This window comes from Arctopsyche grandis, chromosome 3, assembly GCF_051622035.1.
Source record: "Arctopsyche grandis isolate Sample6627 chromosome 3, ASM5162203v2, whole genome shotgun sequence".
In the NCBI taxonomy this organism is placed as follows: Eukaryota; Metazoa; Arthropoda; class Insecta; order Trichoptera; family Hydropsychidae; genus Arctopsyche; species Arctopsyche grandis.
In genome coordinates this window covers 27,335,021-27,387,348 of record NC_135357.1, presented here as the reverse complement: position 1 = coordinate 27,387,348, position 52,328 = coordinate 27,335,021, and the positions used below count along the sequence as shown (strand labels likewise).

Sequence of the window (52,328 nt, the reverse complement as noted above, 5' to 3'; positions counted from 1 at the left end):
GTCGCGTATTTTATCTTTCATTTGTAGTACTTTTCAGCTTTCAAATCTCTCTAAGTAGTCGTCCAGTTCAAATCAAAAGTCAAAAGTACGTATTTTCACTTGGGATTTTTTCCCACTGTTAATACTATTTTATATTGAGTATTTTCTATTGAAACATGTTTATTGGGATAGTGTTCTAGCCATACTACTTTTTTTTCGTTTAAAAGGGTTGATGGAAGTGTGCTGAATTTTAAATCGGTAAAATTTCGAGCTAAAAGCTCGTAGAAAAAAAAAAATTTAGATATAAATAAATTTAGATAACAAAAAAGTTCCTTTTGTTTCATTTTTGAGAAAAACTTTAAAAAATTAATATACATACATATATACAATATGCGAAATATATCACAAAACATTAAATTATTAAATTGAAAATATTAAAAAATACTGGTGGGCTGTAATACGTTTATTCTGCTTTTCCGATATTCTGGAAATATCGAATTAAAAGAAGTGTTAACAATTTGTGAATTAAATCAAAAAAAATTAATGATTTTGGAACTGAAAATTGGACTTTCACTAATTTTAAATATGTATAACGGCTTATTTTTGTATGATGTTCAAATGATACCATATATATATATTGCAATTTTTTTTCTTTAAAAGCAATATTTAAAACAATATGGATATATATGTATAGAAACTGCCCATTTTTCCCAACAAATTTACGATTTAATATCTAAAATAGCAAATCAATTGTTTTAAAATACCGGTATGGTTTGAATATTTCAACTAGTATACCGGCAATGCACCCTCCACCTATCGCAATGTTTGTCTACTTTAAATATATTTTAAGATAAGAAGTCGGATTCAAGGTTTATGTGGGGGTTCTTTTAAAACATGTTGAAGATTCCACGAAAATAATGTTTTTGCTTTAGAATCGACTTGAACTATGCACTCGTTATCAGTTTAACATTTGATGTCTAGGCAGTGGCGTAGCTTCCATTGCGCATAGTGATGCAAAGCATCACGGTCTATGCTCAACAAGGCCCAAATTTTTAAACACTCATATGAAAAAAATATTATTATCAATCTAACTATGTATATCGAATATTGAAACAGATCAGAACAGAAAATTACTTAATACTTTCTCACGTATTCCAATAAAAGCCAAGTATGTATGGCTCATATTTGATGCTATATATGTATGTATATATATATATAAGCTAAGCTGCATATGACACATTTAGTTATACGGTCAATTACAAATGAGGCGTGTAGCCGCTCGAGTACGAACATATTGTTACGTACGCTGCGGATTAAGCGAATAGAATCCCAGAGACTATGTGACCGTTCAAGGGTTATCTGTTAACGGATTAACTAAGTGCTTGCACTTAGGACCAACGGATATCTGTTAACGGATTAACTAAGTGCTTGCACTTATTTCCAGGATTATATCTGGACTCTAAGTGCATTTAGGCTAAACAATGACCGTTATTAGTCCTTTCTCAGAATCGGTACGGGGAGACCTAATGTCGTGGGAATACATATCCGAATACGTGACTATACAATAGGTTAACAGATTAGACGTCCTGAGAGATCTACCCTTTGTAAGGCGGTACGTAGGCGATATCAGGTCATTCTGGACTGAGCACTGCCAGTGTGTGTATCTCCTTAATCATCAATAAATGCTGTGAAACGACTGTCGGCCTTTTACTTGGATCCTCCACCCACCCCTACGTAACAATATCTACGAAACGAGATCTTACTTTAGATGAAACCACTTTGGTGTTAAATCGTATATATGAAAGTTAGTAAATTACGAAATTCATACGAAGAAATAAAATTAGAAGCGAAAAAAATGGCCAGGAACGTCAAACGTCAAAATATCATTAAACGTCATTCTAATGAGTTAGCATCCGATTACAGATTCAACAGTGAACAACTATTCAGAGTAAATGTATTTTATAATATTATTGACAAGGTAACCGTTCAACTTAAAAGTCGCTTTCAAGGAATGCAGTTAGTGAAAAACTATTTAAGTTTTCTTGAACCTCGCAATATTATGAATTCATCAGAAGAAAATATTTTAGGAAATTGTTTAAAATTAAGGAAAAAATATCCAGAAGTTTTCTCAGATCAATTTGATGACCAGTTCAGTCACGTAATTTTATTATTGAAAAACGATTTCACTGAAAACACGACCATAAATCATTTTTTACAAAAAAATGCGGCAAAATTAGAAGTTAAAAATTTAATTAGTTAATATGAAAGCAAGAATGAAAACAAATAAAAATTGGTGAGCTTTTTACAAAATTTTTTTCTATTATATGAATATTTATTATGTAAAATATGTACATGAACTTATTTCATTTCGTATTTAAAAATAAATTTCAATTTTACGTATTTTTTGCATCAGGGCCCAAAATTTCTAGGTACGCCACTGCGTCTAGGATTCATTATTTAACAACTCGAGTACGTCTGTACATATTTAAGTCAACAACACCAATACATAATATACCTATATATAGGTACAATCTACAATAGTGAAGATCAGTAGTGCAGAGAATGGAGTGTCAGAAGACGTTGTTACTCCTTTGGAGTATTTTTTTAATTTCAACTGTAGTCGGTGTGGATGTTAAACAAGTTCGGGCAATTGTATGGATACCGTTATTTTTTTTTATTATTTGTTGAATAAAGCTTAAATGATATTTTATAAAAGACATATCGAATTGAAGAAGTCTTAACAATTTGTGAGTAAAGTCAAACCGAAACAGTGATTTCGGAACTGAAAATTGGACTTCCACTAATTTTAAATATAACGGCTCATTTTTGTGTGATGTTCAAATGATACCATATACATATTGCAATTTTTTTTCTTTAATAGAAATATTTAAAACAATATGGATATATAGAAACTACCATGGAGGCTGAATGTTTAGTCGACGATACGGTGTTGGAGAACGCATTGAGAGAATTTCAATCGTATGTCAATTTGAATATAACAGGTAATATATGTACTGGCTAAACTTGCATCGCATATTTGCCATTTTGAAACAAAATTATGATATTGCATTTTTGAAGGAAAATTGGACGCTGAAACTATTTCAAAGATGGACAAATATCGCTGTGGAAATAAAGAGAAAAATTTTAATAGAAGTATTCAACATTTAGATAATGGTTCAGGTATGTACTACACATAATCGATATTATTTGTTATCTACTAAATACCGCGAGTTGTTACCTCACCTGAGGCACGTACCAATTTAGTGCTTTCGTCCCCAGTCGCCAGGGGCATCAAGTTCCTCAACCGGATGTCTATTCGATTGGATTTGTTTAATCTAAAATATACTGATCTGGTTGAGGTATTGTTTAATTTGAGATCGTAGCACCTTATAACTAGAGGTAGGACCGGAAGCGCGCCATATATTGTTCCATTATTGTAAATGCTTTGTAAAAAAGGTTCGGCAAACCTTTAACAATGCATTTACGACATGTGAACAATGAACAGCGCGCTCTGGGTCCGCTCTTTACTTATAACATATTATATTTTTATATTTCATATTTTATGTTTTTATATTTTTATATTTTCATATTTTCATATTTTTATATTTGTTTTTAATTAGTATATTCGCATTTTCTTTTTATGTAGCCATAGTGAAGACTTGGAGCCAATCTGTAAAGTCACTATGGCAAGTTTGTAAATAAATAAATAAATAATAACGAATATTATAGGTATAATATTTTAAAACATGAACGGATTTGAATGAATTTATATCAGAGGGTTAATTGGGTTGATTTATTAAAAAAGACATTAATTTGTCCGAAATAATAACCTTCGAGTAAAAAACCAAATTAAAAATGAAAATCAAAGTCGACAATGAAAAAAATTAAAGTAACATTAGAACGAAGGCAAACAAACAATAGTAAAAGTCAATACGTTTTATTTAATTTTCTATTCTTCTTATTGGGTCATAGTGAATTTACAGATAAACCCAATTTGTCACCGTATAATATTATTTTTGCCCAAATCGCATTTTTCTGACCAACACCCGATTTTCTAGTTGTATAAAATAGGAGTTCTTACAATCTTAAAATTGTTATACCTAAAGCTAAAATTTAGTATTATTATTATTTAATTTGTAGTAAAATGGAAGAGCAAGAGTATAACATACATAGTAAAGGATTCCTTTTATCTGAAAAAAAAAATTATCGACGATGAGGTGTTGAAGGCTTTCAATTTTTGGGGGCAGCATATGAATATAATTTTCTCCGCAGTACAACATGGAGCGGATATTGAAATCAGGTTGAAATATAGTAATAATAATACAAGTAATTGTTTTAAAGATTTATAAAAATAACTTATTTTATTGCAGATTTGTCAAAACGCATCCCAGTTTCGGTGCACTTAGCAACCGTGTATTCGGTACTACCAGTTATCCGGTGAGTTAGGTGATATAGCAGTATTATCACAAGTTAATTGATTTTTTATACGATGTATTTACTCTTAGGGTATTTTGGGTAAAATTTATGTGAAGGATGACTGGAAGACCCTTGAAAATCTGTATCATGTTTTAGTTCATCAAATAGGACATGTTCTGGGGTTAGAACATGAGAATTCATCTTCAATCATGTTTCCAATACATAATTCGGAACAGTCGAACATTATCAAAGCAGATGATTCGGCTCTGGAAACGATTAAGGTAAAGTGATATTTTTTGGATTTTAGATTTATCAAAAATAAATTTAATATATCGTTTTTCAGAATATGTACGAAGAACAATCTTCAAATCTAAATTCATTATGTTACGTGGATTCAATTGATGCAATATTTACGACGGCGGACAAAGCTCATACATATGTCTTTAAAGGTGGTTATTTGGTTTTTAAATAAATAAAATATTGTATTGATAGTATTTTAATACAATATTTAAAATATCAGACAAACATTATTGGAAGATATCAGACGGAAAATTGGTTCCTGAACATCCCAAGCTAATATCAAATAGATGGCCACTGGTCGATGGCCCAATTACTGCTATTTACCAAGATGAAAATGGATTTACATTCATTTTTAAAGACGACATATTTTGGAAATATATAGGAGATTTATTGATCGATGGATACCCAAAAATGATAAAAGATGGTTAGCAATAAATTATTTATTTGCGATGTATCAAAACCATACATTAAATCTATTGAGTCTATATATTTTTTAGTATTTATGCTTTTTAATAGATTTTATTGCAGATATTAATGTTGTTTATTCTAACTTACAGTTTTCCCGGAGAGTGCTTCACATATCAAAGCTTTCTTTAAAATTAATAATAACATTTACATTTTTAAAAATGATTATTTATATGTTTATAAAAAGAATTTAAATTCCTTAAATATGAAGGATTATGAATTATTATCACGAATTGAAAGAAAACGAACACAAGAATTACCAAATCAAAGGTACCAGTATGGCTATAACGAGAATAGTGGAAGGCCTTTGACGAATTATTACAAATTTCCTGAATTTGATACAATCTCCTACAAAAATGGAGAGAGCGAGTTGGCGTTTATCAGTGGAATAAAATATGAAAAATTAAATGTTACTCTTCTGGTCAGTAACACATGTAATTTTACATATATACCTACATGTACATATGTACATATATACATATATGCGTTCACAAAGATATACTTATACATGTATATACATATACATATACATATGTATATATGTATATATATATATACGTATATAAAAAAAAAAAAATATATATATATATATATATATATATATATATATATATATATATATATATATATATATAAATATATATATATATATATATATATATATATATATATATATATATATATATATATATATATATATATATATATATGTATATATATAAATATATATTTTTTTTACTTAAATATACACAAATAAAGTGGATTTTATTTTTTAGAGAGAATTTACCACGGATAAAATTACTTCATCGACTACAATTGCGAAAATGTTTGGTTGCGATGATTTTGTGCTATCCAAAAGTACTGTACAATTGGATCCGCAAAGTCAAGAGATGGAAGCAGACGCAACAACAGAGTTTGTAAGTGACTATTAAGATGAAGACCGCTTTTAAAGTTATATAAATCATAAAAAAACTGAATTTAAATTCGAAAAAAAACGAGGAATTTCTTATATTTTTTTTATAAATAAGCCAAAAATATTCTGGAGATATTAGAAAGATCATAAAAAACACTGTATCGCAGATGTAAAAAAAAAATCATCAAACATCCTTGTACATGTTTTGTCCATATGTACCTGTAGAATTTGGTTTTCAAACGTAGAAGAGTGTATGTATGTATAAATAATCAAGTTGGTATGTATGGGTCAAATGACATGCTGTTCATTTCAACGCATCAAATAAAGTAGGTATGTAAAATTAAATATAATTCAAAGCACTTAGGGTGTCTTATTACTACCCGTACCTCGTGTCCTTTTACAATTTAATCCTACATATGTACAGACTAGGGATCCCAAATATTCGTCGACTTCAACTATTCGATATTCGAATAGTTGAAATAATTACACATGTATGTGCTAACTTATTAATTACATTATATTTATATATGTAATATATTAAAATTAATAAAATATAATTTTAAGAAAATTAAAAAAAACATAAAACTAAAATACACACACATAAAATATGTATAAATTCAGAAAATTATAATTTGGAAAAATCTTAATTTGATTTCAGAAAAGGATATTTTAGAAATAATATAGTATGATATTAAATGTCGCAATATAGCTTTTTTGTGAAATCCTTTAAAAAAATAAGTTTTTTGCAAAATATATACACGAATAATATTCGAATAGTTGATGAAATATTCGAATAACAAATGCCTGAAAAATCATACGAATAATTCTAATACTCGAATATTTGAATATTTGATTGGGATCTATACGTACATATGTGCATTTGAGATGTTATTTATTTTAACGCATTTTCTATTTAATATATTTTATGTACATATGTATACAATATTAGATCATTTTTGTCAATTTTATTTTCTATTCGTCCCGAAACTCGTGATTGTGGCACAGATAACCTAAGTACATATTTAGTTACTTCAAACATGATAAACTTTAAGTGAAATTAAAATTGTAGACAAAACATGAAAAGATGCAGATAATACGAAAAAAATTGCAATAAAATTGCCAGTTGCAGCAACCAAACAAATCAATAAATATATTTCCAGCCGTTCCAATGATTTCGGCGCCCTTGCACAACACAAACTAAGTCTAAGCTTTTAAATGAAACCTTTAATAAATGTATTGTATTTTTCGTCGTAAGAAAGTTTTGCTTCAGAGTGATATTATCGCACGAAGGTGACTCATTTACTGATGACTTTATCTATGTATTTGAGGATAAGTATAAAAACCAAAATTGGACAATAACACGCACATACACATTTACACATACCGGCTATGAGAACATTTTCGATACAAGTTTGAGCGCTAATGTAGGGAAACTCACACAAGACAAAATTAATATTTCCGGCTTTCGGATTTTGTTCAAAATTTTTTTATTACTTAATTTTACCATCAATATTATAAACATAAAATATCAAGAAGATAGAGATAATTTAAAAACTTAAATACAATCATGAAATATTATTTAAAAAAAAAAAGAACACACACTTTTTCTAATACAATCATTGATCGATTCTGTTCAAATCAGTCAAAATTTCGACTTTAAATTTTTACAATATAGCAAACTTCACCTGTTACTACGTAAACACACACATATATAGATAAGGTAAAGAAAAAAATTGCATAAATTTTGCAGAGCAGAACTGTATCCAATTAATTTAGATTGTGTGACGTCACATCGATTCACCAACGCCTCTCCATTCAACGTTAATGCAAACTGAAGGGTTGAACTTGCCAAATTTGCGATTGCTAGGTTTGCATTTATAAAATGTATGTATAATATATGTATATAGACACTTTCCAGACGAATCTATTCATTGATTTTACGAGAGACGACGGCTGAATAAATTTTCATCCTCTTAATTTACGTCCTCTTCTGAGGATAGGGGTTGTAAGAAACACTACCTTGTTATAATAATTCGAATGTACTATAAAATATCGATATATGGGTATATTTTATGCCTGATATAGAACAGAGCATTGATCTTAACGTCTCGACACTTTGCCTACATACCTTGCTTACTCCAAGCTCGACTGCTAATGTGCAGTATTGTTAATTTTTAGGTGAAAAATAGTGTGGTAAAAAAAGAGTCGATGAGGGTAGCAAAAAATGTATTCATGGAATTGAACAATTTGTCATCAAATACTACAACAATAGTAGCCCCTGAGTGAAAATCGGAAGTGGTGGTTGGGCCTTTTTAAATGGAACGAATTTGTGATTTAATATCTAAATAGCAAATCAATTGTTTTAAAATACCGATTATAGATTTGAATCTTTCAACTAGTGTTCACCCAGCTAAGTGGATAGGTTTTAATTAAGTTTAAACAGCTGATTGAAATCAACAGTCCAGGATAGTGAGAAAGGTAGGCTGGCTCTGAGGAGCACTGGTGTAGTGAACTCCCACTTAAAATTAAAAAAATATATACCAATTTTAACAAAGTTGTACATATTTGTGGTACAAATGAGAAGATTTGGAATATCGCTCCTTTGAGCTTATTCTGAGAGCGTTGAAAGTGAGTGAAATAGATCCTCGACACGTGAAAGGAATGATTTTAATACTACAAAAAAGATGTATGGAGTGTCACTACCAAGTGACGAGTGTGATTGATCATCGCCAATGGTCCGATAGCTTCATATATTTATCCCGTTTGAAATGAATGAATTTTTTTCTAGATAAACGGGTTTGTAATTCCTTAGTTAAGGAGACAACAGAGGGTAATTTATCGCCGGTAATCCATCACCCAGCAGATTGCTCGATTGCTGGGCAGCAAGTCTGCTGGACGATGAAATGCCATAGATATTTAATTAATACCCTAACTAGGGGTATCAAATCCGTGTATTCGAATTTTTTTTCGACTTACATACAGAAAATTGACAACAGAGATGTACTAGGTTAGGATTCTGTTAAAATTTAATAATATTGTTGCGTAGGGGTGGGATCAGGATCGAAATGAAAGGTCAAAGTCGCTTCGCAGCATTCTTTCAATGATTCAGGAAGTCCACACGTAACGACCGCTCTCTTCAGAATAATTTATCTAACGTGTGTACCTCCTTATAGAGAACTAGTTGCCCAGCATAGCATCCCCGATCCGTTGGCATATTGTCTTGGCACGTAAGTCTGCCCGCACTCGCTCCGTTCTATGAGAACCCCAGCGTGTCCTTCGTTCGAGTCCCGTTAGTCTAATCCGGGGTGTCTATTGTCACGAATGCACTTAGACAGTGGATACTCTCTCCGATGCTCCCACGTTACAATACTTAAAAATTTCATCTAAATATTTGAAAGCTTTACGAACTGATCAAAAACTTTCAGTCGCTTAATACTGTTGCGTAGGGGTGGGTGGAGGATCCAAGTAAAAGGCCAACAGTCGTTTCACAGCATTTATTGATGATTAAGGAGATACACGCAGTGTCACTGCTAAGTCCAGAATGACATGATATCGCCTACGTACCGCCTTATAAGGGGTAGATCTCTCAGGACGTCTAATCTGTTTACCTGTTGTATAGTCACGTATTCGGATATGTATTTCCAAGACATTGGGTCTTCCCGTAACGATTCTGAGAAATAACTAATAACGGTCATTGTTTAGCCTAAATGCACTTAGAGTCCAGATATAATCTTTGGAAGTAAGTGCATGCATTTAGTTAACCGATAACAGATATCCGTTGGTCTAAGTACAATTCGCTCAATCCACGGCGTACGTAACAATACTTTTTTATATTTTCATTTTTGAAGGATTGTAAATAGGTTTTTGAGCTATTTTTCCTATTATGCTGTAGATTAACATTAGAATAATATAATACTATGATTACTAACCAAATTAAATCAAATTGTAAAATAGAAAATGATCAGTAGATCAATAGCTATTAAAATAGATATAAGATGTATTGTGAACATAATTTCGTAATAATAAAAAGCATTTAAAAACCAAAAAAAAAAATCAAATATGTTCATTTTTATTTTGTTTAATTTTACATGAATAAATACCAGGAAGGCTTGACAGAAAGACCCGAACTCGCCTTCCTAGACAATTAATTGCAGTGCAGTAATAAACATTGCAACATTTTATTACATAAATCACTGTATTTCCAGGAGCTGAAGAACACGAAATTAACAATTAATTATTTGTTTAATCCATTGTGACATTTATGTATTTTAGATTTGTACATAATTTTTACATTTTGTTTAGATTTGTGACAGCAGGTAGGATGATTTTTTTGCTCATTTTGATTTGGATTCACAAAACCCCCAAATCTAACCAGCAGTTTGACGAGTCGAACCATCGATCGCAGTGGTGCTAAATATATACGCTACCATTAAGCCAAACTGCTGGCTAAATGCTGACTTGTAATAAAATAAGCCAGCAGCGTGGCTCGGTCGTTAAGCTTCTGCTTAACACTGAGAGGCGCCAAGTTCAATCCCTTGAGCTGACCTCGATTGAAAAGAATTTTTCTGAGTATATCTGTAATGCTGCTGGTCAGACCAGGATTTGTGACTCCTGGTTGATCGTTTCCTATCAGAGTTTGCCAATTTTCTCTGATTTCATTGTTGAAACGATTCCCGATTAAAAATTCGCTAAAAATCCTTCCTACCCACTATGTCACCACTATTTGAGTATGATTAATGTAAATATTACAATAAAAATGTATGTACAATTCATAGATGTCTCGTTAATTGTCGAGTTTAAGTCAGTGTCTCGTAATTTAGCGACTTATATAATAAAAAATGCTGTATTGCTTGTAATTTGGCCAGGAAGGCGCATTGGGGTTTACCTGTAATGCCTTCCTGATATGAAATAAAAATAAAAAATAAAAATAAATAAAAATAAATAAAAATAAATAAAAATAAAAATAAAATTGCTTAAAAATAAAAATAAAAAGCTGCACTGTAATTGTAATTTGTAATTGGCCAGGAAGGCGCATTGGGGTTTACCTGTAAGGCCTTCCTGGTATACATATATGTAAAAAAAAATATATGTAGACGTGTAAAGCGAAGAAACATTACAAACACGATGATTACAAAATTGGATTCGACAAAAGAATCTTTGATTCTCAGAAACAGAAGGTCGGTAAATGGCTCGTAGAATTCTCTGCTATGATAGTTACCATATAGCATGTAATTTTCCGAGCGATCTATTGCTCGATAAATTGCCACATTTGAGGTCTCTTTAATTGCTCTCCAGGCACTACTGACGATGAGGCATTTCGAAGAATTGCTTTTGGACTTTAGGAACTTATCAAGCCTCAAAGCCGAGCAACACTGGACCTTATTGGTCGATTCGCGGTGACGTCACAGTTGAATCGATAGTGTGTGGCGCACACAGGTGCAGTGGCGCGCAACCGCAGGCGCGCGAGCCGTCGCCCCTCTAACCAGCCGGCTTTAGTAAACACGTCGCCGACTGGTAAACAAGTCAAAGACTCGGGCCGGCCGATAATGTGTTAACGCATCGATGCTTTGGTGACAGTCGAGCGCCAGTCGACAAGCGCGTCTCCAAACAATAAAGGTAAAAATGTCAAAGATTTTCCGTTTTAACACATTTTCTGACGTACGAATCTGACATATGCTATGCACCAGACATTCGCAATTGAATTGTTGCAAACCGTATTTATTTTGTGAAAAATCGTTGCATTGCAAACGAAACGCTGTCAGCTGTTCGTGACTTTTCATTTAAAATTGTATGTAAAAGAAAAATTCACACACACATGTATATTTATAAATTTTATTTATTGAATAACAGCTTAAATTAGTATAAAATAGTGAACGCAAATTTCTTCTCAACATTATATACATAAGAAAAAATATTTTGAATTTTAGTGAACGATTAAACGAATTCATTTGGTTTTTTTTTTAATATTGGACGAAATTTCATTTCAAACTGCATTCATATGTTTTTATATTTTCATATCAAACTACATTCATATGTTTTTATATTTTCATATCAAACTACATTCATATGTTTTTGTTTTTGCATTTAAATTAACATTGCATTGATTCAAAATAAAATAGCATTTAATATAATATAATACATAATAGACAAGCACACATTTATATCAAGAATATGGCTTCGATATATAATTAATTCTCGGATAAAATTAGGTCAAATTAAGCGTACGGATATAACGAAATGTATACCCATACATATATTATATTATAAAAGTGGTTTTACCCGGCTTCGCTCGGTATTTGTAAGCATGGCTTAAATTGATTTGAATATTCATTTGTTTTTATATTAAAATTTAACGTCACGGATTCTTCGAACCAACGATAGTTACATACAAAGTCTCTTTCGAAATTATATATTAGATTACACGTAATAAGTGTTGATTTAAATTTTATTCAATATCACATACATACATATATAGGCTACGAAGCAAATTACTTCCGGCACGAATTTCACATATGCGATAGCGTAAATATTTTATCACCGGTTGTTAAACGACTGTGTGAGTGATTTTTAAACGTGAAACAAATAAATAAAAATATGTAAAAACGTAAAAATAAACACACACACCCCCTTCGTTTCGTCACGCGGCATTTAAATTAGTTTAATTTTAAAACATCGATTTTGTATGTGACGTTTATTTTCAAAAATGGTAAAATATTGACAATGTTGTACTAATTAATTATTTAGGTACCTACGTGATATTTTTCACTTTGAAAATTTCATATTAATTACATATATCGTAATATAATAATAAGCACACAAGACGGGGGTTCCATATGTAAATATTTGTTAGTACACTTTGATAGTTTATATTGGGTATATGTAGGCTCTGTAAAATCATGATTTAAATTGAGTGGCGCGAAATAGACTGGATGCTGCACCATCTAGCGACAGCTTTGATACAGCGCCTAAAAATTTCGGCTTTTCCTGTAAGATGTCTCCAGTTTAAAATTTACATTTCAATCTTTCAGAGATTTTATTTTCATTTTTGACTATGTATTGTATGTATGTATGCCGTTATATATTAAATTGACCACTTTTTGTATTATATAATATTACAATATTGAAAAATTTCTATTGAAAAACAGCAATTTATTTCGAAAATGTTCTTTTGTGAAAAATCTCGTTGGAAAAAATTACTGAAAATTGTTTCGTTTTTTCACGCGTCCTTTACAAATGGAAGAAAATAAAAAAAAAAACTTTGAAAGGATTCAGTTTTTAGAAACGAGCGGCGACTTTCAATGATCTCGAATAAAGTAATTTCGAACTTTCGTTCGAAGGTGTCGAGTTTTCCGAAAAGCTGCCGTAACTTTGACACAAATTTATACGATTTATGGCGAAATGCTAAAGCAATAATGTATTCCACATAATAATATCCAATATAAAAAAGTAGACTTAGAATCAACAGTTACCATTTAGTAAATACATTTTCGACTCATCTGATCAAAGCCTCGAGGATAATTAATTAATTAAATGAACACAGTATTGTATCTATTATGTATTCTATGTATACACATGTGCATATATGTATATATGTACATATGTATAAAAATCAAAACACTTTTGAAGATTAGAATCTTTACCAGCTTCTGCGTAAATTAATCAATAAAGAAACTAAACGAAATTAATCAAAATAAATAAAAAAATACAGTAAAATCACTTATCATTTTCCATGTTGGATTTGATTTTCATTACGACAAAATCACACACATTTCAATCGGGAAATTGCATTTTTATGCGTGCTTTCATGCACGTATTCCGGGGGATATGAAAAGCGAATCGATTGAATTTTCATCAAATCATTTACGATAAATTTAGCATAATTGTTTACTTCATTTATTCTTCACATATGTACATACACATCTCATTCACACATACATACATACATACATATGCATGTCATAATTCTGACGCCACAAGTACTATTGTGTGCAATCGTTTGAATACATAACATGTTTTTCCACGTCTTTATTTGACGTTCATTCCATTCAAGATGACTGATGATAGCATGAGCGATGATGTCTTCGAGGATGAGGTGAAACCAGCCCCAACTCCATCCCCTTCGAATACAGGATACCGGGACTATGAACCTCCCCCGGATTTGCTGAATCATTATTCCGCCAAGAAAGTCGAAGAAGACCTCCCTATTCACAAGGTAACCATTAATACAAATTTATATTTAATGTTGACGTATTTGCAATTTTAATATCTTAATATATCCATTCAATGCTATAAATATAAAGCTTATTGATTTTACGAACCTTAAGGTGCAGACACAGAGAGGTGTCTGCTGTGTCTGTTTTTGCACATGTAAAAAAACGCTGGCACGCCTGCTCTATGCTATGGCACCCAAGCCAAAAAATCACCCCCAAGAGTGTTTTTGGTGATATATGTTATCTTTGACATATGTAAGTTTGACAGTGTTCGATAACGGTGAAAATAATAGCATAGTACGAATCAATAATGACCTGAAAAAACGCCCTTTCTCACTATAAGATCGAATGCGATTGTAAGATCACACGCGACATGTTAGTACTATTTTTGTTTTCTGAAAATATTCACCAAGCGAAAACATAGTGGCGTGGGCGGTCTTACGTTCTCCCAGATGTTCGTTTTATACGTTTTATTCGTTTTATTCCTTTTGATGCGTAGTTTAAAACGGTGACCGGAAAAATGCACTCGAGATACATAGTTGCACTCTCGAGACATCCAAACTTTCAAAGATGCTCAAGGAATACTAACACAATAGAATTTCACAAAAAAGCGTAAAGGGGTATTTGTATGTTATCCGAGGGTGATAAGCTTTTTTTGTGAAATTCTATTATGTAGGTTCTTTTTGAGCGCCTTTGAAAACTAGGACTTCTCGAAACTGCGCCACTATTCTGTGCAATTTAGTGCATTTTTCCGGGAACCGTTTTAAACAACATTGCATCAAAATGTCTTTTTGTGAATTTTTTACAGACAATATTGCTGGGAGATAGCGGCGTCGGAAAAACATCACTGTTGGTCCAATTCGAAACGGGAAAATTCCAATCTGGTAACTTTTCAGCCACAGTCGGCATAGGTTTTACTGTGAGTGTACTTTGTATTTATTTTGCATTCGATATACGCTTATTGCATGTCGCACGTCACACTTTTTCAATACGATTTATGCACGCATGCTTCCGAATTGATATTAGATACAATCTTATCGAAGCACATACCATTCCGCTAATATTATTAATTATAAAGATAGATAACGAAAGTTTTTCCATGCCGAAATCACAAAGATAATAGAGTGAACGCAACAATCTATCGTCTGTATGCTAATTCGTTGAACTGATAGCTTAGCGGAGAATTGTCTCTGAAGTGGATAGGGACTATCAAGGCTCAAATGGTATTATTTAACTTTTGGAGCTTTTGACAGTTTCGATGACGTCGCTTTTCACCCCGATATCTACGAAAAGGTTAATTTGCCGATATTTGAATATTAGGTAAATATACACAATATAGTCTACGGAGAAGGTCGTCCTTATCGATTTTTTTTGCGAATATCTGGTATCAATCAAACGTTAACGTTTCTTTTATGCAAATTTGATAGAAACCAGCAGCGAGTGAAGCAATAAAAATGAACGAAATATATCAAATTGTGTTCGATTGAATTTTTATTATAATATATATTTTATAGGTACATATATATATATATATATATATATATATATATATATATATATATATATATATATATATATATATATATATATATATACCAGAAAAGTCTAACAGGTAAGCTCCAATGCAATTTCTTGGCCAATTACAAACATTAATAAACAATTATGATTATACAGTATCATAGAGACGTCCAGGGGCGGCTCGTTTTTAAGAGCAATCAGTAAAAAACGGTAAAATATAGAGTGAAAAAAGAAAAAGTAATAGGCGTTTAAACAATTAAAATCTGACAGCGAGATGGCAGGGCGAAAAGTAATGAAACTACCGATGTGAATGATGAATGTGACAGATAAACGTCACCGTGTAATACGATGCAGTATTTTCAAACGTGTCTAATACGATATTTTTTCACCATCGTAAGGGCGGATGATACCTTTACTTATATTGATGACCAAAATGAGCAATATGGCAAAGTATGAAAACGATCGGATAAGAGGCAAAATTTTTCGTTATTAGTAATCGTATTGTAAGTAAAAAGAGGTATGTAAAAAAAGTATTTATTCCGCTCACCATGCAGAGAGTAGAGCCGGTTTGTTATTAAGTTCAGGGCAATCGTTTATCTGCCGTGGTCCCGTGGTCGTCAGCTACGGATTGCATGGTACTCTGGCACTTGCGAGTGGTACTGTGTGTAGAGTGTAGACAATCAGTCGTAAGGGAGGTTTCAGACTAGCATTTTTTTCTGCGCGTATACGGTCGTTTCGGCATACGCGCTTACACGCGTGCTACTTTTCGCGCTTCAAAAAACCGGACGCGCGTACACGGGCTTATTCCGGCGTTTTCGCTCGAACCGGTAGTGGTGATTTAGTATCAACATAGATAATACGAGATTATAAGCGCGTCTACGCTCGTACGAGTTGCGCGTATGGAAAACGACGCGCCTATACGCGCCTACATGCACTTCAAAAAACGAGATTATACGCGCGTATAAAACGATAGTCTGAAACCGCCCTAAAGGTATATTTGGGGTAGAAAACGCCAGCCCCGGTTGTCGATATTTTCTATATGATGTGAAAAATACAAAACATCGTCAATGTCTTTTGGCATTATATTTACCAAGGTATATCTTTATATAGGTACTAGTTAGGGTTTCTGATTTCCCGGACTTTTTCAATTCCCAGGATACGGGAAGGAGCCCGGTATCTTTCCCGGGATTCCCGGGATCCCAGGACTCATGTAAAATTTTTAATATATTAAAATCAATGTTTATATTTAATTGTTTAATATGAAAAAAAATGGTAAAAACTACCTACCTACCTACATACATATAAACAATATAAAACAACGATAAAAAAATTAATTAATTAATTAAATAAATTTTCAATAGATGGCGGCATATTATTTCAGGCTGTTATCCTAGAGGAAAAATTTGCATTGAACAGTATATATAGAACTTTTTTTCTTTTGTTATTATTCGTACACATGTACATACATATGTCGAATTGAAACGACTATTATAATACGGCGAGCGTTATCTCAGACACACAGACGGAATAGCGAAATTATATACATATATAAGGTATATAATTCTTTCATTTTTATCATTAAATATTTTTTATTAATTACATTTTTCGTTTTTTAGAACACATAATGAACGAAGTTGATAATTTATAAAAATAGGCATTTTTCTTGCATAATATTTTACTAAAAAATATATTAAGTTTGATTTTTGGAAAAAATATATGTAGAAAGGGGGTGGATTTAGCTTCTTCTTGCCCCACATTAAAGTCACGAGCCGATCTAGGTGACATCCATGAACAAATTCGATAGTACTAATATTTCGATAAATAAATACATTTTACATAGTACGTGGCATATTTATAATATCCGCAAATTCAAGATGCTATAAACTTGGATTTGCAAGAGACAGGACAGGTTTTTTCCAATTCGGTGTAACCGTTTCAACAACGTCGGTTTAATTAGCAAACTCTGGTAGGAAACGATCGACTTAGAGTCACATATATCCAAGGTCTGGCCAGCAACACCGGGTCAGGGAATGAACGCATGAACACCCAGTTGAATGCATTACACGCTATGTTATATATTACATTTTTAGGAATTAAGTGTAGTTCAGTTGATAAGTTGTAGTGAAGAATTTGACGGCGACACTTGCAATGTTTCAGTTAAAATTAAAATCGTTTGTGGATTGAGAAAAATACGCCATTCCTCGAAAATTATGAAACTCATATTATGTGTAATGAAAATACAGAAGAAAATCACAAAACAACACGAAGATATCATATTTTTTTCAATATTATGCGCCGTAGTAAGAAATTTGCGTTTCGTATTTCAATACATTTACATTTTTATCGACTTTTTAAAATTAAAAATAAACGATACTTGGAAAAATGTCCAATAGAACGTCGCCACATATCATATTTGATGATTTGAATTCGTTTTCTTTTTGGATGTTGGTAATTTTCCGCATTACGGAGTAAACTAGCAGTGCGCACCGGAGTTAAGAGTGCAAACATTTTCACGCGTGATAAATCAAAATAAGATGAATTATGTATTGAAATTATTCAAAAGGATATTAGAGTGTATACATCGCTTTCGTTATATTCATTTCATTCTTGAAAATAAGGTCCCCAGCGGAAAATGGTGATGCAAAAGTTTGCAACCTGTTGCTTTAGGCCCGATGCCAGATTTTTTATCCAATGTATGGTATAGTAATTAGAAATGAAATACAATTTACAAGTAAGTCAAGTATTAGTGCTCGGTATATACAATTGAATTTATTAACATATTTGATCAATGTATGTATTTATATAGAAATGAAAATCATATATACCAGAAAAGTCTAACAGTTTAACTCAATGCGCTTTCCCGACCAATTACAAACATCGATAAACAATTATATTTATACATTTGAGACATCTCTGACAAATTCATTGAGACATGTCTGGACAAATTCGATAATACATACTAATATTTTAATAAATTTATACATTTCACAGAATGGGCAGTATGTTTATATCATAATCAACAAACTTGTTATATGTAAACTGGAATTTGCGAGAGACAGAATAGGTTGCCAATTTTGGTGGAACAGTTTCAGCAATGAAATAAGATAAATTGGAAAATTCCTACATACATATGAGCGGTTATATTTGAAAGCGAAATAAGTCAACTTTTCTTCATTTCGAGAAATTTCTCGCAAAACATCAAATATAATGTTTTGCATTTAACAATATTTTAAAATACTGGTGGCCTGAAATACGTATATTCTGCTTTTCTGAGATTCTGGGCATATTGAATTAAAAGTAGTGATAACAATTTGCGAATAAGTTAAACTGAAATAGTGTTTTTAGAACTGAAAATTGGACTTTCAAATATCTTCTTCTTCTTTTTATTCATCTCCTCGTAGGAGGTTGGATATCATGATATACATTTATCTTCTCTCTATCCATGGTTGCCCTGAAAAGTGTTGTGGAGTCATATTGGTACCATCTACGGAGATTGCCCATCCATGAGATGCGTCTTCTACCAACGCTTCTTTTCCCTTGTACTTTCCCCTGCAATATGAGCTGTATGGTTTCATATTTCGGATTTCTTATCACATGACCCAGGTATTCGAGTTTTCTGCGCTTCACGACGCTTAATAACTCTCGTTTTCTTTTCATTCGTTTCAACACTTCTTCATTTCGGACTCTGTCCACCCAGGGGATCCTTTTCAGGGGATCCTTTCAAATATAGCGGCTCATATATCTAATGTCTAGCCAACAGCACCGGGCCAGGGAATGAACTCATGACTCTTCAGTTGAAAGCATTTGTTGCTGGCTATGGATTGGATTTGTAAATTGAACATTATAATTTGAGCTGTTGATTACAGTGTTTGATTTTTTTTTCGGGATGAAGTCTTTCAGTCGTTTAATTTATATCAAAGCATACATTTCAATGGAAAAAACATCACGAGAAAATATTTTTAATAATTTTAAGTAATATTAAAAATATATAATAACGAAGTTTTAAGGAAAATTCTAGGTACCAAGCAATAATTTGGAGAGGATATTGAAATCCATTTCATTTATTTGCTCCAATTTTCAGTTCGAGACAAAGATTAATTAAATGATTCTTATAATGAAAATGTAGGAGGATGAAAGGATGGTTGAACGCTCTTTGTTTGTTTGTTTTTTTTTTTAATTGGGTTTTCCTTTGATATACCTTTTAATACGTACGAAGGATAAAAATATTACGAAATATTAAAATTACAATAATCGGCTTACTGACGGTAGCTTGTTAGATACAGAAGGAGGGCATGCGATTTGAGAAGATATTACAAAATAAAAGAAATTAAATATTAAAATATTTAATTAATTTCATGCTTCGGCTCAAATTTGCGCCGTTTGCCAAAATATTTTTTTTATCCACGATATACATACATACATACATACATAATAATTTTCTTACGAGATAAAAAAGTTAACTGAAATAATGATTTGATAATATTTTATGATGACCTATGTATATTTAAATTATTTAATTAGTATATATTAACATATGTATATATAATATCACTATTCTGTGTGTCTGTCTGCGGTAACGCTCGCTGTACTATAATAGTTGTTTCAATTCGACATACATATGTACGTCACAGCTAAAACGATGCCAACAAAACGTACGAATATAATAACAAAAGAAAAAAACTTCTATATATACTGTTAGCTACCAATGTTTCCACTAGACAAATATATGAAAATTAGATTGAAAATTAATTAATTAATTTATTTTTCTATTGGTGTTTTATATTGTTTATATGTAGGTAGTTAGGTAGTTTTTATTTTATTTTATGTACATATGTATACGAAGGCCGGGAAGGCTTGACAAGAAGACCCCAATGTGCCTTCCTGGACAATTAATTAAAAACAATGCAGCATTTTATTATTACATTAATGACTGTATTTCCAGGAGCTAAAGAACACAACATAATAATTAATTAATTCATTAATTACAGAATTAATCCATTGAGACATCTATGGATTTTTAGATTCATACATAATTTTTACAAATTGTAAATATAATACAATAAATACAGAAGATTTATGACAACCGAAAAGATGATTTTTTGCCAATTTTGAGGAACCGTTTCAACAATGATCAGATAAAATTGGCAAAATCTAACCAGCAGTATAGTGGATCGAACCCACTGATCACTCGGTGCTAAACATACCCGCTACCATTACCATATTAAACAATTAAATATATTTAAAAGGTATTTGAAAAAAATATATTTAAAAGGTACGGATCGAACACAGGACTGACACCTTTATTTTAATTTTGTATTTATGTATAAATTAATATGCCAACTCCCATGGGTTGATATTTCATCGAGTACAACACTGGTAACAATATAACGTTGCTTGAATAATGAAAAATTTAGTAAAAAGCTTTTAAAAAGCATCCATATACACGCCAATAGTTTTCTTTGTATCAAATAATGTAGTTTTATTTGAGGCATAATACCAATAATATTATCCGTGTGAACGAAATTCGACATATTGACCTCTACATTTAAAATAGAAAGGTAGATAGTGATAGAGACGGGATTTTAAGCATGGATTGATTCGAGCGGGAGCGTCCCACAGTTTGAGGGGAGCTTTCGAATGCTGGGATTAGGGCTCCGGGACGCCAGTCTTGATTCATTCGCCGTGGCGTCGGGACGCCCGGGAAAATACCCGGGAAACGCGGAAGTTTCGCATTCAGCGCGCGAAATTCGAATTGAGATAAAAAAAATATATGAGAGTTATCTTAAAATAATCGGTCAAATCATCTTGTATGAGAGATTTACATAGATTCCAAATTTAAAGTGAGTGGCCCCGCATGATTCATAAATAAATATCTAATTAAGAATAAATGATATTATTTGATATTCAAATATAATATTATATACATACGTATTTATTATGTGAACATACATATGTACATACATACATACATACATATATGTTTGCATAGAATCCTGTTTTCATTTTAAATTCGATTAATTTTGTCAATCACTGACGTCATGCATCGCCGTATTCAAATATGTTGTGGATGATATTGACTTTCATGGAATATTATCAAAATAGCGATCCGTGAATAGTTAAGATTATCATGTGAAATATGCACAAAATTTGAAGTGCATTCAAAGTCGACGTCCATTAAGATTTTAAGCAAATTTATTATATTATTTAAATTATATTATTTATAACATAATTTCATTAGCATATGGTTGGTAGGTATGTTGAAAGGGTATGATTGCAATTGGATGTATTTACAATATTATTAGAAATGGCGTAGACTTCTTTTTTATTGTTCCATTGAGTATCGCTTGCGATTATGAATCTTAACTTTTATTGGTCGAAAAGCTTTGTTTTGAACCTCGAACTTAGGTTTTCAATAATTTGGTGAGAACATCTAATCAATAAGAATCGCGTAATTTTTCTAGTTTTCTTGTAACAGCCGTGAAATTATATATGTATGTATGTACATATACTTGGTGGTTAAAACATTTATTGGATTTGTTGTAATAAATAAGTCAAAATGAGTTTAAAATTTAAATAAGGTTTTTAAAAATTATCATTATTTTTTAAAGACGTTAGTTTCAAACTAAAAGTAGGAAAAAATGGGTGAACTAAATAAAAAAAAAATGTAATATCAAAATTATTGACGATATAAATTTTGCTATTGTATTTATGTACATACATATGTACACAGTATACGTTGTACTAGAATAAATATTCATACATAATATTTCTTGTACCTAAGTACAAACCAATTTAAATTTTCACAGACATAAAAGGTTGCATTAAATATATAATGTTCCATTATTGTTATCGTTAAGTGTTGAAAGTTAAAACTGCGGTCAGATTACAGCTTATCTACATATGTTTGTATATACATATATACATACATATATAGGTGACCATGTCAATATTCTTTTTTATGTATGCATACATACATATGTACAATAAAACCAAAATTAACAAAGTTTTATGAAATGAAAGTAGAAAGTCTTACAATTTCAATGTTGCAATAATTTATTTAGATAAAGTTTGATTAACATGTGTATGTATATTGTTCATATGTACATACAAGGCCGGCTCAAAGGTGCAGTAGAGAAAGCACGTGCCTAGGGGCGCCATAGCTAAGGGGCACCTAGCCCCGAAAGTGTATTGTAAAATTGAAAAAAAAAAAAGAAAGTTTGGCTTTCTTTGGACTTATAAAGCATTTGATATTCAACATAAGTTTTCTACCTGAAGTAACAATTCTGGCTAAAATATCATAACTAACGCAGGAAGTCGACTGCCAAATATCAACGACGCATGAATAAAATTTGTCAAAAATAAATCATTGGAACTTCACGGTTATTTGTAATTGCATTTTAATAAAATACTGCTGAAACATGGCATTAAACGAACTATGTATATATGTACATATACATATATCTGGGATAGATTTACTTCACGTAATTAAATATCTTAACGAATTACGTATATTCGAATCAGGGCCAGAAATGGAAAATTTCACGAATGGGAGCACTTGATAATTTTCAAAACATGCTTTTGATTATTTTATTATATAATACATTATACATACATATATGTACATACATACATATCAGAGCCGGGACTATAATAAGTATTTCTCAAGCAAAAATGAAATATTATACAAATAATACTTAAGGGATGGCTTAATCTTTATGTAATTAGGGGATATTAGATGACCTGTACTTTAAAATCATGAAGAATATGGGCTCAATGGGCCACTGTTCGAAGAAGAGTATCTTCAAAAGTCATACAGTTTTTCATCGAAGCATTTTACTCGTAGTCAACAATTGTGATTCAATATTGCAATATTGACATTATATTTTAGGGTAGGGGTGGGGGGCTGAAAACCAATCTACCCAGCAGCGTCATATATGTACCTTCGGGTCGGGCCTGCACACATACATATGTACATACATATGTATGTGTCATCATGTAAAATTAACCGGTTCCAACATGTCGGATGATCTCAAAAAGGACGCCCAAGTCAAGATTAAACCTAATTAGTCTACTTCGGAGCGAAGTCTTTATTTTAAGGGATTGTGACACTTTCCCAAAAATGAAAAAAAAGAGGTAGAAACCCCTCCTCCCCATTTTGCTTTGCGCCTACTTATCATTTATTCTCAGTGGATAAAAGGGGTAGGTGGGTTGGCAGGACGTTCAGTGGTGACGGGATAAAATTTTTCACCCAATTAGCTCTGGTGTATTAGGCCTTGTGAAAAAAACCCTTTGTGTTCACCGTTTGCAGGATTATCTTCAAAATGGACAGAGTTTCATACATTATTTGTCTAGTAGGTACATAAAAAATCATATGTAAAATTCAAATATTTTTTTATGCCAGCATATGTATTTATGTACACGTATAAAAATTTAAAAAAAGTACTTAATTCTACGAATTCACTTTGAATGCTATTTTTTTTTTAAATAAATATAATGTATATATATATATGTATATTTGTATCGGTCTCCGTGACGAGCCAGAATGTTAAATTACAGAAAGCGCAAATATCGGAAGGCAAAGATCGAAAATCGAAAGATCTTAAGTCGAAAGATAAAAAAAGGGTGCATTGTAAACGGTACATACTCACTTAATTTGCGCGAGCAGGATACAACAGGAACAAGAGGAACAGGCTTTTTTTTTTTTTTTTAATATGCTTTCAATAATTTAAAACCACCAAATGTCGTTTCAAAATTCAAATCAATTGAAATTCTAGCTTAGACTGCCGTAAAGAATACAAAATTTCACCTGTTGATTTACACAGAGAATTTCCGCCTTATTTTATGCACCGATATTTTTTCCAAAAAAATTACATAATAGATAGGATATTAAGTATGACCAAGCTATGCATATCTTTTGAGAAAAAATTTTGAAACTGAAGTTTGAGCATCTTAAAAAGTTAGGTGACAAAATTTCTTTACATGTAGTATGTACTATAGTTCGTATACGTTTTTATCAACTTTTTCTTGTATACGGGAAATGTGAAAAGTTGGTCATGTAAGTACTTCTGGCCTTTGTGGAAAACTTTGTTGTCTGCTTGCTGAACAAATGGATTTCAAAAGTCGTCTTCAGTTATTAATTCATGCAATGCTAATGAAACCATGATTTACTCGCAAAAATCTACGTGCTTTTTTAACAGCTTTTAAGCTTAATTAATTAACCAGATCGAACTTCGGAGCCAGCGAAGCTCTCAAGGGGTTAAATCGCGGACGTTCGAAAGTTCGGCTATCCATTTAGAAATGAATTAAATCGAAATAATGTAATGTTTCAATTATAAAAAGGGTCGGGAGGAGTTACATAAAAGCATAATATGTAGGAATTACTAATGTAGCATTTGTAAATCATGCCTTTAAGACTTGATATAATAAATTCAAGTTTGGCGGGTTAAGCTCATAAAATGAAATCTTAATTATAATTATTTTTCAAGGAAATATTCATATATATTATATGAGTTGTTTATTTAATTGTATTTTTATTTTTTATTTTATACGGCATCGATGATACACAAACGATTTTTGATCTAACGAGTGTTTATAAAAATTGCGTTTTCCGGGAAATCACTAAATGAATATTGGAAGAGGAAGTGCTCTTTAAATAAGAGCGAGGAGAGCAAAGAAAAAGAATTTTCCATCAAAACGGAGAGATGAAAAATGAAGTAACGTTTTCCCGCAGTACGTTTCATAAAGAAATATTTCTATGCGCCGAGTTTCCGGGAACTAAATGACATTATTATTATTTTCCATTATTGAATTCAGAAACTTGGTGAATTATTTAACAGATAGTTGCGATACAATCAATGATTTAATAAATTGAGGAATTCATTTGTATGCTTTCGTCTTTGAAAAAGCATCAAATTTCACGATTACAAATTTCAGATGTACATTATTTCTCCGAATTAATTTCACCGCCTCGACTAATTGTTTTTAAGATGAAAGTTTTTCGCTGAAAATGTTTTATAATTGAGCTAAATCGCGGCTCAGGTTTGCGTGTGTTTCTCGTTTATAAATACATCTAATTAAAACGAATCTCGGGGAAATTTAGCTTAATTAAAAACAAGACGCCATCTCAACTGCTTCAGCTTACGACAATAAGATATACCTTTGACTCTTCAACATAACAGAAATAGGTTGCTGTAATTTTTATTTCGACAAAAAGCCTTAAAAACCTTCGTATTATATAGTGTTCTCGATTCTAGAACTAAATTATCATTATATTCAGGTGAAAAAGTAAAACCGAAGGCCAATAAAAGAGAAAATGCATAACGAAATGTTAACCACCATCCTTCTCAGTAGCTTACTTTTTAAAGATGATGTAAAAAGTATGAATATAATTTATGAAATAAGAATTTTCAGTAAAAGAGAGTGAGGGAGGATTCAAATGAAATTAATTTGAAACGATGTTTTTATCGTTTCCACGCTAGCAAGTAAAAACATGTGAAATTTATTCTTTGATCAATTATGTATAAAAATATATTCCTATTCCTAATATATCTACATATACATATAATTTTTTAAATGAATTCAATGAATCTCACAAATATTTTATGAATATTATAAATTTAAATGATGTTTTGTCACTTTATTTTTGAGTTTGGTTCTGTTTATTCATTTAAAATACCCGATTCAATGGTACAACGACGAGCCTAAGGGATTTATTTTATCAAGAGTAAAACAATAATAGAGCCAGAAATATATTAAACACAATATAAAATACACGAATACTTAGGGAAAATATGAATCTATACCTAAAAAGAGTTACACTAATCCATTTATTTTGAGGCAATAAACTAAATTATTGTTAAAGATACTTAAAAAAGAAATATTTAATCGTTAACTACAGCGTTAAAAAAACAGTTTTTATTCTGTTATATTTAAAAAAATAATTTTCTACATTTTCCGTTTTTACAATTTGAAATTTTGCAGTTTAAAAATATGTCATAGATGAATATATTCATTTATATCAACAGGGTTTTCATTTTTTTTTTATATTTACCACGATCCATAACAGGCCCAAGGTGAAACACATGGCCAAATTTGTACATTCAGATGTATTATAGAGGTGACAAAGAGAAGGTAGGTGGCCAATTTGTTGAGGAACCGTCTTAACAATAAAATTAAATAAATTGACAGATTCTAATAGAAAACGATCGACCTGGAGTCACACATATCCAAGTTCTGGGCAGCAACACTGATGGGCCAGGACTGAAACCGTGATCCCTTAGTAAAATTAATTGTTCCAAGGCGACACCTGTGGTCAACTTTGTACTACAGTTCGGTGACTATTTCTCACATGGCGATCTCACACACGTCACTAATATCTCGATCACGGAATATATGCACTCGAAAATACCACCCACCGAGAGGCACCCACTCGAATTATCACACTAACGAGAATTCGAGTGCCAGATATTCCGTATTCCCGATTTTCGTGGCAAGGATTGTCTTGTGCGAGATCGCCATATGCGAAATAGTCAAATTTATAATAATGGTGACAACATGAGGGTAGGTGGCCAATTTGATGAGGAGAAGTTTCAGAAATGAAATCAGATAAATTGGCAAAAAACGATCAACTTGGAGTCACATGTATGCAAGGCCTGGCAAGCAACACTGGGCCAGGGCTCGAAACCCTAACCATCAGTTGTCAGCATTATACATTAACCAATGAGCTAATGCTGATTTTGATATCACATGATGATTATTAACTGTTTTTTAAACCTGCATTAAATCACAATCCATTCTTCACGTCACCAATATAGCAGTGAAATTAATAAGGCATCCTTACAAGACATCATTGAACCCACTCTAACTAGTATTATTTTTAATTTAGTATAACTATGAATCACATATATTTTTGTTCCGTCCAAAATTCGTTATCGATTGACTGTTTAGTGGATAAATTTAATAGTATAAAGCCCTCTTGTGATGTTGTATATTTAGAAAATAAAAATCAGACAATGATAATATTAGACAGGGGCGACAGATAAGGTGTCTATATATGTAAATAAGCTTCGGGTTCAGTTTAAAAAGGGCGCTTGAAGGTGAAACTGGGTAAGGAGACGGTTGCCATGGCAGTGTAAATTACTCACTGCTCACTGGGTAGATCATCCGATGTTGAGGGCCAGATCGAGGGTTCGTATCCAAGGGTCTTTATTTGCGTGCCGGTGCGTCACTCCTTGGCGACCCGCCATAATATTTGATTTGCCATCGAAATCAGTTATGTATGTATATCACCAAAGTAACACAATATCTCGACGATGGCATAGATATACAAATATACTCAATCATCATTGAATATCGAATTTCTCCGATGGAATCTTCGGTTTGATCAAATACCAACGCGAAACTTGCAAATCCCGCACGGCTAATAATAATCGCAATACGATGCTTTGGGAGCAAAATTCAATTACGTATAATATTTTTTATTAAAATATCATGTTATACATATTAATTTATGGATCGGTTGAAAACTTAACTTTAGCGGCAAAACTGAATCGAACTTTTCGGGTGGAATAATATAGAATGCATAATTCATAAGGTTGCTATGGGATGTAAAAGAATTTTTTTACATGAATGTTCATTAATTCTATTTTTAAAGAGAAGGTACATATGTTACGAATTTTTTATATCGCATTATTTATTTCATATATACGTACATACATATGTATGTACAATGTCGGTCTCCGTGACGAGACAGAATGTTAATATGCACCATTTTTTTTTGATCTTTCGACTTAAGATCTTTCGATTTTCGATCTTTGCCTTCCGATATTTGTGTTTTCTGTAATTTAAAATTCTGTCTCGTCACGTAGAACCGTACAATGTATATTTGTATAGTGGAGTGGATCTCAATTTATAAGTTACAGAATATATGTATGTACATATATTTTAATATTTGGCAATATCTTTAAGTAAAGTATGGAAAGAGATACATATTTACATTTCAATGTTGGAGGTAACTTTTCGATTATCCTCTGAATAAAAAAGATCGCAAAAGCAATTACTGACCGTATGTGATCAACGAATTTAAATTTTTCCATTGAAAATAATGTGAAATCAACTTTTAAGATGTTTGAAAGCGATGAGAAATGTATCTTAAGAGAACTTTTCATAGAGTTTTTATACTTGTGTACATTTCAAAAGATTCATTTCCAATAGAGAGAAATTAGATACAATTCAATTGTTTCTTTTTCATATGAAAATTTTTTAATTTTTTCCAAACAAAAGATGCTATTTTTGTGGTACCAAAAATAAACTGTTGTTTCAATTTAAATCATCAAAATTTAAAAGAGATAGTTATTTATCACATCATTCAAGCAGCATCCCACTTTTGCGGGTTTCTAATTATTAATTAAATGTACATATATTTTGGTTTATAAGTATACATATGTACGTCAGATTCATGTTAATTGAATTGATGCGCATATTCGTACATATACTTAGAAGGTAAATAAAATCATTTTTAACCTTGTTAGTCATCTACGAAGCCTATACCAATATACTTACGTATATAAGAATGGAGAAAAGAGGGGTATTTCTAGCCTAGTGCACAAGGGGTGGCGAAACGCCTACCCTCGTGGCAACAGGTGACTCCTGAAGCTTCCAATTCCAATATTCATACTCACACTCAATCTTCATCGTTACATTTTTGACTTCAATAAGTTTTCAATTGATATTTAGATATTTTCGCGAGTATTAAAGACGGCATTTCAAATGATTACGGGCTTACGGATATAATCCCGTAAGTAAAAGCTTTTAAGAAATTAAAATATTTTTTTCAAGTTGAAATGTGTATTCGTATTACTTATGTAATATTTATATTACATAAGTATTATTACATACACACACACGTATCTCATTTTGAACCCTAGATATTATCTTGTATCAAATTGGTGATTCTAGGAAGGTTTAAAATTTACCACCATATGTACACACACAACACACATATAATTTGTGTATATATACATATTAAGGCTTCCATCCCGGTGCCCGGGATCCCGGTCTTTTCTGGTACCGTGAATCCCAGTGCTGAAACTAGTCTGTATACCGGGAATCGGTGCTGGCAGAAATTTCTTTAAAAATATTATTTTTACAAAAATAATATGGAAAAAACATAAAACAAAATTATATAATGAACAATGGAGGGATGAGAAATGACAGTCATAGTCCATTTGTTTCATTCATTTCCAAGTTGAGTGGAAATGGTACCTCCCCTTATAGGTGTCCTCTTATTTTAAGTTTTTGAATTAAATTATCTGCCAAACCGCTAATCAAATCGGACTGAATTTTTTTTACTTGTAATAGAAATTATTAGTATTATACCCCAATATTTTTTCCTAAATCGAAAGTAGTACTTTTACTCTAGAGATTCAAGGTTTTTTATATTTTTCTCAGAAATCAAAAGTAGAACTTTTGTCTTGTGTAAGTTTTCCTACATTTGTGTTCAATTTGTATCGAAAATGCTCATAGCCGGGATGTGTTAACGTGTATGTACATATATATGTACATACATATGTTTGATTATCGAATTTTGTTTTTTATCCTTCTTATATTCCTCAAATACATAGATAAAGTCGTGGGTTGGTCACATCCGAATTTTTTTAATAAAGTCAATGTATGTATGAAATTCCAATTTTTATTTTAGGTGGATTGTTTCGATGAATAATTACTAGATGGTACAATCTATCACGACGGAATCAAAGTGATGTTTTTTTTAATTTATTTATTGTATTTTATTTAATCTTTGAAATCTATGGATTCGAACCGAAAATTTAAAAAATGTAGCCAAACTCTCAAAATAAGAACGCCAATATGGGAGTATTTTTTGCGTGAAACATAGGGAGAGTTTGCAAAATGTAATTGAACGTTTTTGAAATATGAAAACATGAAATTTAACTTTTTTCTTCATGTTTTTGAAATTGAACTTTTGAACTTCTTATACATTATCCGATCCCGGTGCTAGCACCGGGATCCCGGGATCGGAAATTCCCAGCACCGCAATCCCGGTGCTGAAGTAACCTTCCGGGATTGGAAGCACTAATGCATATAGTACTTGGGCGATGCTTTAATAAAATATAAAAACATTTACGTTGATTAATTCATTATTGTATTATTATTTTAATTTCAAAGAAATAATCAATTCAAAAGGCGTACGTCAATAATTTTATTAATTCGTATGAAATTATAATGTCATGAAAATATTTGATTTTCTTTTTACATACATATATAAAGCTATTATTATTATTATTATATATTTTGTTTTTCTTTTATTTTAATTAATTCGATGTTATTCCTTATTTGAAACATTCCGTGAGTATGTGAAATTATTTTTCCTTCTTGGAACGTGAACGGGTGATTTTAATTTTCAATTTAATTAACCACTGCAAATCGGAAGGAAAACCGGATATGGGCGAGGACACACGTAAACAACGCGATTCGTTCACATATCGATTGAAAACATCAAAGGTAATTTATTTGGAACGAGGCAGCACAAAAGCTCGCACCCGTTGCGAAAGCTACGCCCTACATTCGCAAATAAAGCTCGCTTTGATGTCGACAGAGCTACATACTTTGTCCCCTTTCGCGAAAATATCATCGGAAAACGTCACTTTTCCGCGACGTCAATAAATTAGTTCAAGGAAACGGACGTGCTTGATCGATACTGCCGGCGAGCGTTCCTGGAAAAGGATGCATCTCGATGAGTGCATGCACAAACCGCCGACTCTCAAACTGTGAAGTCCTCTTGAAGTACCGTGGAGACTCGATTTGATGATAGAGAATTGTAGGGGATTGTGGTTTTGCGTTCCGGATGCGTTGAAAGTACACATACATACATATGCACTCTCAACCCAAGTTTCGAAAACCACAATCAAACGTGGTGTAGTGCAATTTCAATTGATGCACGAACTAGCAGCACACAAACAGGTGAAGGCAACAAAACATCAATCTGTATATGTTCGAATACAAGTTATGTACGAATACGTGTGCCATTAATGGTTACCCTACGGCGATACATATGGAATTTATAATAATAGCTGAACCTGGCATGCGTTGCAATGCCACCCATTCCTGTTTTCCTGTTCCCGTTTTCCCTTCCACTGTTAATACTATTTTATACCGAGTATTATCTATTGAAATGTGTTTATTGGGATAGTGCTTTGGCCACACTATTTTTTATTTTCGTTTAAAATGGTTAATTGGAAGTGCGCTGAGTTTTAAATCGATAAAATTGCGAGCTAAAATCTCGTATTAGTATTTACTCATATTTACACGAATCTGAATTGAATTAATATAGATAATATATATTAAATTTATTTTTATATGAGAATTAAATAAAATTCCACTTAGAAAAATCATATTTTGACTATTCTTGTGGATTAATAACTAAAATTCTATTGATAAGTGGAATTTTATTTAATTATCATATAAAAACAATTTAATATATATTATCTCTATTAATTCAATTCAGATTCGTGTAAATACGAGTAAATACTAATACGAGATTTTAGCTCGCAATTTTACCGATTTAAAATTCAGCACACTTCTAATTAACGCTTTTAAACGAAAATAAAAAAGTGTAGCCAAAACACTATCCCAATAAACATTTTTTTAATAGAAAATACTCAATATAAAATAGTGTTAACAGTGGAAAAAATCCCAAATGAAAATACGTACTTTTGATTTTTGATTTGAACTGGACTACTTAGAGAAATTTGAAAGCTGAAAAGTAATAAAAATGAAAGATAAAATACCCGACTATAAATTCCAATATTCATTTTGAAAAGGAAATTGACAGATTTTGAGACATAGACCGAACAACACATATGTATGTATATCTCCGAATCTCGAGCCAATCAACATTTTTTATTACCAAATTCGTGCTCACTGGGCATAGATCTATAAGAAAAGTCATATCTCGTCTCTGAACCAAAAAAAAATCGTCATTTGTCGAACAGTGTTATTAATTGCATTGTTTAGTCGTTGTTGCAAAATCCAATTTCGTAAAAATGCGATTGGCATTATTATTCGATCAGATTGGAGAATTGTCGGAGATCAAGTGAATTTAATGTACATATGTTTTATATAATATTATATTTATGAACCTATATATTGTTAGTTTGGCAAACGTGAACGCAAATTCAAAGGCTTTTGTGGTCGCGATGCAATTTCGCGAACCTGTCATTGCCAAATTTAAACCCTCGCCGCTTTCAAAGAGCTTAGGGCGCTTCATAATTAGCATTCGTTTTTAATTAAAAAAATACACGTAGGGGACTTCACAGTGGATCTCTTTGTTCAATTTTAAAATAAAATAATTGTTGTAAGAGTAATAAATGTTATACTTGCAACATTTATGTGTTAAATATATACATTGTATATGTAAAAATTAAAATATAATATATAAGAATAATTACAATTTCGCACATTTGTGAAATTGTAGTTAATTAACAAATATTCATTTGTATATGCTACAGTGATTTCATACTAGCAGTAAAAGTGTACTTTCACTGGGGTTTAAGAGTTAAAATTATATTCCGAATACTTGAAATTTACTTCTGATACTTGATGTGTCTTGTTCTTCTATTTCCAACATTTTTTTTTGATAACTTCTTCAGTGTATATGTAAATTTTTAATTACATGATTTCAAGTATACTTCTACCAGTGAAATTATAATTTCACTGATTAATACGGATTCAATGTAACGTATGTAGATGTATGTAGATGAAGATAGATATATTATAAGAAATCGTTTTTTGCCGAAATTACTTTGCCGGCATATACATATGTACATATATTATATTATACATACATGTAGGATCTTGTTGTCAGGAAACATAAAAGAAAAGTACAGTAAATGAAACTCGTTAAGCAGCTTGAATAACTCTTTACTCGGTGGAGCGCTGCAACGTTCTAAGCTTTTGTTAAGCGTCACATGACAAGACGACAACTCAACCATTCTTCAACTCATGCATGCCAACCTTATCAGTCATACATGCATTATTCTAGGCTATAAAAATGCAGTTAAAAAATGAAAATTTCCTCGTCAAAAAGTGTCGTAATTCACATCAAAGCTTCAAATACAAAAATTCAATTAGGTACGCTAGCATCTGTAAAATTTCATATTTTCTTAATTTCCGAGGGTCGTAATCTCAATCTTCACAAGAAATTCTTTTCGAAACGGCCTTCCCTAATATTCTTTATAAAGTATGACTCACCTCGGTCGCCGACTGGAGGTTAGAATAGGACATCGTGAGCGTCTAATTTTCCTCTCATATGGATGGGAATTAGGGGTTGTTCGTTCGATAATATCCGGTCAGGGGGATTAATCCTCCACAATTCACCTCCCACCCTTCCCATCCGATACTGGTCACAGCCTCATATAATATGCACATTTCCCCAACTACACCCTATAAGCGAACTGTTAATTATCTCTGACGTAAATTGACGCTCGACCAAAATATATTGGATTTCGACAACACACCACCAGTTATTAAAATGTACATGTACATTCCTATTAGTGATAAATGAGTGAACAGTGAATTAATAATTATAATTTAGTATATATGTATGTATATACATACATATGTATGTATATAGTAATTTTAATATTGATCTAATTTTGACATTTTGACGCTTATTTTGCAATTCGCCAGATTTTTAATATCTGGTAAAATCAAAATATTTTACATTTTTGATTAAAAGTAAGCATTTCCTTGCCACGAATTGCTTTGCCACGGTGTTAAAAACTACTAATAGTAACGAATTGAATGAAATGACGGTGTGGTTTAATGTACGACTGTTTAATATGACAGCCGGGAAGGAAGTAAAGTGGTAGCCACCAACATGGTAGAATCAATCTGTATTTACAGGGTGGCGACCATAAACTCGACCATGTCGTAGAGCCTCTCAAACTTATAAAAAATATCTGATAAAATAATTTACCTAATTTATATATCTATATCTTAATTTGTAGCGCTATATATTATATGTAATTTAATATGTACAAGATTTTGCTCCATATTAAAATATTTTTATATAATTTCATTTAAACTTTGATTAATTGCTTATCAAAATAATTATGCTAATGTTGCTTATGAAAACAATTATGATAATGTATAATAATAATTCTAATTAATAAAATAATGTACGGTATATTTTGAATATTGAATTATTCAAACATATTTTAGTTTTTAATTTAAACATATTAATAATTTATTAGGGAATATTTTTTTTCTCAACATATTTTCATATCCTTCAAGGATTTTTTTTACCATGCTATTTATTTTGTATAAAATGGCTATTATATGTGAACTTTATACCTGTTTCTGAAGAGTAGAATTTTTGACGTAACAAAAGTCATATGAAAATCGAAACTTTATGAAGATACAAGCTTCAAATATTAAAAAAAAAACATTCCAAGTACTGATTGCATTGGCAAAACACATTGTGAGAGATCGTGTTCAGCTACGATGAACGATATTAATTAAAATTTCAATTAAACATTGAATAGAGAGAAGAAAAATGGAAGGGTCGAACTTGATCCCGGTCGAGCACCAGTGAATTCGGATTGTGAGTGTTTTTTCCCCAGTTTATTATTAGTCAACGTCAGCGCTTCTCAAAGTATGTGGGAAAGCAGTGATGTATCAGCTGTGACGGTGGGCAGTCAGGGCCGGAGGGTCGTCGTTAACCGAGTCCGGCCAATGTGGGCCAATCAGGGGGAGGGAACTCCACCCCCAAGGCCTCCCAAGACACCTTCCTTCGAGGATCCTCCCTTGCGACCTCAAGTGGAACCATACGATATCTTTTGCAAGGTGAGTGAAGCGTTTTGCATATATTCAAACTCAGATTTGTGTTACAGTCGAAGTGTATTTTCAGTTGTAATATATTCCAACTGGCTTTTTAGGTCATTAATATTTGAATACATTAAGTAAATTATAGCTCTACAAGTGCAAATACACTTTCAACAATGTGCATCAGTTGTAATATAAAAGTTGGGTTTTGACAATTTTGATGTTTTTACGAATGCAATAATGCGTTAAGAGGGCTGGACATCAGCGCCTTGTCCATACAAACGTATTACACTTCTCCCTTCCTCAATTATGGCACAAGACAAATTATTTTTTTTAATATGCTATGGATATCCACTATTGTCATGCATCTGTGCTTTTATTTTTTTGATTAGTTATTTTTTATAGGAGCTAGGAGCCGCCAAACATCTATAAAATCGCCTCTTTTTTACACCCACGAAAAGAGTCCAGCGTGCTTATTTAACGGTCGATTTAAAAAAAAAATACACGCACAGTTGCATAGAAAATATCTTTCTCATACTGATGATGATTTTTTTTTTAAATTGGACCAGTTTCAGAGGAGAAAATTAGAGAATACGAAACCCCGATTTTGTCGATTTAAAATACGTATTATCTGGTCGAAGCGCAACTGTCGCATTCACTCAATATATATATATTGATATATATTGTCGTATTCACTCAATATATACATTCGCTCAATATATATATCGAAGGAAGGAACGGCAACAAAATTAAGGTTTCGGGTGTACAGCCCTCTTAATATTTGCTAGGTATTACGAATAATGGTAATGAGTATTGTATTACGATAGCTCTGAAAATGTGTTCAAAACAAAAAAAATGTGACTTTCCAACCTAATTACTAGTTGAGTGACGTTTTCACGAAAACCTAATGCCTACACCTAACCAGGTACCAACTGAAAGTTGAACTGTATTTTCAGTTGTTATATATTTCGAACGGTTGGAATGTAATTCGCAATATGCATCAACTTACGTGGGTTAGACGGAATATATTCCAACTAGTCAAGATATATTACAACTGAAAATACGCTTCAACTATAACGGCAGTTGGTACCAGGTTAGATGGAATATATTTCGACTAGTCAAAATATATTACAACTGAAAGATACACCATAACCTAACCTAACCTAATCTTTACACCTTACCAGGTACCAACTGAAAGTTGAACTGTATTTTCAGTTGTAATATATTTTGACCGGTTGGAATGTAATTCGCCATATGAATCAACTTACGTGGGTTACACGGAATATATTGCAACTAGTCAAGATATATCACAACTGAAAATACGCTTCAACTATAACGGCAGTTGGTACCAGGTTAGATGGAATATATTTCGACTAGTCAAAATATATTACAACTGAAAGATACACCATAACCTAACCTAACCTAACCTAACCTAATCTTTACACCTTACCAGGTACCAACTGAAAGTTGAACTGTATTTTCAGTTGTAATATATTTTGACCGGTTGGAATGTAATTCGCCATATGAATCAACTTACGTGGGTTAGACGGAATATATTCCAACTGAAAGATACACCATAAACCATATATGAACATGTTACATAACTTAGAATATATTTATGGGTATATGATATAGAACAATTATAATATTATAACTATAATTATGGTCTGACTCTCAATTCCAATTCATATTAAAAGTCTTTATTTAAAAAAATTGAAACATTATACGTATACTACAGATAAATTATTTACAACAAAATGTGAAATTTTGATCTTTCTGCAAGAAACGTTTCCTTTTGAGTAATCAATTTTCATGCTCCTTAATTTATTTTGCATAATGAGCCACTTTCTGTACTTGCCTAGTTACGGCTCTGACTTTTATTAGATTAGCTTTTTTGCTGGCAGACTTTGTAGTCAGGATTTCGGGTTGTTTGTGTTCGTCTTTTTGAGTGACTACGTTGACTGATTTTAGCTAATCTGTAGAATAAATTAATATATTAAAATAAATAAGTATTTCTTTTAATTTTTAAATAAAAAAAATGAAATAAATGATTTTATACAAAATCAAAAGAAGCATTATTAAATTATTTTAAACATTATCTGAAGAAGAAACGTACTGCAAAATATAAATATCATTATCATTTACAGCCATTCACCATTGACTACTAGATGAAGGTCTCTTCAACATGCTTCCATTAGTCTATGTTTTGCGCAACTCTCATCCATCTCACCTCACACATTTTTCTAATTCATCTACCCATCTCCGCTACGGCCTTCCTTTCTCCATTTTACATTCTCCTGGGTACCATTCCCGTACTTTCTTTGTCCACCTTTCGTACATTCTTCTAGCTATGTGACTCGCCCATTGCCATTTCAATCTCTTCACTCTCTCCACTGTGTCAACTACCCTTGTCATACTTTTCACCCACGTATTGCCTCGTTATGCCGAGTATACAGCGATACTTACTTCTTTGAGTGGTTTGGACTTTGTAACATTTTAATGTTCAATCCCAAAGTTTTACATAAACACGTCATCACATTTTTGTATCAAAATACATTGATAGAACCTCATTTTTCTTCAGGCAAGGTGGCATTTTCCATTTAAAAACGGCCTTCATTCGCCCAAATCCTATTTTTATACGTCTCTTCATTCTCCAAAATATACTTAATATGTAGCTGTTTTAATGTCTGATTTGTTTCATGCCTTAAGTTTTTCGATAAATAATAAATCCAGAGTACAAATGATAAAAATTAGATTTATGTGAGGTTACACACGGTCAATGTGAAAATTCAGGATTGATTCGTGACAATTTGCAGGGAAAATTGAGTGAAGACTTAATGCAAGGGGCACCGGTGGGTGGTGGGAAGTAGCGGTGCGGGACGAGCGCTAAATAGAGTGCGCAATCTTGTATTGAATTTATTACAACGAGTGCAAAGGATATGGAGCTAGTACATGTTTTCGTAACTTTTTTTTTACTTTCGTAATGACTTAAATATTATTGTTATTTAACATATTTGTATACCAAGAAGACAATAAAAAATTTATTACGTATTTTTTACAGAGCACCTACATAGAAAAGCCTAGTAAAAATAAATTATAATTCAATTATCAAAATTTCGTTAAAAATATATACTACATATACATAGGTATATATAAAATTGAATGTTTGTTTGTCTGTGTGTCTGTCTTGTATTGGCTCCTAAACCACTTAACCGATTATGATGGAACTTTCAAGATTTGTATGCATGTTCGGGAAGCTTACTGTGAAATAAAAAGGGAAACACCCTCTTAATAATTATATTCGTAATTGAGATTTTACCGACGCGAAAGTTTGAAGCGCCATTGTGTAGTCAAGGAAATGTGTTCGTTAGTAACCACGCTACCAGTTGGTTTATGACGACACGGCTTTGAATATACGTTATTTGAGCTCCAACTATCACTTGAAACGGAAACGGGAACGGGAACGGGAATTGCATGCCTTATTTTGGCATTGCAACGCATGCCGGGTTCAGCTAGTAAATAATAGAAAACACCAATAGAAAAATTAATTAATAAATTAAATTAACTTTCAATAGATGGCGCTAAATGCTTAGAGACTTTCCTAGAGGAAACATTGGTGGCAAACATTATATATAGAAGTTTTTTCTTTTGTTATTATATTCATACATTTATTAGGCAGTGTTTTAGCTGTGACGTATGTATGTACATATGTATGTCGAATCGGACAGACAGACACACAGAATAGTGATATTATATATATATGATATAACTTTATTTTAATTCCTTTCCGAAGCCACCCGATGAAATCAACGCGCACATTACTAGTATTTACATATTTACATATTAGGTGAATTTGTGTGTTGAAATTGTGCGAGTTGACTCGTGTGATTTGTATTTTGTTTAAATGGGGGGGGGGGGAGGAGGGCTGGAGTCGTTTACTGAAAAGCTTCCGGTGCTAGCAAATATTGACATACCTACATAATTTAATTCTGTTAAATTTGTGTTAATGCAATGGAGATGGAGAGACACTGGGCGGTGACGTAGACATCATATTAACGGTTTACGGCAGGGACCCTTTTCCGGTTAAAATGTTTTAATTTGGCGAATGCGAAAGGATTGCTTGCTCTTTCTGGGCCGGTTTTGGTTCACCGGATTAATTTTAGCGAAATCGAAACCCTTTGAACCTTACAAAAATACAATCTAATAATAATAATGTAGATTTCTAACAATATTTATATACGAGCGGGAGAATTGCAATCCTACAATTTGGATGGACTGAAAGAATATTGTAAATCCCATCAATTTTGCTGTTGGTTAATTGAATGATACTTTGACAGCAAAACGCCTATAAAAGCAATTCCTTTGTAGATTTAGGAGTACATATGTAGTTCGGGTCGTAAATATTAATAAAACGTGAATCCATTGTCCAATTTCCATAATATTGAAGGGCAAGCCTAGGGCTATTTTTTTAACATATATTAACACTTGCCGCACTGTGATGGATAGCGAGTGACTAGGACTTATATTTTGTATTATCTTCTTCTTCTTAAGAGGGCTGGACACCAGCGCCTTGTCCATACAAACGTATTACACTTCTCCCTTCCTCAATTATGGCACTAGAGAAATAATTTTTTAATATGCTATGGATATCCACCATTGGGATGCATCTATCGTTTTATTTTTTTGATTAGTTATTTTTATAGGAGCTAGGAGCCGCCAAACATCTATAAAATCGCCTCTTTTTTACACCCATGAAAAGAGTCCAGCGTGCTTATTTAACGCGCGCATAGTTGCACAGAAAATATCTTTCTCATACCGATGATGATTTTTTTTTGAAATTGGTCCAGTTTTGGAGGAGAAAATAGGAGAATGCGAAACCTCGATTTTGTCGATTTAAAATACGTATTATCTGGTCGAAGCGAAACTGTTGCATTCACTCAATATATACATATATATTGATATATATTGTCGCATTCACTCAATATATACATTCATTCACTATACATATCGAAGAAAGGAACGGCAACAAAATTAAGGTTTCGGGTATACAGCCCTCTTAATGCCCTGTCCGCATCCGGACGTTGGCGACCACCTCGTCGATTATTTGAAGATATCCGCATCGGTCTTCAGCGGCTCGGAACACCTCTTCGGCGCTCATATCGGTCCACATGCGCATGTTTCGAAGCCAAGACAACTTTTTCCTGCCAATCTATTCCTTCCTTTCTATTTTCCCCATGGTTATCAAACGTGGAAATTCGTATTTTGGACCCCATATCATGTGTTCGGGGTACTCCATCTTTCTCCGCTTGATGACATGAACAAGTTCCCTGCCCCTCCCCATCATGCCGAGGACAGCTTCATTTGATAATTTTTTTGGTTCACGGGATCTTCAGCAAACGCCTGTAAACCCACATCTCAAAATCTTCGATTCGGATGATCATCCTGGTCTTCAGAGTCCACGTCTCACATCCATGTAGTAATACTGTCCAGACGTAGCTCTTCGCGAATCTCAACCACGTACGAGGATTAAGATGCTTGTTTGTAAGCGGCGCCTTCATTTTGATAAGTGTTGTTCTAGCCATCTCGATGCGGATTCTTAGATCTTCGTCTGGGTCCATCTTTTCATTCAGCCAGGTACCCAGTATTTGTATTTTAATCTTTTTACTATTTCTAAAGAGTAAAAAGATTCAAATACCTGGGTACCTCTTTATACTCGAACTTTACATAATACCTCAACATAAATATACTGAACGCAGGGTCTTCATATTTTATTTATTCGTCGTCAAAACCTCTATGATTCAAATTATGTCATTACGAAATAAAAACATTCATCAATAAAAACAGAAAAAAATATTTTCCCGGGAAGCCCCTTGTACATGTGCCTCATATGTATACATGTGTGCTTTGGAATGACGATTCTGCTTCGGTCGTTATTTTTTCATTTCTTGCACTTATTTTATATTATTCGACGTTTAATACACGATAAAATGATCTTTATAGTTAATTACAATAATTAATGTCGCAAATGTTGTTATTTTAACTTAAAACACACATTTTTAACTAGACGCTTAGCACAGTGGCTAACGGATGTTTTAAGAAGAGTAAGACAAGTGTTAATTGATTGAGAAAATTGGATTGATTATAGGCTATTTTGAAATATTATGTATGTACTTTTTATAAGTGAATGATTAATCTTGCTAATGAATTGGAATAGAAAGTGGAGTCCAATATATTATATGTACATATGTACATACTTATAGGCAAACATGTATGTACATTTGTAGTCAGAACTCGTTTAACCTACAAGAATAAATAGAAAAACGGATGCCGACGTTTGTCGAGATGAATTGAAATGTCAGAAATCTTAGAAATTTTCTCGTTGGTATAATGAAGGCTGACTGACAATTAGAAAAAAAAAGTATTTTTTTATTTTGTCTATAAAAATACACGCCGATGACACTTGTAAGTGTTCATATACATATATAATAAAAGGCCATGAATTCAAAATTAGAATGCTACGACATATAAACCAGAAATATTTAAGATTTCCATGGGGTGTATTTCGTTAGCGAGCATTCATTGTAATGTATGTGTGGATGGTATGTAATGTTTGTACATATATTGAGCCCCAGATACATTTTAATTAGTTTTATTTATATTTATTGTCCATTTTGAATATACAGGTGATGCTTCTGGGAGATTCAGGAGTGGGCAAGACGTGTCTCCTGGTCCGCTTCAGAGACGGAACTTTCCTCGGGGGAAACTACATCTCGACAGTCGGAATCGATTTCCGGGTTAGGATAAACCTACAAAAAAACTTCCCCTTCTTCGTATAAAATATCATGTATTTATTTCAAGGGGTCGGAACACAATATAGATTTCGTTATTTGATCGTTGCCTCCCTGATGAACTAATCTGAATTATTCATGTATAATATTATACACATGTATGTATTTGTGTAATTTGTGTAATGAAAATTTTCCATTTATCTGTTGAATTTAACAGTGCGACGTAGAATTAATTAATCAAATTTCCGATAAAATAAATTTCGGGCTAATTTGGCTTCAGTTCAACGTCTATTTCATGCTATTGTGGTTTGTTATCGTTCATTATAGAAATGTGTACTACTTTATTCGAATATTTTTCAAATTAAAATATGAACAAACTAATTAATATTTAAAAAAAAATATAAATAGAATCGGAAATTTATTTATTGAATATGGTTTTCGATGGTGGAATACACGCTGGAAATTAATTAGTTCTAATCAGTAATCTTTGCTATGTATGTATGTATATTTAAAATGTTAAAATTAAAAAAAGATAAAATTTAAAATTCATTATTGCGAAAAAAAGTATAAGAATTTTGAAAGAATTTCGTCGAAGAATACAAAGAATTTTTTTTGCATTAATGGCAATTTCTATCGCGCGAAATTTGTTCAAATTATTCGAAAATTTACATTCCATTTCATAAAGATGTTTATTTACGGAAAATTTCGAAGTGAATTCTCAAAAAAATAATTAAAATACATATAATAGAATAAAATTCTTCTCTAATTTTAATTTTAATTTTAGAAGATAAGGTAAAAACTTTGATGTTGTATTCAAGCGAAATTAAATTTTGTTATTTTCATTTCTTTGCATGGATTTTTTTCTTTTCACAAGAGGAGAAAAAGTTTCGCTTCATTGATCAAACAATATCGATTTTCCTTTCATTAGAAAGTTTCATACGATTTCGACACGTGTAAAAAATAATGAGATATTTTTCTCTTTTGTACTATATGTATATTTATGCACCAAAAGACTTTTAAAATATTTACGTTATAGCATGATTTTACGCACTTTTAATGCACGTACTTTTGCATATGTATTATACATATATATATAACTATATTATAGAAGACGGTAAGTGAAGCATTCGCTAAAAAGACAATATTTTCTATTATACACATATACAAAAAATAAATATAATCAAAATATTATTTTTCAGAATAAAGTTGTAGCAGTCGATGGCTCCAAGGTTAAATTGCAAATATGGGACACGGCAGGGCAAGAGAGATTTCGAAGTGTAACACATGCATACTACAGAGATGCACACGGTATGTCCAATTTGATTAATAACTCTTATAAACTTTTGATTAGTTTTCATAAACATATGTACGCATACATTCAAATAATACAGATGTATGTATGCAATAGTGGCGTTATTCCATTTGAAGAACAACTCCAAAGTAACTTGAAACATGTGCAAATGAACATTATGTACGTTCCAACATTAAAGTGCAACTTTAAACTCGATTATAACGATAGCGACACAGGGGAAATAGAATTCAAATTACAATTGTCTTTCTGAATGTGACAGCCAAATTAATGAAATGTACTTTGGTAGAATACAACTATTTAATTACTTGAAGTGGCAATCAATGATTTCCGATGTTTTCTGAGAGGGAATTTAGTTCGAATATCATTCCAACAATTAAGTCTAACTAAGTCTCTGGCAGGGGAAAGATGTTTTAAATTCAGTATCGTTTCAATTCAACTTGCAGATGTAAAAACGTCGAAAATGTTGAGATAAATCTAGATTTCAATCGAAATTTGTTTGCGCTTAGCTTCAAATAATGCTATGGCGCAAGATGAATTATTTGAGAAAACTCAAACTCTTTTAGAATATGAATGAGCATTTGAAAAAATATTTTTGGCTTTAACTTAAAATCTAGTATTCAATGCGAGTGTTGGAATCAATAGTCAGATGTTTTTTATATTGATTGTCATTCATAATTGCTTTAAAATACTAATTATTAATCATTTGGCGAATTTTAAAAGCCAAAAATATATTTTTTTTCGTGCCATTGTGCGTTTATTAGGTCTGCTTTTTTATTTCACTACGTTTATAAGGATTGATTTATATCTCGATGATTTATATCTATTTTTGGCTTTAACTTAAAATCTAGTGTTCAATACGAGTGTTGGAATCAATAGTCAGATGTTTTTTCTATTGATTTTCATTTTTTATTGCTTTAAAATACTAATTATTAATTATTTAGCGAATTTTAAAAGCCAAATATATATTTTTTCCGTGCCATTGTGCGTTCATTAGGTCTGCTTTTTTATTTCACTACGTTTATAAGGATTGATTTATATCTCGATGATTTATATATATTTTTGGTTTTAACTTAAAATCTAGTATTCAATGCGAGTGTTGGAATCAATAGTCAGATGTTTTTTCTATTGATTGTCATTCATAATTGCTTTAAAATACTAATTATTAATCATTTGGCGAATTTTAAAAGCCAAAAATATATTTTTTTTCGTGCCATTGTGCGTTTATTAGGTCTGCTTTTTTATTTCACTACGTTTATAAGGATTGATTTATATCTCGATGATTTATATCTATTTTTGGCTTTAACTTAAAATCTAGTGTTCAATACGAGTGTTGGAATCAATAGTCAGATGTTTTTTCTATTGATTGTCATTTTTTATTGCTTTAAAATACTAATTATTAATTATTTAGCGAATTTTAAAAGCCAAATATATATTTTTTCCGTGCCATTGTGCGTTCATTAGGTCTGCTTTTTTATTTCACTACGTTTATAAGGATTGATTTATATATCAATGATTTATATATATATTTGGCTTTAACTTAAAATCTAGTGTTCAATGCTGGTGTTGGAATCAATAGTCAGATGTTTTTTCTATTGATTGTCATTTTTTATTGCTTTAAAATACTAATTATTAATTATTTAGCGAATTTTAAAAGCCAAATATATATTTTTTTCCGTACCATTGTGCGTTTATTAGGTCTGCTTTTTATTTCACTACGTTTATAAGGATTGATTTCTATCTCAATTTTTTTTTTATCCAAACGTACTGATTTAAACGGTAAATGATTTTATCAATACAATAATTTACAATTAGTTGTTCGGGTAGTTTACAGTCAGTCCACATTATTGCGGAAAATTTCTTTGTATTGAGTTCTATAAATGTTTGTAATAAACGAAACTATTGTTAATTCCAATGACTTTCACCAAAATAATGACTAAGCAAATGAAACTTTGTAAAACTTTATAAATAATCTGAGATTAATTTTTGACATTAATATACACGCATAATAATGTCTGAGATGTTTTGTCAACAACATCGCTAGATGCTTTTGAAGAGAGTTACCAAACTTTACACGATTATACGATTGTCGGATAAATTTCTTCATCATGCAACTTTTCCCGTTGCTAAGAACAAAATAATGAAGTCGTGGAGTGGGAGCTAGATAGGGGTAGAAGGAGTGATGGTGATAAAAAGATTGAATTTCTCGTTAACGTCCGACACACCCCATCGTTCCGATAAGCACCTTCATTATTACATCTCCTAATCACGGCGCAGAGATTGCTTTCGTTAATTGAGAAAATAATAAAAAAATTAAGCGTCCGATCTGAAAAGAATTTGTGTAATTATAAGGTGTTTATTTCACAGCCCTGCTGCTATTATACGATGTGACCAACAAAACGAGTTTCGACAACATCAGAGCGTGGTTGGGAGAAATCAGGGAGTACGCTCAGGACGATGTAGTCATCATGCTTTTAGGTATGTCTTTATAAAAATTTCCACATCTAAAAATAAGATCAAGATCTGCATGTAATATTCGCATGTAAATAAGTAAACAAAATGTGCGCGCGTTAAACGAGAAAGCGAAAGACGTTTGATGGATTTTCATCCTTTCGTCGAGGTAAATATTCACGTTTATTCCTATTTATTTTTCGGATATGAGAAACACAGTATACATATGTACATATGTATTAGTATAACGCTTTTAAGAGGATTTTATACGGTTTCAATAAAGCTTGCCATTATATGTATTTACATATGTATAATTTAAAAATATGTACATATGTATTGTCATGTTCCAATGAAATATTCATTTATTTTTTAAAACTACAGACTTGGTTTATTTATTATTATTAAAATGTTACATTTATCTTACATATGTATGTTTATTGTAGATATATTCGAAAAACGACAGATTACACTGTTCGACACGAAAAATTTTTCAGAGACGATATATGACTTTTCTTATAGATATATGTATGCCCAGTAAATACGAATCTGGTAATAAAAAATGTTGATTGGCTCGAAATTCAGAGATATATGTGTTTTTTAAATCGCGCGATTTTTCTATATCTTGGTGTTGTTCGGTCGATGTCTCAAAATCTTTCAATTTCCTGTTCAAAATGAATATTGGAATCTATAGTCGGGTATTTTATTTTTCATTTGTAGTACTTTTCAGCTTTCAAATCTCTCTAAGTGACTGTCCAGTTCAAATCAAAAGTCAAAAGTACGTATTTTCACTTGAGATTTTTTCCCACTGCTAATACTATTGTTGCGTAGGGGTGGGTGGAGGATCCAAGTAAAAGGCCAACAGTCGTTTCACAGCATTTATTGATGATTCAGGAGTTACACGCACTGTCACGGCTCAGTCCAGAATGACCTGATATCGCCTACGTACCGCCTTATAAGGGGTAGATCTCTCAGGACGTCTAATCTGTTTACCTACTGTATAGTCACGTATTCGGATATGTATTCCCACGGTATGAGAAGTGCAATCATTGTTTCATGCACTTAGCTTGTCGCTAATCCTTAAAACCCACTTATACCAGTCGCACGGTATGCATTTAGTTAATCCGTTAACAGATATCCGTTACAGATAATCTTTGAACGGTCACAGTCTCTGGGATTCTATTCGCTTAATCCGCGGCGTACGTTACACTATTTTATATTGAGTGTTTTCTATTGAAACATATTTATTGGGATAGTTTTCTGGCCACACTATTTTTTGTTTTCGTTTAAAAGGGTAAATTGGAAATGTGCTGAATTTCAAATCGGTAAAATTTCGAGCTAAAAACTCGTACTATTATTTACTCGTATTTACACGAATCTGAATTGAATTCATAGGGATAATATATTAAATTGTCTTTATATGAGAATTAAATAAGATTAGTTTATTTTATCGAGGTAAGTCAGTTACCAATAGAATTTTTGTTATTAATCCACAAGAATAGTCGAAATATGATTTTTCTAAGTGGAATTTTATTTAATTCTCATATAAAAACAATTTAATATATATTATCTCTATTAATTCAATTCAGATTCGTGTAAATACGAGTAAATACTAGTACGAGCTCTTAGCTCGCAATTTTACCGATTTAAAATTCAGCACACTTCTAATTAACCCTTTTAAACGAAAACAAAAAAAGTGTAGCCAAAACACTATCCCAATAAACATTTTTTAATAGAAAATACTCAATATAAAATAGTGTTAACAGTGGAAAAAATCCCAAATGAAAATACGTACTTTTGATTTTTGATTTGAACTGGACGACTACTTAGAGAAATTTGAAACCTGAAAAGTAATAAAAATGAAAGATAAAATACCCGACTATAAATTCCAATATTCATTTTGTCGAAATTCCACTTAGATAAATCATATTTTCAAAAAGAACTTACTCGATAAGAACTTACGCTCAAAAAGAACTTACGCAATAGAATTCCACAAAAAACGCTTTTTTGTATAATTCTATTGCGTTAGTTTTCCTTGAGCATCTTTGAAAGTTTGGATGTCTTGAGAGTGCAACTATCTCGAGTGCATTTTTCCGGTCACCATTGCAAGAATGTGTATGCCGAATTTGCTAGAGACAGGAGCGGGAATGCCGATTTTATTGTAACCCTCACAACAATTAAGTTTGATAAATTGACACATCGTAATAGGATGCGGTCGATTTAATAATAATTTTAAAACTCGAACAAATGGATTCTGGAGACTATTAGAAATCTATTCGAAGAAAATATTGCTTATGAACATGTTGTACATAGTTTGAAATCACAATCACCATTTTGACGGCAGAAATGTGGGGGGTAAAAATAGTGAAATTCAATGTTGATTTGTCCTGTCATTTTACAGGTAATAAATGCGACAGTGGTTCAGACCGTGAGGTGCGACGAGAAGAAGGTGAACGGTTGGCTCGCGAGTACCGGGTGGCTTTCATGGAAACTTCAGCAAAAACCGGAGTTAATGTCGAACTTGCTTTCACCGCCATCGCCAGGGAGCTGCGAGCGAGGAGCTGTCAGGATCAGCAGCAGCAGGATCGGTTCTGTGTCCAGGAGTACGTGCGCGATCAGACCCAGAAGACCACGTCTTGCCCGCCATGCAACACGTGAACGTCCACGTGTAATGCTACGTCGTTCAACACCTGTTGTTAGTCCTTTTGCATCCCCCTCCCCAATCTCTCTACATGTTATGCCAAATAGTTTGAAATAAGATTTTATTTTACATTTACTTATATTTGGTGGTCTGCTCTTTCGTTGATTAAATCGTTGAGCACAATTCAATTGATGTCAATGAGTACGTGCAGAAATACAATAATATACTTATAAATGTAGTTATAGGTATATTATGCTTTTTATTTTATTAAATGATTACTATGAAAGCATTTATTTACACATTCCCATATAGATTTATTTGTTTTGTTTGTAGGTATTTATTTTTATTATATTTTAATTGTGCACATGGATTTCATAATTTGACTTTTTATTTTACATATATAAAATCTCGAGTGAATATAATTTATTTTTAATATTCTATTAAAAAGTGTGCTGCATGTAAAAAGTAGTTCAGTTTTTTTTACATTGTATATTATCAGGCCCGGCTTGAGGGTGTATGGCGCCCTAGGCAGATTGGTTTTCCCCCTTAATTTTTTTTAAACAATAAATTTTATAAAAGGTACATGTAGAAAAAAATATATAAAATTAAATTTACTCAAAATTTACAATTTTTATTCAAAATAGGCAGATTCATGTTCAATGTATAATATTAATAAAAATTAATTGAAGATTTTTATCGACTGAAATTTCTTCATTCGAATATGATTGGCTAAGATATTTAATTTCATGAATCAAATCCATCATATCCATTTATTTTATTAAAATACAATTCCAAGTAACCATTTGTACCGATGATAGTTTATTGTTTCACAAGATTTATTCGTGAGTCGTTGATATTTGACAGTCGACCTCCTGCGTTCCTCGTTAATTATACTATTTTATGGTCAGTATTTTTACTTCGAGTGGAAAAATTAAGTTGAATATAAAATGTTTCATAAGTTCAAAGAATTTTCTTTTCAATTTTATAATCAAAAAAATTGCGTCACCCCTTAGCTATGGTACCCTTAGACACGTGTCTAGTCTGCTGCCCCTTTGAGTCGGCCCTGTATATTATTATACTTATTTGTAATCTTCCGTAAATCCAAAATTGCATTTTATTTTTTATTCTAAAAAATAACATGACCAAAAGTGGATTTATGAAGATGACAAATTCGGATATATGACATTATTTTTTATTATTACTAAACTCTTCTTAGTTCGGAAACGATGTTGTCGTGTGACGAAGTTTGGGTTCTTATCCGATCGTTTTCAAACTTTGCCATTTTGCTCGGTTTGGTCATCAATATAAGTGGAAATGACGTCCGCCATTATGATGGTGAAAAATAATCTTAATAGACACGTTTGAAAATACTACATCTTCGTTCACAGTGACGTCTATTATCCACACTGTCGCATATGTCCACGCTGTTCTGACCGTTTTTTCCCTTTTCGCCCCCCTCTCGCTATGGCAGATTGAGCACTTTGCCACGGTTCGGTGATTACTAGTCAAATGTGAACCGGTCACAGGACAACCGGTCGCTCTAGATCGGTCACACGTGATCACCCGTCACACTAAAACTGGTCACGAGAAAACTGGTCACACCCTAAAACTGGTCACACCCGAAAATTGGTCACGAAAAAACTGGTCACACCCAAAAATTAAAAATTGGTCGAATTTTTGGGTGTGACCAGTTTTTTCGTGACTAATTTTCGGGTGTGACCAGTTTTCTTGTGACCAGTTTTAGGGTGTGACTAGTTTTCTCGTGACCAGTTTTGGTGTAACGGGTGATCACGTGTGACCGATCTAGTGCGACCGGTTGTCCTGTGACTGGTTCACATATGACTAGTAGTCCGTTTACCCTTTGCCACACTCATGATCAAAGTTTACGGAGAGAATTGGTGAATTCTCAATTAGGTTTTTTTATATACATTATTTTATATATAATGTCTTAATTTTATATGGTCCTATAAATTCAGCGTAGAAAAAGTCAATCTGGTCAAAGCTTTTTGAGGTAACTTTATTTTTTTCCTTTGATACACGTTATATTTTTTGAAGTTCTCTTTTAATATGAAGACTTTTTTACATTTCACACAAAAAAATTTCACCAGGCATGTTCTATTTTGAGATATACATACATATTTTGAAAATTGTACCAAATTAACAGTTTTGCATGTATTCCTGTATAATTGCATCATTACAATTATACAATATAATATGCAAAGTTAAATTAAACGTTCAAGATGTTCCTTGTTAATGTAGAATTCCTACTTAAACTCTTGAATTTATATTACATATTGTGTAAACGTTCATATAAATACATGTATACAGTATAGGTATCCACAATATTCTTACGTAATATACATATGTACATACATAACGAAGACGAAGACTCAGAAGTGATCAATTTGGTTTCGTTGCTTGGTTACCTGGATTTTCTAGATTACCTGGCAACCAGAGCGAAGTATCTCAATATTATACAATACTTGGAATTATATTAAATTTCGAGGTATATGAATATGTGGTGATACGCTCAAGGATATACATTTTGGTGAAAACGATTCTTCGGGCTTAAGCATCATCAATTCAATAAAAATAAAATTATACCTATCGATTTGGGTCTATTGCGCTTATGATCACGTATAACAATACATATACATAATTGTTATGTCAATTGAATATTTATAAAACACCATAATGGACCATACTTAGTGAAAAAAAAAGTATTTTTCGTAGTTGTGGAAAAAAAATCATCGTGTTAAATAAATAATGTTAAAAAATATATATTAATATTTAACTGATTCACGTTAGGTGGATATGTAAGAAATATTGAAAATATATTAATATTTAAACAATTGAAAAATATTGAAAGAAAAAATATTATTGTATGTATGTAATATGACATACGTTTATTCGGTGTGCATATTATGTAAATTATGAAAGATCATAATGTTAAATATGAACTACTGATGTTTATTTTTTAATTTTATTTATTATTATTTTTATGTTTATGAATGTATATCAATTAAATATTAAATATTTATCTAAAACTTTATTGAAAATCACTGGTAATAAAAAGGGGTATATGTATATGTACATTTTAAATGCGACAGGAAGAAATAATAGGACAAATTTACATTTTTTTTTAATCTTTTTATAATAAATGTTATTAAAATTGAGAAAATTTATTTATCATCTATGTATGTACAATAATAAAAAACAAATTTGAGAAAATTATATGTATATGTTTATATTGTATGTTAAAATATGACCGCTGAAATACAAAAAAAAGTGTATTATGGAGGTCTAAATATGTATAATGATTCATATAATGTGGAATTTATATATGTATGTACATTCCATGAAAATATATTGCTTTAAATCATTAAAATTTTAATATTTACATATCATTTCTCATTAAATATCATGTCTCATATCCATTTAGAAATTGTATATGTATTACATAACATATTTGTAAAAGGCTTATCATAAAAGAGTAGAC

The 52,328-nt window shown here is 31.7% G+C and overlaps 2 protein-coding genes across 4 annotated transcripts; both read left to right on the top strand.

The window, feature by feature from the left end:
- The first annotated feature begins 2,446 nt into the window (after positions 1-2,446).
- On the top strand, positions 2,447-6,435 carry LOC143909508 (stromelysin-2-like). Its single transcript, XM_077427519.1, has 10 exons — positions 2,447-2,631; positions 2,861-2,981; positions 3,058-3,159; positions 4,120-4,279; positions 4,350-4,416; positions 4,485-4,676; positions 4,739-4,844; positions 4,916-5,119; positions 5,253-5,581; positions 5,937-6,435. The coding sequence occupies exons 1-10, from the start codon at positions 2,542-2,544 to the stop codon at positions 6,090-6,092; spliced, it is 1,527 nt and encodes a 508-aa protein (XP_077283645.1). The 5' UTR covers positions 2,447-2,541; the 3' UTR covers positions 6,093-6,435.
- A 5,094-nt stretch (positions 6,436-11,529) lies between these two features.
- Positions 11,530-49,418, top strand: LOC143908994 (ras-related protein Rab-37-like). 3 transcript variants are annotated; one of them, XM_077426864.1, is made up of 7 exons: positions 11,530-11,689; positions 14,124-14,285; positions 15,092-15,202; positions 42,327-42,437; positions 43,631-43,739; positions 46,108-46,218; positions 48,590-49,418. In XM_077426864.1, exons 2-7 carry the CDS (start codon positions 14,124-14,126, stop codon positions 48,844-48,846), a joined length of 861 nt encoding a protein of 286 aa, XP_077282990.1. In that variant the 5' UTR covers positions 11,530-11,689; the 3' UTR covers positions 48,847-49,418. The 3 variants fall into 3 exon arrangements, with proteins under 3 accessions (XP_077282990.1, XP_077282992.1, XP_077282991.1); XM_077426866.1 differs by lacking the exon at positions 42,327-42,437; XM_077426865.1 differs by lacking the exons at positions 11,530-11,689; positions 14,124-14,285; positions 15,092-15,202 and adding an exon at positions 35,175-35,664.
- Positions 49,419-52,328: the final 2,910 nt, after the last annotated feature.

Coding starts and splice junctions, on each gene's coding strand:
- LOC143908994 (XM_077426864.1), top strand. CDS start 14,124: ATGACTGATGATAGCATGAGCGATGATGTCTTCGAGGATGAGGTGAAA. Junction 14,286..15,091: donor AAGACCTCCCTATTCACAAG/GTAACCATTAAT, acceptor AATTTTTTACAG/ACAATATTGCTGGGAGATAG. Junction 42,438..43,630: donor CAGTCGGAATCGATTTCCGG/GTTAGGATAAAC, acceptor ATTATTTTTCAG/AATAAAGTTGTAGCAGTCGA.
- LOC143909508 (XM_077427519.1), top strand. CDS start 2,542: ATGGAGTGTCAGAAGACGTTGTTACTCCTTTGGAGTATTTTTTTAATT. Junction 4,280..4,349: donor GGAGCGGATATTGAAATCAG/GTTGAAATATAG, acceptor ATTTTATTGCAG/ATTTGTCAAAACGCATCCCA. Junction 4,417..4,484: donor TCGGTACTACCAGTTATCCG/GTGAGTTAGGTG, acceptor ATTTACTCTTAG/GGTATTTTGGGTAAAATTTA.